This window comes from Eucalyptus grandis, chromosome 9 (genome assembly GCF_016545825.1).
Source record: "Eucalyptus grandis isolate ANBG69807.140 chromosome 9, ASM1654582v1, whole genome shotgun sequence".
Taxonomy (NCBI): domain Eukaryota; kingdom Viridiplantae; phylum Streptophyta; class Magnoliopsida; order Myrtales; family Myrtaceae; genus Eucalyptus; species Eucalyptus grandis.
In genome coordinates this window covers 16,900,268-16,971,804 of record NC_052620.1, presented here as the reverse complement: position 1 = coordinate 16,971,804, position 71,537 = coordinate 16,900,268, and the positions used below count along the sequence as shown (strand labels likewise).

At 38.9% G+C, this 71,537-nt stretch overlaps 6 protein-coding genes across 9 annotated transcripts; 1 reads left to right on the top strand and 5 right to left on the bottom strand.

Annotated features, from left to right (window-relative positions):
• The first annotated feature begins 13,188 nt into the window (after positions 1–13,188).
• LOC104418433 (putative glycosyltransferase 7) lies at positions 13,189–15,143 on the top strand. Its single transcript, XM_010029779.3, is given in 2 exon segments — positions 13,189–14,603; positions 14,606–15,143. Coding segments are annotated over 2 exon segments (1,389 nt in total). The 5' UTR covers positions 13,189–13,565; the 3' UTR covers positions 14,957–15,143.
• A 3,900-nt stretch (positions 15,144–19,043) lies between these two features.
• On the bottom strand, positions 19,044–22,853 carry LOC104418432 (ruvB-like 2). 4 transcript variants are annotated; one of them, XM_039302109.1, is made up of 3 exons: positions 22,008–22,853; positions 20,215–20,886; positions 19,044–19,446 (listed from the first exon to the last, which is right to left on the bottom strand). In XM_039302109.1, exons 1-2 carry the CDS (start codon positions 22,754–22,756, stop codon positions 20,238–20,240), a joined length of 1,398 nt encoding a protein of 465 aa, XP_039158043.1. In that variant the 5' UTR covers positions 22,757–22,853; the 3' UTR covers positions 19,044–19,446; positions 20,215–20,237. The 4 variants fall into 4 exon arrangements, with proteins under 4 accessions (XP_039158043.1, XP_039158045.1, XP_010028079.1 ...); XM_039302111.1 differs by having other exon boundaries at positions 20,237–20,886; XM_010029777.3 differs by lacking the exon at positions 19,044–19,446 and adding an exon at positions 19,723–19,998.
• A 9,796-nt stretch (positions 22,854–32,649) lies between these two features.
• Positions 32,650–35,610, bottom strand: LOC104418431. Its single transcript, XM_010029776.3, has 4 exons — positions 35,431–35,610; positions 35,283–35,355; positions 34,894–35,187; positions 32,650–33,258 (listed from the first exon to the last, which is right to left on the bottom strand). The coding sequence occupies exons 1-4, from the start codon at positions 35,518–35,520 to the stop codon at positions 33,155–33,157; spliced, it is 561 nt and encodes a 186-aa protein (XP_010028078.2). The 5' UTR covers positions 35,521–35,610; the 3' UTR covers positions 32,650–33,154.
• A 2,255-nt stretch (positions 35,611–37,865) lies between these two features.
• LOC120285982 (serine carboxypeptidase-like 17) lies at positions 37,866–39,921 on the bottom strand. The gene is made up of 11 exons (XM_039302407.1): positions 39,918–39,921; positions 39,689–39,757; positions 39,551–39,591; positions 39,368–39,469; positions 39,193–39,279; positions 38,935–39,087; positions 38,787–38,858; positions 38,569–38,687; positions 38,203–38,316; positions 38,065–38,110; positions 37,866–37,981 (listed from the first exon to the last, which is right to left on the bottom strand). The coding sequence occupies exons 1-11, from the start codon at positions 39,919–39,921 to the stop codon at positions 37,898–37,900; spliced, it is 891 nt and encodes a 296-aa protein (XP_039158341.1). The 3' UTR covers positions 37,866–37,897.
• Positions 39,808–48,249, bottom strand: LOC104420343 (serine carboxypeptidase-like 7). Its single transcript, XM_039301266.1, has 4 exons — positions 47,175–48,249; positions 41,147–41,368; positions 40,624–40,769; positions 39,808–40,114 (listed from the first exon to the last, which is right to left on the bottom strand). Exons 2-4 carry the CDS (start codon positions 41,293–41,295, stop codon positions 39,936–39,938), a joined length of 474 nt encoding a protein of 157 aa, XP_039157200.1. The 5' UTR covers positions 41,296–41,368; positions 47,175–48,249; the 3' UTR covers positions 39,808–39,935.
• A 7-nt stretch (positions 48,250–48,256) lies between these two features.
• Positions 48,257–49,099, bottom strand: LOC104418430. Its single transcript, XM_010029775.3, has one exon. It carries the CDS (start codon positions 48,879–48,881, stop codon positions 48,384–48,386), a length of 498 nt encoding a protein of 165 aa, XP_010028077.2. The 5' UTR covers positions 48,882–49,099; the 3' UTR covers positions 48,257–48,383.
• Positions 49,100–71,537: the final 22,438 nt, after the last annotated feature.

Sequence of the window (71,537 nt, the reverse complement as noted above, 5' to 3'; positions counted from 1 at the left end):
CGAGATGGTGGTTTGTACACGCTCCTTTTTAGGCTGTCCTTTTATCAATATCTTCCTTTAGCTCGTGCTTTAAAAGAAGTCACCGCTTAACTTGTTAATGAAGAGATCAATAGTGTTTCAATGCACGTTCGGATGCATTTATGGAGCATTTTCAGCAAGAAAGTCCTCATTTTCGATGCTTGATCATATAACAGTGTTTTACATCACAAGCAAAGTTCAATGTATCGAAGTTCGTAATGCTTTCTCTATTTAAAATCCTTTTTGTATCATACCAAAAAGGGGGGAAAAGAGCCTTTCTTGAAAAAAACAAAAAGTCCTCATTTTCGATGCTTGATCATATGGCGATAATCCATGCAACTTTGAAATAATTCATATTTTAAATTAAGCATCCATTTATTTGAAAGAAAATTATTTCTTGAAAAAAAAATCTGACATTCAGCTATTTAGATAATGGAAAACAAATCATTTTACTAAAAGTTTTCCATGAAATGAAAATCATAAATTTAGATTTTAAGTTACGTATTATAGACGAACATGATCCAAAGCTTCCAAGCGATGTGCTGTGATCCATACAAGAACAAGTCCATGACCCTCGAGTTACCATGCCTTTCATGGGTGGGCAACCCTTCGGTTTCCTCTGACGAACGACCCTTGGACTTCCCCAAGCCCTAGGGGCCTACTGAGTGTCCTAATTTACAGACTATGTAATGATTATGGGGATTCAAATCCCACCATTAGATCGAGGAAGGGATTAATGGCTAAGATTAATCCCGCACTTGTGTAAATCGGGCTCATCTTCCTCGGTTGTCCTATCTCGTTTATAATTATTAATACACTATCAACCTTTATTCTCCAAACGATCATTGTGAGCTGAGTGCATGTAAAATTGATTTGGGAAATCCTAAGGCCGCACGGGTGGTGAATGTAAGAACGATCAACCCATGACAAGTTAATTAAAAATAAAAAAAAAGGAAACCTATTAGACTTTGGAACCAATGATAGGTAAATTTTAGGTTTTAAAGTATGTAGGGTAGATTTCAAATTCCAAAAAAATAAAGAATTTGTTCCTACAAGTATGTTCCAAATTTCACGTGAAATCTTTAAGAAATCTGAAACTTAAAACCGTTCATTGTTCATCCTTAATCACACTAGCCTAGGTTAATAAAAATCAGTTGGGGGTGACTCCCTTCCGCTTTTCACACTTGAAAGCATCTCTTTTCGTAGTTGACTGAATCGAGGGTTTGAGAAGGCCCTAATTACCGGGGCACCAATCCCAATTCGCAAGATGCGCTTAAGGCAATAGCGAAGTATAGGAGATAATTTATTGCCCACCACTGAAATTTGAGTTCCCCAAAATACCAATAGAATTTGCATTTATCGATCCTGAGTCCAAAACATACAAATGATCCTGCCACTCGATCAATCCCGATGGAAAATTGTCCAAAATTTTTGGACTTATTATACAATGACCAATTCAAATTTAAAATTTTTAAATATGTTAATTAAATCACAAACATTTGAACAATTTACCGATTCAATCCCTAAACCTTTTTAATTATGTAAATATATTTCTAAACATTTGGACAAATTACCAATGTAGTCCTTTTAATTAATTTTGGCTAAAAAATTGTTAACATGGTGGTCCAATCAATGCTGGATGTCAAATGATGTAATTGGTGCTAATATTGATAATTTTTTAATATATTTTTTATTAATTAATTATTATTTTTTTTTTTTTTTTTTTTTTTTTTTGTTAAGGGCGGGTGACCCCCCTTAGTCGACATAGTCGACAAGGGAAGCCCTCGCTTGACCTAGCAAGGGCTCACAAGCCCTCGTTGTGGCTGGTCAGGGCATCATGACCCTCGCTCACCTTTGCTAGGACTTGTGAGGGCTTGTGACACCCTCAACAAGCACAGTAAGGGCTCGCTAGCCCTCACCAAATCCGGTGAGGGCCATGACCCTTGCCCACAAAGGGCTTAGTGGCCCTTGTCGTTGGACCTTAAGCCAAAAAAGAACAAAAATAAAAATAAAATAATTGAAAAATTATAAAAATAGTCCACATCACACTAGTCACACCACATAGGACAATCGGTACTAATTAGACCGTTGTGTCAATGATTTCTAGGAAAAACTAATTTGAAAGATTACATTAGTAATTCGTTTAAAGGGTTATGACTAAATTGATAAATTTACAAAAAAAAATTATAATTAAATTAGCATAATTAAAAGGTTTATGACTGATTTAGTAAATTATCAAAATGTTTAAAATTAAATTGACATAATTGGAAAGTATATAACAAAATTGGCTATCATGCTATAAGTTTAGGATTTTTTGAATAATTTTTCCTATTGACATGGATTATAAGAGATAACATCACCGAAGAGGAAGTCCCAAGAGATGATAAAAGTCAGAGGCGGACGCCAAAATTGAATTACGCGGCCGGACCGGTGCTTTAGGGTGGAGAAAGACCTGAGGACAATTTACGATCTTCCAATCGAGACGAAATGAAGTTACGAGAAGATCAACCAGCAAGAGTAGTAGGAGAAAAGTCCACAAGAGAAGAGGCTAAGGTAATAATTTTTGCTTCATGTGTACTAATATATAACTTTTTTACTAGTTGAACTTGTAACATATATCTAGAAAGCATTCGAAAAGCTAGAGATAGAGATCGATTAAGGAGGGTTACTTTTTGGGAAATAATAAATCATGAAACAGGGAAGAACTAAAGAAATTTAAACATATCATTTCTACACAAAAAGATTAGGGAAGAACTAATTTGTGCGAAATGAAATAGGCAAATTAGGAAAGGAGAGTTTGACTGGAGTAAAACGTCAAATTAAATACATTTCCTTTCGACTAATTATGTTCCCTTAATATCTAATTGGAAAAATTATTATAAATGAGTTACAAACATGTTCGACATTCACATGCAAATCTAACTCCATCTTGGCCCGTCTTTCATTTCCTCTGAGACTAAAATGCTCCTATCATTGTGATTTTCCATTATTTATCTACATTTTTATTTCGATCGTGAAGAAGAAAAGGGTATTTTCGGTCATCATTAAGTATTTCCGATTTTCTCGACGTCATTTGCCTCTAGTGGTTATCAACGACAAAAATGAAAAAAAAAATATTGCAAATGTCTTTTCTTTTAATATATCTCTTCTTTATCTTCGTTTGCCCATTTCCTCGATGAAATTACCAAATATGTACTAGGGAATTGAAGCAGTGTGAGAACCCAAGGAAGTGTGATTCAAATAAAAACACAATGCTGTGCCAAAGAAAATTGCAGAACCGGTATAAAAATAGGATATCGAGTGAAATCTTGTCAATGAGAAATCACGGAGTTGTGGTTGCAATTGCAACAGGTGAGATCATCCTTTTGAACAAGAAGGAAAAATGAAATCAATGCAGCAATTAAGAGGGTGTATGACAAATTATAATTTCTGTTCTAGAAACAATTTTTCTATTTCAGACTTATTTTTGGAATAAAAATTTGTTTGATAAAATTATTCTATTTTTCTATTTATGAAATATATTTTTGTTACGAAATAGGTTTGAAATATAAATCATAAGTAAAAATTTTCTACTTTTCTATTTATAGAACAAAAATGAGAAATAAAAATTATTCTTATCTTTGTTGTATAAACCAGTTGTCCATCCTTTAAACCGATCATCCATCAGTTGCCACCGGTCACCACCATCCAAATGAATTTCTTATCAAATGAATTTTTATTTTTAGAGTAAATTTTATGTCATTATCAAACATATATTTTTGTCTAAAAACTCATCTAAAAAATAGAAATAGAAAAATTTATTTCTCTTCCAAAATCAATTTCCGGATTATCTTAGGGTATGGGTTCAAGCTTAGAGAAACCTATGGTGCCTGATACCAGGATACATGATCTACCTTTTCCAAAATTTCAGTACCATCCTATACATAAAGAAAGTACATGGTATCATCTTTATGATTTTCAAAGAAAATATGTATACTTAACTTTTATAAGTATCCTTTCCTTGCGAACCACGATTAAATGTGTAAAATGTTAGGAAGAAGCGGATTCCTATTCTGTATTAAACATAAGGTGTTATTTTGTCTACGTATTATTACTACCTGACATGAACATGCACTTACAATACACTTGTATTGAATGTTGACTGTGTTGATACTTAAAATCGTGGCCCTTTTTGGTTAATAAAGGATATCCTGCAAACATGGTGATTCTAAGAATTTATAGGGTAAGTTCGGGTTTTAAAAGCTTAGAACTGAGGTCTATATGATAGATTATGTCGTAGACAAGTACCCTATCCACCCTAAAATGCACACATCTGTTTCAATTGCTAATTGACCATGCCATGACGTGGTATCGAAACTACATGGAAAAGAGCTAGGAACAAAATTTACTTAAAAATATTAAAAGAGCAGAATGATAATTCGAAGTTAGTGATTAGCGCTAGACAAATTGCAAAAGGTAAAACTTTTCGTATGGTAACTGGTAGGCCACTAATCAGTGCACAAGAAAGGTGCGACATTTCTCATCTGTGGTGCCTGTTGCTACTTAGCTTTTCTTGTCTTATCAACAAACATGATCCCCGTTTTTTGCTTGAAATAAATAATAATTTTTTTCCATGGTTGGCCACTTCTTTCTGTTTTTTTTTCCCCTGCCATTGTAAGCAAAACATTAGGACAGAGAATGTAATTAAATTTTGATGCTTTTCATGTTAATTGCCCATATGGTCTCCACTCCTAAAGCAATCCCACGTGCACAGAAAGCTGGACTTCACATGCCGTTCGTCTTTTGGGAGTGTTTTATATAGATAGAGATGCAGATTTTCCCCAATTCGTAGGTAGATCTTTCTCTTTAATCTTTGGAAAAATTGCACGAGAATTCTTAAATCTTGTGTATGAAATACAATTGAGCCCTAAATTCATTCGATTTGTTAAGTTAAATTCTCAACTTTTATCGAAAAATGTAATGAAGTCCTAATAGTACTTTACAAAGTGCAATTTAAAGACTCCATGTAAGCACTTTTTAAGTGATAGTAGGCAATTTCAAGTATTATTCTTCGAAATGACTTGAATGCACCTTTTTAGGAGGCTTTGAATTTAATTAAACTAATTAAAAAGTTTATAACTTAATTATACTTTTTAATTAAAGGTTAGGACTTGTTTGAACCAAATGAAATGTTTAAGACTCAACAACATTTCATACAGAAGATTTAAGACTTGTCGTGCAATTTTCTCCTAATTTTTCTATTTCTTCTGTTGATAATGACCCCACTTGTGATTAGGCCGAGAATCACTATATTATGGTCATGCTTTGCATGTTACATGTGGGTGCAGTAGCTATGCCATTATACACAAAAGCGGAAGTTTCAGTAAATGATGATGTGACGACCAAATGCACCATAAGTCTAGCCCAAACTTACTTTTTCTAAAAAAGAAAATGCCCCAACATAAGGTTCAATTCTATATCTACCTGAACTATTTTTTTCTAAAGAAAATACCAACTTTAACTCTAGTCTTAAATTTGCCTTCATAAGCCCTACATCCAAAAATCGACATGAATAATTCCTAATTTCCCTAATTTTTTTTATCAAAGAATGATTTATTTTTGGATATAATTTTACATGTCATCTTGCTGATGTTGATTTATTACTGACATGGAAATGCCATGCCAAACAATTAATGGTGAGTTTTCCTAGTGTGACAAAAAAAAGAAGCATGAAATACATACGTTACACGTAAAACTAAAATTAAATAAAGATATATGTACAGGACGCTCATTAGTGATGGGACCAAAAGACATGAGGGAGCAAAGAATCTCCATCCCCCGTGCGGTTTGTGATCACTTGCCTACTCAAAAACGCAAGGATGGTCACACTTTTTGCATTTCGTTGCGCATAAACATTGACAAACTTCATTAGCAGAGGAATGATTTGCACGCATTGAAGAAGCTTTTTTTTTGTTTGATGTTTTATGGGCCACAGGAAGTTTTAGTTTATTGCACAGGCAGATTGGGTCACAAGACTCATGATTAATGTGGAAGCATTATCAATGAAAAATTAGTCAATCGGTCATAAATTTATTGTAAGAATGACAATTTAATACTAAACTTTTCTTTTTATGTTAATTTAGTTCTAAACTTTTGCATGAAATTTTAATATAATTTTTTTAGTCAATTTTCAATCAAAATCGTTGATGTGGCGATTCAACTATCGCCATTTGTTCAATGTGTAATCCCCTTAATTTTTCTATGTCTCCCTTTAACTATGACCCCCCTTATGATTAGGCCCAGATTCACCATATTATGGTCATGCTTTACACGTTGCACTTGGGCGCAGCAGCTATCTTATTATATTTAATAGGAAAGTACAAACACACGATGATGGAATGACCTAGAATCAATGTTAGCTAAGTACTTAAAGTAGTCATGACCTCAGGGTGCATTTGTTTGGGGAAAATTTTCATGATAAATAAAAATACTTCTTGACAAATTATTTTTAAAAAATAGATAGTTTTCTTTTTTTTTTTTTTTTGGTGATATTTGAAAAAAACATTTACGGTGTTTGGATTTCATTTGGAATATCATTTCAATCCCGGCCCCACTTTAAGACCCCAAGCAACCGTTAGAGGTGTTAAATGGGTTATGCAACCATTTATGGACCCATTTAAGCATAAATGGGTCGTTAATGGGCCGGCCTCATTTCTTAAGACACCCTGATGGGTTTTAAAAATAAAAGAACTAAAATAAATGGGTCTTAAATGGGTACCCATTTAAGACCCATTTACAAACCCATTAAAGTCTGAAGATGGGTTCATCTGATTAACCCACGTCTTGCGACCTCGATTCTCTACGCCTGACTACCCCTTTTCTTTCTTTCCCCATTTTTTCTTCACGCTCGCGGAGACGAGCGAGGAAGGATGCTTGTACAGTAGAGACAAAGTTGCAGCAGCTGCGGCAGCAATTGTCAAGTGAGAATTTTGGTCGGGGAGGCGACCAGCAGAGAGGACGGGGGCGTCGTCCTCGAGGAGAAGGAATCGTTGGTTGGTTGCTCTTTAAAGGAATCGCTGGTCGTCGTCATCATCGTCGTCGTCAGTGCGGTCTTCCGATGATCTCGGGGCTTGACGGGGTCGAAGGAGGTGAGATCACGGTTCATCCCGTTTTCGTGTATGGAATGAACCTGGTCTTCTATTTCCACTGTCACTATCTCGGAAGGGGCTCTTGGCGTTTTGGGTGTCGTATCTCCGTTAAGTCGTTGCCCGCATCTCGCGAGTGCTCTTTGGTTGTTTAGTTTGAGTCGCTCTTTCCCAAGGATCTTGGCTTGGAGCTAGCCAGAGTCGCGGTTCACCTCGAACTCGCCCTCTAGTCGTCGTCTCATAGCCGGGTAGGGACTTCCTCGTTGAACGGTCACCCACACGAGCCCCTTCAGCTCTACCTTGTTCCGTTTAAAGGACAAGCCGGGCTTGGTTTCTCCGGTTCTTGAGGGTTCCATGTCCAACTGAGTTGACTTCTTCGGCGTCACAAGTCTAGATCTGAGTTCTGGCCTTAGAATGGTCAGTAACTTCTCCTAAACGCAGTGCACTCCGTGTGTTTGCAGAAATGTCTAAATGAAGCTCTGTTATTGTCTGGGGAAGGTCTCCTGATTTTAAATCATTTTGATGACCATTTCATTTTGATGGTCAGTAACTTCTCCTCAACGCAGTGCACTCCGTGGGTCCGACCACCAGCCGTCGTCGTGGTCGGTGACCGGCCAAAGAAGGAGAAGAAAAATAAAAAGGACAAAGAAAAATTATATTTAAAAAAATAATTTATTTTAAAAAAAGAAATAATTAAAATTCGATTTTTAAAAATAATTATTTTAAAAATTATAAAAATTGTCCATTAAATTTGTGTTGTATAAAATTATTTTAGCAATACCATTTTTTTAAATATATATCTATAATAAATTAAGTTTAGTTAAATGGGTCGGGTTTGGGTTGGGTATGGATTGGGTCGGGTATGGGTCAAAAATTTTACATTGTAATAAACGGGTCATAAATGGGTTAATGGGTCGATTTGGGTCGGACCATTTATGACCCGACCCAAACCCGACCCGACCCACCCGTTTAACGGGTATAGCAACCGTGAAGGGATTCGAACTCCTCCCCTTCGTGAGGGAGAGAGAGCCCAAACATCGCGGGCACCAAGGCGGTGGTTAGATAGTTTTTTTTTTGTTAGGTGATATTTGAAAAAAAAAAAAAAAACATTTTACAGTGTTTGGATTTCATTCGAATATAATTTCAATCTTAGGACTTTATTTCAAGCAAAAAAAAAAAAAAATTGAATTTTTAAATCTTTTTTCTTTTTTTCTTTTTTCCTTTTCCCATCTTCCTCTATTGGTCATCAAGCCTCAACAATGATTAGCGACAAGCCATAAGCAAGGCTCGACCTTGCCGAGATCTAGCAAGGTCAAGCCTTGCTAGCCACATCCATGGCAAGTTGTTGGTCATCGTTGAGGCCCAACGACCAGTAGAGGGAGAGTGAAAAAAATAGAGAAAAGAAAAAAATATAAATTAAATATAATAAATATTATATAACTTAAAAGCAGGGAAGTGTCAATTTCTTTCCTAATATTACGGAAAAAAATGTTTTCGGATCATAAGTTATTCTCAACGAACCTAATGGGTGAAGGTCTTTAATTTAAAAAACTCTTCCGAATTCACTTTCCTAATATTCCACATAAATAACATGGACCCCTATGCCATTGATCAGAAAATGTTTTCGGATGATAAGTTATTCTCAACGAACCTAATGGGTCTCCACATGCTTACGAGTTCACCAATTCTCACATTCCGTTGCACGAGGGGACTTGGAACAAAGAAAAAAAACGGAGAATGTACGCGTCAGAAAAGAAGAAAAATTAAGTTCCAGCGCTCTCATACTTAACGTGAGTACCATTTGAGTGTGTCTCCTTTATAGGAATGGAATTAACACTAGATAAGATGAGAATAATCCAAAAAATTGATCTGTTAGTTGATGTGGCAAATTGCTCAAGTTGACAATCATTTAGATAAATTAGTCTCAATATGCTGTAATCAATCGATATACTCAATTACGTGGAGATTGGATGTTGATATGTTAGTTGACGTAGCAAATTACATAAGTTGACATTTAAATATATTGACCATATAAAGCACTCAATAAGAATGTCAAATAATTTTGTATAACATTTTATATTAGTCTCAATTTTCCATAACCACAAATTGAGGGACATTTATCTAAAAAAGTCTTGAACCTTCCAATTGTGTTTTTTTTTTTTTTTTTTCCAAATTTTGCTAATCTAGTCCTAAACCTATTAACAATTTGTCAATTTAGTCATTCCAAATAATTTTGGCTGGAAATCGCTAATAGAAGTCGGTTGACTTGCGTTGCATGACATGCGCCAACATGTACAATTTTTGGAATTTTTTAATTTTCTAAATTTTTTCTTTTCTTTCTGGCCAAGGAACCTTGCTCTATTGATTGCTGATTCCTAGAGCTAGGAGCGGGAAAAGAAGGCAAATGTCGCCCCATAACTTTGTTTGAAAGATAGATTCTACATTTTATAATTGCATCATCCTTTTCTTTTTGCTAGTGGCAGGTCTTTGGCGAGGGCGAGGGCCAACCATTGCTTGAGACGAGCCACTAGTGAAAAAAAAAAGGGAAAAAGAGAAATAAGTAAAAGGAAAAAAAGGAACAATTTTAAAAAAAAAAAAATCCAAAAATCATCCACATTACGCCGGTCGACATTCACGTCAATGATTTTTTATCAAAATTGACTGGAAGGACTACACTTGCAAATCGTCAAAAAGGTTTAGGACTAAATTGATACAATTGAAATGTTTCATACTAAATTGGCCATCATACAATAGGATTTTAAGTACTCAATAAAAATGTCAAATAATTTATTATATGATTTTAGAAGCGAGTCTCAATTTGCCAAAAACCAATTGATATTCTTAGTATGTGAAGATTGGATGTCGATATTTAAATAAGTAAGTCATATTCAACATCAAGTAAGAGTATCATCACATCATTTAAGATATTAATTTTGTAAATCAATCTTAGAATGTACTAGCATTTTCCAAAAGCTAGATTGACTCTTGTTAACCACCAAAATCATGATGATGCACTACATGATACAGCGCCCAAGTTTGGGAAAAGTACCAAAAAAGTCATAAACTCATTACATTGATACCAATTCAATCATAAACTTTTCAATTGGATCAATTTAGTCCTAAACCTTTTAATATTGGTACAAATTTAGTCCATCCGGTCAATTTTGGCTAGCCGACGCTGACGTAGACGTCGGTTGGTGGCCAAACGCTAACGTGGCAATTTTTTATAATTTTTTATTATTTTTTGAAATTTTATTAATTTTTTTTCTTTTTTTTTTTTCCTTTTCTTTTCTTCTTCCTCCTTGGACTGTGCAGTGGCCAACGAGCCTCCGGTGAGGCTTTGGGAAGTGAGTACATTGAGCAAGAGGGCATATTCGGCAAGTGAGCATACTTGACTAGTGGATATGATCGACAAGTAGGTATACTTGGTAAGTGGATATAATCGGCAAATGGGTATAAGCAATAAGTGAGTATAACTAACAATTGTATATAAGAGGTAAGTGAATATGACCAACAAGTGGATATAATTACGTAAATAATATTTTCAAGTCCAGTTTCATCATTTTCACACATTTCACATCTAGCATGCTACCAAACTTCATGGAAAATCAACCAAACACATCTTATGCATGTAAGAAGATGCATAAATGAGTTAAAGTCATTTTCACTCATCAATACAAGTCAAATTATCACAATAGGTGTTCAAACCCAAAAGCTACAAGTGGCTTAGTGTGAGTAGCCAAAAGAAGATGCATAAATGAGGACTCAAAGTTAGCAAGGGCATTAATGAGTTAAATAGATGTTTAAGTAGAAAAGTTACAAGTCGCATGACCATATGACTACATCCAATGGTATGACCAAGGTAGATGAACTTAGAAACCAAGACTTAGCAAGAGATAAGAATGAACAACCAATGTTAAAAGTGATGATGGCTTGAAGCTAAAAACACTTGGTTGAAATTGAGTGGGAAGTGTCCAAATTAGAAAGTGACAAATGGCTCATTATATGGTTTTCAAAATAGATATTTTGATAAGTTATCAAAAAACCTAGTAAATTAGTATATAAACAAGGAAATCAATGTTCATTCTAAACATTAGTAAATCAGAAAAATATTTTGAATCCACTAAATCATTAGTGAAACATAATGAATGTTAGAAAAATCTAAACTCAGAAAATTTTAAAACTTGAAAACCATCCAATACATATTTCAAAGCGTATCAATCTCCGTTTGTGTATACTATGGTGGTAAGTCAACTATTGACACTTTACATTATCAACATACATGTTAATATCTATCAATTTAATCTTAATGTATTGGACTTCAAATGATTACAGTTACAAAAATCTTCATTTGCATCTTCTGTACCTCAAAAATTAATGACCCATTAGAGATTCCATAAGTGTCATCCAAAATTCTAAACTACTTAATTTTATATCTTACATATTATTGTCGATCATAAAAAATTCTAGATATCATATTACGCAAAAAAAATAAAACCCACAAGCACTATCTTATAAATAAAACCCACAAGTCTCTTTAAAAAAAAAAAAAAAAAAACTCATTTTAAAAACTCATAATGAGAAAAAGCTTTAACAGTTATTTGTGGGGAAATTACCAAGAAAATTCTAAATCTATTACACTTGTACTAATTCAATCATAAGTCTTTGAATTTGACTAATTGAGTCATAAACCTTTTACTAATGTGTCAATGAAGTCCACCCGATCAATTTTGATTGAAAATCATTAACATGGACGTAAACTATCCTATGTGACATAGTTGGCTTAGTGTTGATAATTTTTATACTTTTTTTTAAAAAAATTCTGAAATTTTCTTCTTTTTTCTTTTTTTGCTTTCTTTTTGCTAGGGAGGGTTGGCCTTGCCTGGCGACGATCACCATGCCTACCATAAGGGAGGGTTAGCCTCCTTAGTTGTCACCTAGGTGAGGGCAAGGCTCGTCTAGCCTCTCCTACGTGAGTGAGCACCCTTTGGGCATGGTGATGACTCAAGCAAGCAAGGGGCTGGTTTTGACGACAAATGGAGGCATAATGGCGAGGCCTTGTGGTGGCAATGGCTGGGTGACCATGTAGTAGATGGTGAGTAGCAAATCTATGTGGCCACAATTGGGGAGGGGAAGAGAGGAAACAATTATCCACATCAACGTCGATTATGCCATGTATAATGCCAACATCTACGTCAATAATTTTCTATCAAAATTGATCAGATAGACTTCTTTGACAAAGTATGAATATGTTTAAGATTAAATTGGTAAAATTGACAAAGTTTGGAATTAAATTAACATAAACACAATAGGTTAAGGACTTTCTAGTTAATTTCTCCATTAGCTTGGCTCTAAAGTTTAATGAATAATAGAATTCTATTAATTATATCTATATTATAATTTATTTGAACAAAAATTCTTTTTAAAAAAAATCTATTCAAATTAGAAAATTCATAGGAATGGGATTTTTTTTTTATTTTTTAAAAATGGTTGACATATTTAAGTTTCTAAAAGCTTAACATTGAACTCATCTCATCATCTGAACAAAAAAAAAAGACGGACAAGAAGGGCTAATCTCATCAAAGTCAGTCTCCGCTTGGTCCACCGTAATTAGTGGAGTCTCGGCCGAAGTAAAAAACTCGGAGACCCGACAAACCACGGGAATTTTGCGGGCGGCTCCGAAAAAGATGTTAAAAGCACCCGCAAGTTAGCAAAAATCATCCCTCCGTCCCTCCCCCAAAACGGTGCCGTGTCGGTTGATCTTCCACGTGTAACGACCAAAAAATCTATCCAACCTCACCAGCACACAAACGCATGTCTGTTGGGTCCCATCATATGCTCTCTCCAGCAATCCTTCCGCGCGGACCCGTCTACATGAGCCCAGTTAAGGAGGACCGCTGGATGAAGTGGGCCCAATGAGGAAGCTCGCACGATGAACGGTAGATCTACTGGGCTCATGTGTTCCTGGGGGGGAGCGATTATCTCTCCCCAGTCACGCCTGCTAGCCCGCAAAAGCGGAAAAGCCACCACCAGGCGCAGTTTAGACGAACCGGCGCACCGAACCGACGCTTTCCCGTTCCACTCTCTTTCAGAAAACATTCAAAAGCCGGGCTTGTCTCCTTCCTCCGGAAACTCCTTATCAAGAAGGAAGCAAAATCGACCGCGATTTGCTTCCTTAATTGACTTCCGCCTCCATCAACGCAAGCACCCCAGGCCAATTTCCCCCATTCAATTCCCGTCTCTCCAGTCACCCCCACCATTAACATCACGCCAAAAGCTCGAGCCTTTTACACATGGCGGCCCCTCTGCGCAAGACGACGGCATAGTCACGGTCCAGTACCCCCGACCCCGAGCAAGACCCGACAGAGCAGGAGCTTAAATGCGACCCCAGTCGAAGGCCGAGGCGTGATTAGTGGGTCAAGAATGGTGTCTCCCGAGGCCTCGACGATGGCTAAGCACGCCCTCCTCCGCAACAGGGCCTCCCTCTGCTTCAGCGACGCCTGCCTCTTCCTCGGCGGCGTCCTCATGGCCCTCCTCCTCGTCTGGTCCTTCTCCTCCTTCGCCTACCCACCGAGTGCCTCGCAGACCCTAGCCGCCTCCTCCTCCTCCGCCGCCGCCGAGGCCCCGCCGGAATGCGCCGCCGCCGCCGCCGCGCCGCCGCGCGACTCGGAGGAGAGCGACAACTTCTACGACGACCCCGAGCTGAGCTACTCGATGGAGAGGCCGATGCGGGGCTGGGACGAGAAGCGGCGGGAGTGGCTGCGGCAGCACCCGTCGCTGGCCTCCGGCGAGGGAGGCCGCGAGCGGGTCGTGCTGGTGACGGGGTCGCAGCCGTCGCCGTGCAAGAACAAGATCGGCGACCACCTCCTCCTCCGCTTCTTCAAGAACAAGGTCGACTACTGCCGCCTCCACGGCTGCGACGTCTTCTACAACAACGTCCTCCTGCAGCCCCAGATGTTCTCCTTCTGGGCCAAGTACCCCGTCGTCCGCGCCGCCATGCTCGCCCACCCGGAGGCCGAGTGGATCTGGTGGATCGACTCCGATGCCCTCTTCACCGACATGGACTTCGAGCTCCCGCTTGAGCGGTACAAGGGCCACAACCTCGTCGTCCACGGTTGGACAAACCTGATCTACGAGAAGAAGAGCTGGACGAGCATCAACGCCGGCGTGTTCCTCATCCGGAACTGCCAGTGGTCGATGGACTTCATGGACGTGTGGGCCGGAATGGGCCCGCAGAGCCCGGAGTACGAGCGGTGGGGCCACGTCCTCCGCTCCACCTTCGCCGACAAGTTATTCCCGGACTCCGACGACCAGTCGGCTCTGATCTACTTGCTGTTAACGCAGAAGGATCGGTACGGCGACAAGATCTACGTCGAGAACGAGTACTACTTCGAGGGATACTGGGAGGGGATCGTGGGCACGTTGCCTAACATCACCCGCGAGTACGAAGACATGGACCGGCAAGGCCCCCGGCGCTGCGGCGGAGGCACGCGGAGAAGGCGAGCAGATACTACGCGGCGCGGCGGGCGGAGGCGGAGGCGGAGGCGGGCGCGGCGCGGAAGAGGCCGTTCGTGACCCACTTCACCGGGTGCCAGCCGTGCAGCGGGAACCACAACCAGATGTACTCCGGCGAGTCGTGCTGGAACGGGATGGTGAAGGCGCTGAACTTCGCCGACAACCAGGTCCTCCGCCGGTACGGGTACGTCCGCCCGGATCTGATGGACTCCGCCGTCGTGAAGCCCATCCCGTTCGATTACCCGGCGGGCGGAGACGACGGCGGCGGCGGCGACGGCGGCGGCGAGGGAGCGAGATAAAGCAACAACAAAAAAATGAAAAAGATAGAACAGTACAAATAGGTAAAAAAAAATAATAATAACGAAAAGAAGCAGGGAAGTATCTTTGTTGGGACAGAGCTCTTGGGGAGAGTGTATTTGTCGATATTGGTTGTTGATTAAACTAAGGTTTGCTCCCTTCTAGAAATCAGTTTCGCCTAATATTTAATTATTTTCTCCCTTATTATTTTCTTTTTTGGTTGGGATAGGTGATTTGCTAATTTAGTTCGTCTTCCGTGTTTGATTCCCAATGCAGACTTCTTATTTTTAAAATTTCATTGTGACTGGACAGAGTTAAAAACCGTTAAAAATTTCAAATTGGTATAACACCTCCACCTCAAATTAATTTTCGCCTCACAAAAAAATCAACCTATGACCATAATTGATCTTATTTTCCTAATATCAGTCAGCAATACATTTATAATACATTTATCAATTCAAGATTTTATGTGAGAAGTAAATAACAAAATTAATTTGAAATAAATATGGTCATAGGTTGCTAGTTAGGAACTTTTTAATGGCGTTAGTCCTTCTTGAATATCCTGTTACCATGTTGTAGGCTAGGTAGAGCCGGTATTGGTTCGGCCTTACTCTTTTTTTTCATTTTGTCTTTGTATACCAGCATGCGACCTAGGTATGAAGCATATATTATGTTCCCTTAGATGGAAAAATTGTCCGCTTTTGGATTTGGTAAATTGGGATGTAAATTATGTAATAATGGAAGCTTTGCTGTTCTTGCCTCTATAGACAAGTCTAATAATGGAGCCGTTTGTTGGTCCAATGAAGATGTTATTAATTATTGGAACTCCAAGACAAAAAGAAACGAAGGGGCGGTTTGGAATTCACAGCCCATGCAAGCTAAGCTTGATTTTGCATCAAGAAACATGGTACTCCTGGCAAAGTGTGTGGCATAATTTGTCCAGCTCTAGTCTCCTAACTCAAGCTGATTATAAAGTGAAACTTTGTTTATTCTCAATTAGTCCAACCCAAGAAAAGCACAAATTTTCATACCCGAATCCCTATTGTAATTGATTAATTAAGTCATTACTAATGCATTTTTTATAACATTCAGATTCACTACATCTCATCATGCCATGTCCAGAAGTACTGTTGGGTTCAAAGCAACATCGAGTTTTCATCCTGTTCAAGTATCTTATGGAATAGATGTCAATCACATTATCAGTCTAAGCTTTTGATGGCTTTAAAGTCGGTTCTTGCCCAGCCTCTACTAGTCGAATTTCACGTACCAGTTCCTCACACATTTGGCATAAACATTATAGATTTCCATACTTGATTAAAGTGGACACCCGACTTCAATATAGAGATTCATCATTCTCTTTACTTTCAATTTTTGAATTCAAAGACAGATGAATCTCTTTGACTGCTTTTCATGATAATCCTTCGTTCCATCGACTGCTCCTTTTTCCTCCCTTTGCGCACTAAAGGCAAAAGATGCTTCACCCCTTTTGCCTCACAAATTACGTGCATGATTGGTGGATGATTCCTCGCTTTCAAGAGCCCCGCTCCATAAAACCATCATGATGCTGGCGAAATTGGCGTTATGTTTGATTTTCCAATATTCTGTACGACTGTGATTATTCTTTTTCTACTCATTTTTGAATCATAATTATTACCTAATTAAATGGGCTTTCTTCCAGATAGCATGATTAAGTGGCCCAGAATCAGATTCTCGAATTTGCGTTATGTGTTTACGTATAGCGAAGGCAAAATTAGACAGACTGGCTAATGGCGAAACCTTTTTTATTTTCATTTCTTTTTTGCTTCATAGTTTTTTAAATCGATGTTAGTTATGACTGGTCGCTTTCTTATTACTTGCGACAAGACTAAGAATGATATTTTGAAGTCTCACTTTGGCGTATAAGAGATATGGTCAGATCCTCCTGGTGATTATGATCCCCAACCCTTCGATTTATTTTATTGTTTAGGATCAATTACTAATACACTTATGACAAACTTACTTCAAAACTAATTTTTTTACCACTAAAAATCTCAAACTGGAATATCGTGATAAATTTATCAAAAACTAAAATTTTTATTATCAAAAACCCCATACTAGTACATTTTTGACAAATTTACCTCTATTAGTTTAAGTTAAATTAGATTAATACCATGAAAAATCACAAATCGATATAACTGTCATAAATGAAGAGTAAAATCCTAAATTAGTACACTTGTCAATTGCGACATGTCATTCGGTTCAATAATTTGACGGTAAAGTTTAATGGAAACTAATAGAGAGTAAATTTATTATAAATATGCTAATTTAGGATTTTTTGTGATAAAAAATAATTTTGAATGAATTTGTCATATGTATACAAATTTAGAATTTTCTTGATATTACCCTATTTTCCTATTTAAATTTCACAAGTGTAATTACAACATTAGAATGTACATATGTTTGGTTCTCTTGGTAACTATTTTGCTTCTTATAGTCATACTCATACCCATATAATATTTAAACTGATGATGGATTAGATAACAAGACAATTATTTTTTTAACCTTTGTTTATTTCATGAAAAATGAATAATTTGAAAAATATTTTTCTAAGAATGATCATTTGTTTGCCTATAATTAGTCAATGGAATTTTTTTTATTAAAGTATATTTTATTGATTCAATATTGTAAGCAAGATTATTTTTATGAAAATTTTAAATCATTAATTTTCGTAAAATAAATGTATTCTAGGCCTGCAAGTGCTGAGCTGTGTTTATTACCTACCGTGGCTATAACATTTATTTATTTTTATCCTCCTAATTAATACCTAGTCAAAAAGAGCCGCATGATCTGTGTTTCCATTAATGGCGGCAGCAAAGCGTCAACCGCCAGCCCTTTATCTCCTCAGGTCTGATCCCGCTTTTAGGCCTGCAACTGCAAGTGCCAATCTTGGATGAGCATGTGGCCCAGTCCACAGAATACCACATGATCATCCAAGGTTTTTTTTTTTTTCTTAAATGTTTTAAGAAAAAAAAAAAACCTTGGATGATCATGTGGTATTCTGTGGACTGGGCCACTTGGATATGCTTAACTTGGGGCCTACTCGTTCGGCATTGATCAAAAGTAAAAATAAGGAAAAAAAAATACTCTTTTGATTTCCCACTCAAATTTAATTTATAGATTATAAAAAAGATGATAACCCATATGTTAATTCACATGTCACAAATCTATATATTTATAAAAATTTCGACTCAAATTGAGAGAGAGAGAGAGAGCCCAAATTCGTGGGTCAATTTAGGTAAGTCATATAAGTCCATATTTGAGATTGGGGATACACTATGAATATATAGATATTTGACCTTCCAAATGCCACTTTAGTGGATATGGATAGATGACCAACGGGCCATTGCCTCCCTTCTTTCCCAGCTCAAGTAGTAAAGACTTGCATTGATAGGTCACACAATCGCAAGTAAACTTTACGTTCCTTCGTAGCCGATCCCCTTTTTTTCGGCTGTTCTATTCCTTTTCATTAGTTTCTTATCTCACCAAGCCAGATAAGGAAATTAAGAAGGAAGGCTTCTGGTTTAAATGAGCAAATTTCTAGGGGCTGCAAGGGGCAGCCATTCCAATTCCACGTACTTTGTTGTAAAACAAATTCACTTAGCACATAACATTTGTTTTGCTAAGACAAAACATGCTAAGACAAAACAGGACAAGAGATAAGCGATAAAAAAACAGAACATTAAGGTTATGCAATTGGACCAATCTACTCAAGAACTGGACCACCTGGAAAACCGATCAAGTTCCAAGTCTAGTTCCTGAATTTGAGCGAAGAACCACTCAAGAATTGGACCAAGCTGACCGAATTTGAAACCGGTTTCATAAAGCCCAAAACTTAGTTTTTCTCGTGGCACCTTTTTCTCTAGCTCTCAATTTGTTCTCTCCAACTCTACTTAAGACACTTAACAACTCTCTCTCTCTCCCTCCCCTCTTTCTCCCTGACTCAGGCTCCCTGCTCACCTTTGTTGGTCTGTTACTTTGAACTTTTCTTTTACTCATTATTTAGCGGTAAAAAATGAAACCAAAAGAAAGAGCAAAAGAAAATTGGTTCTCGAGTAAACTCTGTAGTTGAACCAAAAAACAAGATAGGCTCCAGAGTTGGTTCCATGGCAAAAATGGTAACTTTCAAGTTAAAAGAAATTAAGAATTGGTACTAACAGGGAACCTATCAACTAAAACCAATCACCCCTAAAGAACCTCACTTTGGAGGTGAACGGACCAGTTCACTTCCAGAAATCAAGACAACTACAAGCTGCTATGCCTACAGTCCAAGCATTGCCCACATTTGGATCTGACCGATATTGAAAAGGTAAAATCGTCAAGCAACATAGGCTCAAAACCATCTTCAGAAATAACATATTTGAATCCACTGTGCAATTAGCGTGGATTTCAAAGGCAGAATCATTTTGTGCATGAGCAGAACATGTTAATAGTCAGACTGCAAGTCCACCAGGTCCTGATTAAGAACAGAGAGGGTCTTGTAAGAATCCTATCAACCAAACCATCTGGTGCATCAAGTTAAAACCAAACACAAGGAAAGAAGCTTCTTTTGACCCAAGAAAATAATGTAGCTTTAGAAAGGAAATGCAGTATGATGCATATCAGAACAAAATGAGGTTTCATGAGCTGATAAAAAATAGTGCACGACCTTTTTAAACTCAGAATAGGGTCAAAAATAGCTCGAATTAGGTAGCATCAACAACATTCCAGATAGAAGCTTGGAATCAAGTCAAGCAAAAAATTTACCCAGGAGGCTCTGAGGTTTGCATGAGAATTCTGAATATTGATAGTAGATAAGGACGGATGATTAAGAAGCTTGGAATTCTAAGAGAAGCAATGAAGTGCCAACACGGTAGAAGGATATGTTCCACTTTATGGTGAAATGAGGTTTCTAATATCTACCAACATTCCCTGTCTAGTGGCTTTGAGAAGTTCTCTTCAGAACCCCAGAACAGGTGTTGTAGCAAAGAGGAATGTTTCTCCTTTTTGTTCCTTCTGTAACTCCTCCCTTCACAAGGATAGAAGACCAGGTCGTTAATGTTTTTCTTCTTGACCTAATCTCATGAGTTATGACCAAAAGGGCTCATTTAACTTTACAACAATTAAAGATCATGCAAACATTACAACTCTCGAATCTCCAAAGCTACAGCAAATTTTGGACTATAAAAAAAGAGAACTACCATAGTTTTCAAGCAGGTCAATATTTGTGAAAACAAGAACTTACATCATTACAGATAAAGGACTACCTCAGGAAATCATCACATTGGCTTCATCTTCCTCAGCATTACCAAATTCACTGAACATGTACTGGCTTTGATACTCCATCAAGTATTGTGTCGATCTCTTCACATCCAAAAAGAGATTGTAGACTCGCGTGATGTCCTCCAACTCCACAATTTTCCCCTTCCGCTTCTGGCATGACAAAGCAGCAGCCGTAATGAGATTGATAGCATACCTCAAGGATGTATCCACTCCAATCTTTGTCAACAAGAGTTTTGCCTCTTCAGACATTTCAACATCCTCCTCTTGGCACCTAATGTCTATAATCTTGCGAATTTCATCTTCAGTATAGGGCTGAGTAGTGATGATGAGAAGACGGTCCAGAAGGTCAATGGGAATTCCATGCGGGGATTTGTAGTTTGTGCCTCGAATGGTGGTGATCCCTCTGTTGGTAGCAACAACCAATATAGGAGCCATCTCATTCTCCAGAGCACGATTTAAGAAAGAGAAGCACTCTATATCAAGCATGTGCACTTCATCAATGAAGAGCACTCCTGGCACTATCTCAGCTTTTCCTTCCTCCCTCCACTCTGCCACTTTGGTGTCTATCTGCTCCCTCACTTCTGCACGAATTTCACCAGTATCACCAGTAAACAGAGCCAGAAATCCCTGTGTCCTGAAATCAAGAGAGGTTTTTTGAGAGAGCACATAAGGAATAGATCATTTGATGGACACATAAAGCTCTACTATGCAAAAATTGAATGGTAAAGAAGGATTTTCAGGAGAAAAGTAGTCAAACTACTGCCTGAAATCCTAGACTGTAGTTGAGTTACCGCCTGCAATCCTAGACCAGCATGAAAAACAAGCTGAACTATAAAGCCGGGGCAAACATCGCTTCACAGACACAATGTCTGCATATGCAACGCCACTTCACAAAATTCGTCTTAGTTGCCACACAATGTATTACCTTACTTTTGATATTAATTGGGTAGAGACAAGCCAAACTACATAGCCTGATCGGACTGCAAACGAACTAGAAGCAGTTCACCATCGGCCACATGCTCTAATTTAGGAAATGTTAGCATTGGCCACAAGTAAGAAAAGCTCCTCAGCTCAGTTAAAGATAAATCTGAAGCAGCTCATCTAGGGGCAGAACATTTGTTCCCAAATACAAAATCTAGAGATAGGATCAATAAATAAATGAAACGAATCTGCAGCAACTCATCCCGGGAAAAATTGAACGAAAATATGGAAAGAGATTGGAATATTTTCAGCAATATGGTACAGAGAACCATAAACAAAAAGCAGGGAAAGACTGTATGAAAATATGGAAAGGAGATAATAATATTTTCAGCAACATGGTGGAGAGGACGATAAACTATGAACAAACAAAAAGCAGAAAAACTTGTGCTCGCAAGGATCTAAAGACAAGCCACTACCCAATACTAGAAAACCAAACCACTGTTTTGGAGAAGTATAATGGGATCGTTAAACAGCCAAGAAGTGGAATTACAAACACAACTAAAGATTATCCTATCAGTGAGAAGACACCATTTTGAAAAAATTCCACAGGTTCCATCTCATAAACTTGCAAATGCATCAAGGAGTTTCTAGATATCAATCAGACAATAAAAGCTCTACATAATAGATACGTAACACCAACAAGACAATCCCGAATTGCCCAATCATCAAATAAACTACTTCTGAAAACTAAAATCCTTAATTGAAATGCTTTAAAAGTACCCATAAACAACACGAAACCATGAACAACAAGAAAGCAGTGAGCTCTTTACATACCTGCTATTGATAACATCAATCTCATGGAGAGTGACACAATGCACCACCTCCTTCCGTTTCTGTAACTCGCCATCTGGGCACTGCACGAACTTCGTCTGCGGCCCCATCGCATCATAGTCCCTCGACCGCGAGAATGACCTCCCAAGCTTCGTGATCTTCCCCGACGCCTTATCGATCGCAACAACATCCCCACTCTGCACCTTCTCCTTCCCCAGCGCCTCGATCATCTTTGCCCCCAAATCGTACACCGTCTCCATCTCTGTAGTCTTAAGCGTCAGCTTCCCGGTCTTCGAAGCAGCCCCCGCCACGGCAGGGCGGTCAATTTGGACCTCAACGACCTCGCCTTCAATCACTTCAGCTTCCTCTTTGATCCTCACCCCGATCGCCTTTCGAAATGCCTGCATGAGGGCCTCGGTCTTGGACATCTCGAGGGAGAAGAGCTCGCTGCCCGCGAGCATGGCGAAGGGGGTCTCGAGGCCGAGGGACTTGGCCATGCCCATGGCGATGGCGGTCTTGCCGGTGCCGGGTTGGCCCGCGAGGAGCACGGCGCGCCCGGCGATCTTGCCGTCCTTGATCATCTGGAGGATGACGCCGGCGGCCTTGCGGGCGGCGGTCTGGCCGACCATGCCCTCGGAGACGGCGCGGGCCTCGAGGGAGGAGTCGAGGCCGAGGCCGCGGATGTGGGAGTGGGCGCCGATGCGCTCGATTCGGGTCAAGTCCCGGGTTTCTGAGAGCTTCACCTCCGCCATGGCGAGAGAGAGAGGGGAGGGAGAGCGAGTCGGAGAGGGACGAGAGAGAGCGAGAAGAGTTTTCGAAGATCAGGGTTTTAGGGTTTTGAGAGGGAAAGGAAAGGTCGGGTGCTCCGGGACGAGGAAAATTCCAAATAAAAGCAGGAAATATCTTTATTTTTTTTATATAAGAATTTGAAGTTGATATTATTTTATATAAAGTCTCGAAATGCTTTCATTTGTCTTTTAAATAAAGGATGAAAGTAGATCATATTTCAAATAAAGGCTTAAAGTGATCATATTAATCTCAAATAAGGAATTTAAACTTCCTATTTAGTGAGAGGCAATTCTACTCTTAAGTTTCTTACTTTTTTTCTATTTTTCTTTGCCAAAATCGAAAAAAAAAAAAAACACATGGTGGGGCAGCGACTATAGGTGGGGAAGCCCTCCCGCCTCTTTTTTTTTTTTTTTTTTTAATTTTTCTTTTTTAATCTTTAATCTAATTTAATTTTAATTTACATTATATTTTGACAAAAATATTCCTAATTGATCGAAACTTTTTTTCCATGCCCTTATTTTAAAAAAGAAAATATTCATTCACGCAACTATTTGAGAAAACGATGATATTTGGGCTCTTATTTGAAAAATAAGAATAGTTTATACTTTTATTTGGAATTTTTTCTTGAAAATGATGAGTCTATAAAAATTATGGGCAAAAATAAGGCGCCGACCTATATTTCTTGAAAATGGTTTAATTTCATAATAAATATTTCAACTTTCAGTTCAACTCTAAATTTATTTCAAAGCTTTTGTTATGTCACGAAAGATCACAAACTTCCATTGAGTTCCCATATTTTCCCACAGTTAGGATTCCGTCTTTCTTTCTTTTTTTCTTTTTTGTCTAATCAAAATAAATCACTTTAATTTAATTAGCAAAATGGATGGAGCAACCACGAGTAATGTCAAAACAAAAGCTGGTGCCATAGTTGCTAGGAGGCTTTCCTCGAAAGTAGGGAAATTGTTTTGGAAGTATATTGCCTTACTATTTCGAGCAAAAGAAAAGATTACGGCCCAGTTATCGACCGTTGTCGGCCGGCTGTCACGCCAAATTCGATTACTAATCCAGTGACCAGCCTAAAAAATCCAGAAAGATTGAGCCCATGGGACAAAGCCTTAAAAAAGTTTGAAATTAGTTTGGCCCATTACGGCCCATAGGCTTGGAAGGCAATATTTTATGGTTTTATTTTTGTGCCCACATCAATAACCAATCTACAAATAGAAATGCGACGTGTGTTCTTATATCGCCCATTTAGCCTTTTTGGTTGCCAACACATATAACCAATCTAATGTCGACCTATTTTAAAATGTATAGAGACTATTTTGAATCAAACTAGATGGTTTTGAATTGCAAACAAATGTAAATGGATCACCAATAACATGGGAAAAGTACGAAAAAAATGCTAAACACATAGCATTTATACCAATTCTATAGCTTTATTGGTTCCAACCATTCTTTTGGTTCCAACTTGTAAGTTAAGGATCAGTAAATCAATGGCAGGACTAGGCTATGAACCTGCTTAAGAGTCCGTAATGAGTCAATTAGCTTGTTTGAGAATTGGCAACCACAAAATTGGTCATAGAGTATTCGACCATAAGGATCGATATTGAGATGATCATGTACCATCATGGATCAGCAAATGATCATGGCTCGATTCCGCCCGACTAATGCACTGGTCGCAGGTGATTCCGCTTGGTCATTGTACCGATCGTGAATGGCTATGAATCGATCAAATGCGACCATAAGTCGAGATAGATTGATCGATTCTACACGATTAGATGACAATCGATAATCAACCATGGATCAAAAAAACTCAGCGCAGTTCAAATTTGAGTTGATCATGCCTTGTGGCGCAGGACATTGGACCATCCACTATGCCAAGAATGGCTTTGTCACGAACTTTAGGTGTGTCGAAATGGTCGTTAGGGGATATATATAAAGCTTTTACTCAATTCTGACTGTACTTCCAATAGCCTATCTCCCATGGTTGCCATGTTGCTTGAAAATGGACAAAAGATAAGCTTCTATAATACCTTAGCTTCTTCATGAAGGAGGATGACTCATCATTTTGGGTAAATCCTTATAGATTTGGTAACTATTATCAAAGATTTACTTTGGGAATTAAATAAGGGATCCATGCCAAATGTTCCAATAAAAATGAAACACCTTGGGGCAAATTATAGCTATATTATGACCTAGGTGCCACCTTATCTTCTTAGAGTGCCACCTATTTATGATGATTTGTTCTTTAATAATGAATCAAGTACTTATATAGCCCAATAAAAAGAAGAAAAACAAGCCTTTAAACGATTACACTAGGCCATTAGATCTCCACCTCATAAGCCTAAGTGTTCACTCGAAGATTTGGCAATAATGACCGAAGATTTGCTTTGGAGAAGAAGTTAGTGACTCATAAGCTTAGGCATCCATGAAAGATATGGTCATCATTACTATAATATTCTCCTTGAAAAACAAGTAGTTCAAATTATGATGGCATGGTATAAATAGTCCAATAGAAAATAAATAGGTAAGTCTCCAATTATTACATTAAGCCATTAGGTATGCTATCTTTCAAAATAGACATCACACCTTGTAATTTAGGCTTGCCACCTCAATGTCATAGCTATGCCACTCTAAGAAATATGATCGAGCCATTTCGATGAGTAATGATGAGGTTGGTGCCTATAAATAGGAGGAGTCTCCATTCATTTCCATCATTGAAGCCCTTTTGCCACTAACACACCATTCTCATATTTCTTTCCTTTCTCTTAACCTTGCACCATCGCCCCCATTGAGTCATTCAAGTGAGTTATCGAAGTTTACTCACATAAGTAAGATCTCTATTTCTCCTTTAGGGTGGTAGTCTCCATTGTCGAGTCTAGTTAGGTGCTCATCCGTTAAGCCGCGGGTAGGATGTTGGATCTTTTGTATGATTTTGCTCATGATTGTACTTGAATGTGTGCTTAAGTTGTTCACACTCGAAATGAGGCTAAGGTTTGCTCGGGTAGAGTTCAATGTGAGGCAAGGTCGCCTATGGCCACAAGGCCTTGGATCAGCATTAAAGCGTACCGATTCCAAGTCTTGTTCGGTGCATGGATTGCCCAAGGTCACGAGGTCATGGATCGGCATTGAGGCACGCCGGTTCTAAGTCTTGATCGGTACGGGGATCACCTAAGCCCACAAGGTCTTGACAAGGTACTAAAGTGTGCCAATTATATGTTTTGATTGGTACGGAGACTTTGTGTTTGGCATTTGAATTAAGCCATAAACCAAAGGTCATTCACAACATAAAGTATGTTCACGCCGGGTCGAGAACAAGGTCTATTGAGCTTAGGAGATTCACGAAAGGGAGGTGTACCTAAATCTCAAGGCCTTAAATCAGTATTGAGGCGTGCCATTTCCAAGCCTTATCCAGTGCGAGGATCGTCACTAAGTGATTGATTTAAGTCACAAACTAAAAGTCGATCCCGACATGTTCATTAGCGTAGTACAAGAATTCATGGCACATACGTATGTATGAGCATGCCTTCAAGCCATGCATGTGTCGGTTAAGAAAAATAAGAACCGGCTTTTATGATGCACTTATGTGTGTGCACTTAAAAAGGAAAAAGTGTCTAGCGTAGCGGCAATGCCTCGTTTGTTGAATAGGACGCCCTAATTTGAGCTAGGATGCTTGGGTCTTGAGCTTGAAAGCCTTAGGGAGCTAGCCTCGAGAAGTCTCGGTCGAGCCGAGATGCCCTAGTCAAGTGAGGAAGCTTAGCAAGAAGTTGGAAGCCCCGGTCGAACCAGGCCCTCCCGGATGAGCCAAGACGTGAGTAAATCAATTTGCATGAGTGCCAATTATGCATAAGCATGATATGTTGATAAGTTCATTATTAAGCCGAAGGTATTTTACATCGACATTATATATTCAGTCAAGACATGGCAAGTAATTTACTATTGATCTATCATCAACACTACTTGTTAGGCTTTGATGATGAGATACTTTCCTAATAGAGAATTAAGAATTTTATTTACTAAGTTCCCAAGACTCCCTCATCTTTCAGTCTTGTGGGCATGGAAGTTTCACATCAGTTTTGGGAGCTACAGTCATGCTAGAGGAGATAGGAATTCTCCTAGCCTATGTTGTTGTATGATGTAAAAAGAAGGCCCATAGAGAAATGGCTTGTAAAAATACTATTATAATATAGACCGGTATGTGTTTGTGTGATGTATGTTCCAGTCTTCCAACTATTGTTTGTCTAGGGAGTTGATTGTTCACGTTTCTACATGTGCACGATAATAAGATAAAAAGATCAGGACGGCAACAAACTTGAGACGTGAAAATAACCCCTGCAGTTCAAGACCCTGGAGATGGAGTTGGGGTCGTGATAGATTCAGTCCTAAACATTTTAATTTCTAACAATTTTCACGTCGATATTAATTGAGTCCATTTGGTCAATTTAAACTAGAAATTAGTGATATGGATGTCGATCGCTCGACATGGCATAGTTGATGCTAATGGAACAATTTTACAAATTTTATAAATACTTTTTTTGAACTTTTAATTAACTTTTTTTTCCTTTTTCCTTTATTTCCTTTCTCTCCCTGTTTTTTTTTTTTTTTTTGCCTCCCCTGACCTTCGTGATGGCTGATGTGACATCCTGATTTTCAAGTTCTATTTTTGATTGAATAAGTTGGGCTTTTCATCGATACACCTATAGTTCTTTTCTCAAAGTTGGCTGCTTTGTGAAATAACTAACCTATCTAGTGAAGTTATTAGGGAATATAAATGCAATATACTTAAGAATTCGACCAAAAACTGAATGCTCGACCGTATTAATCTGCAATAGTCATTATGGCATTGTCAAAATCGACCAAATATCGGGGATAAGTCAATTCAAATTTCGAGATACGTGATCAAAGTGTGGGTGATTTCACCTGATTGCAAAATTCTCGTCAATCGATACTAGATTGATTTTTCTGTCGTTTTGGGTACCCTATGTCTGTATTGAAATCTCGATATTTTCATGACAACCGAGAGTTTTCAATGCATTGAAGATGTACATTGTGGTTCGAAATAATCGACCACAGGTCAATTGTACCAAAAATTCCGTAAAGTTACTCGGTAGGTTAGGTTACACTAAAATCGCGCCAAATCGAAATTAATCACGAATTTGAATCCGACTTCAGAAATTGAAAGTTTTGCCATATCACAAGTCATTTTAGGAATGTCAACTCATCATTCAAAGAATTTTCGGCGAATTCAGGATTTTTACAGAAAATCGATTCGGACAATTTGGAAAAGAACGGAATTCGGAAGGGCCAAATTGAAAGGATTTTTGGCCTCCTTTATGAGCTACTTGGTGAAGGGAAATTGTGTGAGCTTCTTTCTCAACAAAATTGGACATCAAATTGAAGAAATGAAAGTCCAATTAAGTGAAATTCGTAGGCTTGCATGGGGGCTGCAACTTGTGGACATCAATCTAGCTATTTGTGGAATTTTATGTGCATAAAGGCTTGGGAGACATTAGGGATGTGCATGAGAACTTGTGGGACCAAGAATTGATGAGTATAAAATATTTTATCTAACTTTTTCCCTCGCCCTCCTTAGGTCTCTCCCTCTCGCACGTTCCCTTGTAGCCGACAACCCCCTGCAGTAGTCTTCATTTCTATTTTTTTCTCCTTTGACTTTCGCCCCCCTTATCCACTCATCTCGCACGTCTCTTTCTCTCCCTTCTTTTCTATTCTCCCACGTCCCTCCCCCTCAGCCGACATCCCTTCTTCTTTGACTCCTGCGGACCCAACTCCTCCATGTTTTCCTCTCTCTCTCTCTCTCTCTCTTATGTTGTCTCATTCATCTATTTCTCCCTCTGCCAGCACTCCACCGACGCCACCAACCTGCTCCCTTCTCCTCTTCCTTGCCGCGTGTTGCTCCATCTCCATGCCCCAACTCCATCGAAACAGCACGCTAGTCAACTCCAGTGACCAGTTGATTGCAAGCCTCAGCCAGTGACGCCACCTTGTCGCGCGACCCCTCCCCCTCATCTGCTTTCCCCTCACGGCCAACGTTCCAGTTGCAGCTAGCTGAGTCCCACATCCACTACTAAACAGCCATAGCAAGTCAACAGCTCCTCCATCATCGTGTTGCACTCGCACCACCACCCGTGGCTGCTAAGACCAGCCCAAGCCGCACCTGTTTAGCCACCAATTTCATCTCCACAGAACTAGAGCAGCAAGACCAGCTCCACCGTGAGCTTTGCGAGGCCGATTTTGGCTTCAATTTGGCCTTCGTTGGCGCCACCATAAGCCCGAGTTCCAGCCGTCGTCACTATGGACTCACCGGCTTGCAAATCTAGTGAGTTTACTCACTAAACTTTGCTTATGGAGTTAATTATGCTTAAAGATTGATTATTTTAGACTAATTAGAGATTATGCGGTTAGTTAGAACGAATTAGCAATTTAATTACTCGTTATTGCATGTTAGGTGGTTAGAGTAATGTAATTAGCAAGTAGCGTATGTCGTATTATTTATCTAGATACGTTTGAAAATTTTCTAGGTCCGTTTCGGTATTTAATTAGGTTTTTCTGGCCTAAGTTGGCATTTATTTGTATTTATTTAATTATTTTTTATATTTATTTAATTATTTAATATTTTCCGAAAATTATACCGGGATAGTCGGTGGCCGAAATTTCGTGCTGATTGCAATGGTGTGTTTGGTTTTATTTATCTGGATGATAATTTGTGCTAATTGAATGATATTTATAATTTTGGGAATTTATTCCAAAATTGGGTAATTTCAGTATTATCGGGCATCGGTTTACAACGCCAAAAATGTGTTTGTGAGCCATTGTATTTAGTGGGATTTTATAAAAGGGAAATTATTGTATTTTGGCTAATGCCGACCGTGTACCCATACACGATTATTTTATCGGATACAATAGATATTAAGTATCACACAGCTTTGGTGAGCATTATCAATATACTATATCAGCCTGCGGGCTTTGATATATCAACTTAAAGTGAGCAATATACTTTATCAGTTTTTGGTGAGCTATATCTATTATCAGCTTTTGGTGAGTTATATCTATTATCAGCCTTTGATGAGCTATACTATCTATCTTCAGTTTAGGATGAGTAGTCCTTGATGTGATCGGACTTTATAGATAGTATTAAATGGGTTGACTGAGAAATAGTGTTGATGGTATGGAATTGATTAGATCGATTGATCGATGACTCGATTTGATTTGATGATTTGATTCGAAGTGACGTGATTTGGAATCGTACTAACTTGCAGGAATGGACTGAAGCAAATGTAAGTCACCTATCTATTATGTGCATAGGTAGCCTTTATGCGTATTTCCTTTCTAGTCGGAGTTTAGGGGGTGATCTTGTTGAGATATTGTCTCACCCGTTGTGGGCTTAATTTTTCAAGTTCTTAGATGGCGAATCCCCCTAAGTGTTATGGTCGGCCGATGAGAGTCACTGAGCGAATCTATAGTTACCTTGACCCCGGAAGCTTTTGGGTCTATGAGCTTGTAGTGATCACTATCTCGATCGAAAAACGTCCACATTACGTGTTCCTTCATCGATTTAGAGCGTGGTTCCACTACGCTCCCAATGGTGTCAAGCTAGGTTCCCTTAAGACTTTTGATATCCCCGCCGTGGTAATTAATGATGTTCTAGACAAGGATCCAGCTAACCCTCCTGATGGCGTATTGGAGAACCCGACGTCCTGCTTGACTCTTGTGGAGACTGAAGAATCGGCGAACGAGTCTGACTAGCTGGTTTCAAGACAGCTCGTTTGAGGATCGACTTTTGTAGACTTGTATATATGACCTAGTCCGTGTTGTATAAAGGTGTGTTGTGGTTTTCTAAATTTGTGGCCCTACTTTTCTATTACATCTTGTTGTTGTCTGGAGATTTATTTATTCGCTTCCGCATGTGCATTAAAATGAATGGGTCGGCGATTTATCTTGAGACGTTGCAATTTAATCAACCACCGAGGGATGAGCACGCGCTTGGAGTGATTGGGGCGTGACAGCTAATGGAGGTCGCTAGCCATTGGTGAGAACAAGGGCAAGGACGCCATCACTGGCCATGGGCATCATGAACACTAGTGGAGAAAAAGAAAAAAAAAAAAGAAAAAAAAAACAAAGAAAAAAAGTGAAAAAAATTTAAAAAATAAAAATTAAATTCAAAATTTAAATAATTTATTAAAAAATTATAAAATTGTTCATGCTAGCACTATTGTGTCATATAGGATGATCAATGTCTATTTCAACAATTTTCAACCAAATTCATTGGATTAACTCAATTAATATTAATGTGAGAAGATTTAGAATTAAATTTGTTAAATTGAAAGATTTATCACTTTTTTTGTACTTTTCCCCAACATTATCCCTTTCTTTTTTTAGCTTGAGGTAAAATGAAAAGGAAATCGATGAGCAAGCTTTAAAAGATGAAACACATGGAGTTTTTATCCTTAGAAAGCATATTTATCCCTAAAAGAGTTAGTATTTTCAATTTGAGGCTGCTTGTGAAAAAAATTGTAATATTAACTCTACAAAAAATATATTAAAAGAAAAAAGTGTCTTAGAGCACTTTTAAGCCGTTCTAAACTTTTGTCCATTATTCAATCATTCATTAAAGTTTGTTGTGATTTAATTGATACATGAACTAATTGTGCATCATGCCAATTTCGTTAGACATAATCAAATAATCACCTTCTTTTTGCAAAAAGATGGTGTGGACTTCTAGATAGCATCTAAATCACAATGAACATATAGACTACGCATGACAACACTTCTTGGCTAGGAAGACTTTTTTTTTTTTTTTTTTTTTTTTTTTTTTTTCAGAAATAGTTATTTTCTATTTCTATTCCGGGAATAATTTCCAAGTTATAATGTATTTGGTAACTATACAAAATTTCTACTATAGAAATAGAAAATGGATAGAAATGCGTTTTGGTACGAAAATTTCTTTTTTGTATTTATTTGTTTTTTATTATTGCTCATGGATCGCCGATTGCCAGGCGCGTGCCACCACCCGTCGTCGCTCACCGTAACCACTACACGACCACTGCTCGCCGACTGGCGGCGGCGGTTGGCAAATGGTGGCGGCGGCATCGGTCGGCGGTGGCTCTGGGCGATTGGAGGTTGCCGCGGCAAGAGAGAGGAACAAAAGAAAAATAAAAAAGAAAATTGGCTTATTTCTAAACATTGTTCCCGGGAATAAGAAGCTACTTTTTTTTTTTGGTTCTTGTTTCTATTCCAAAACTGTTCCCGGGAAAAAAAAAATAGAGAAATTGTTTCCGAGAACAAAAGTTTTACCAAATTGGGAGAAACATAAATTGGGAGAAATAAAAATGTTACCATGCAGACTCATAGAGTATGATTTCTTTCTCCCACTAAAGAGAGGAAACGCTATAAGTCAAAATACAATACCGTATATGACGAGCCTAGCGCAAAAGAACCAATGAAGAGAATCATTATAACGTCCCACTAGCATCCAATGCCATTTGTGCCATAAAATAGCATCAATCTCTCACTTGTATCCCAGTTGCATTTTTTTCTTCACGGTGAGTTTTTTCGCAATCATTTGCAATCTTTCAATATATCTTGTAATCGTTTATATTATCTTATAATCATTTATATTTCGACCATTTTGTTTAAATATGTAATTTATATTTCACGTTATTAATTTTGTATTTCAATCACGTTGTACATGATGTTCCTATAGACAGTTCAAATGCTGCTGGGAGTTCGCCGTTGACCTTTGGCGAGATGGCGTCTTAGGAAGTGAAGCTTGTCACAAATTCGTCAAGAATGGCCAAGCGGTCCACCATGAAGTACGAACAAAACCAGGAGAACTGATCAATTTCAGTATGGTCTGCTTAAGACCGGAGAGCGTAATAGTTACAAAGGAGTCCTGGAAAGTCATGTATTTAGTCAGTGAAACACAATATTCCATAGTTACATCTGTAGCATAGTCATCCTGGCATGATGGGCGTTAATACGACACCATTAGCGCATGGTACGATTGCACGGTCCGCCTTCGTCACATCCTCTCAGCAATTTCATAGCATCACCTCCAAAACAATGGGTTGCTTAGGGACTCTTCGGGAAACAAAATAAGAGATTTCGCCGGGATACCTTTAGCGGTGGCACACGTTTTCCATGTCTATTTCGTAGAATACCTTGTGCCACAAGAATGCTTGCCTACAGGTCCTTTCTTCGCATGCTATTTCTCAGTCTTGAGGGCAGAACGTGCCATGTTACTGAACTTAATGGCGACTCTCACATTAACCATTGCATATGCTGTCCGATTCATGCTGAAACGCCAAATAAGGGTTGTGCATGAGACGTTCTAATCACCTCAATTACTGTTCTGTTTGATCAGATAATTTCAACCTGTCTTTGGCTAGCTTTTTTGCTGCCCTCCTTTGCTTGAGTCTCTTCTGGTTGATAAAGGCAGCTGACCCCTCTGCAAAAACAACAATTCACAAATTCAAACCATAATGCATCACAATGTCCATGAATTTTTGGTCGGACCAAGTAACTGTGCAATTTCCTACATATCCAAAAAAGGGAACTGACGAGTTCCTACTAGAATTAGGGAAATTGAAGAGGGATACAAAAGTTCTACACTGAGATGCTGTTGCATAACCCAGAAATTTTCACTGACCACATCATGTACTACAATCTCAAAGCAATCAATCTATTTGAAAAAGTCACATAAGGATTCTGTTCACTGCAATTACTGCAGCTGACTGAAAATTGGGTAAACTACTTTCCTAGATGTGGTCAATGGACCAATTCATGCAAGTTCACTGGATAGTGTGCATAAAGCTTGATAGTCTCAGAGCTTGAATGTTGCATGCCACTCTGATTGTCTCCACTGGTGATCCTATTTGTTAGTTGGAAATATTGCATTTTGGTAAGAATGATGCAAAAGTATAAGCACTAACTTGCTTGGTTGTTTAGCTGTGACACTACTGAAAAGTTCTGATTTGTAACTAGTGCTTTTTAACCATTTGAATAGACAATAAAAGCATCCCTGTCTTTAATTTCACAAGGTTTGATTGCATTATGTTCCTCAGATGCCTATCTTATTTATTACCCAGAAGAATCGCACAAAGAAACTATGAGCTTAATCATGCCAATAGACAAGGAAGAAAATTTTGCAACAAACTGAATGAATGTGAAATGGAGAATCTTAAGGCCGTCAGTTCATGAATATGTTTCAATTTTCCTTTTTCAGTGAAAATGAAAATGAAAGTGATTTTCTGGTTTTTGTTCACAAAAGGATTTAAAAACCTGTTTAGTTGTGTTTCTTTCAAAGTTAAGAAGTATGTTTCATGCAAAATAATAGCAGATTATGTCCTTGTCTGGTGTGAGAAATTTGAAAACTTAATTTCTTTTTGTTCCAGTTTTGTACTTAGAGAAAGAGAGAGCACATCTCCTTATATTCACTTGAGAACAATTTTCAGTACTTGTCCCAGACACGTTTTCAAGCTCCGATAGAGTTTTGACTTCCTGGGAGTTCCAAAGTGGAATTTGGGTTTTCCAGACTCTTGTTGGATTCTGTCTACTGTCTATTGATCACATCTAGATTGTCTTCTCAAATAGCATATATAACTGCCCCCATTGTCCTTGTGTTTGAGAACAAAGTGGTGAAGAAAAATCTAGTCCACACCCTGCTCTCTAAAATTCAAGAGAACTCTCTGGGTGCCTATCATGTTGGGAAAACTTAATAGCTAATTCCTACTGTTGTTGAACTCATGAAATGTGACGTATGCTGTAGAACAAGCACATTGATTTAATATTCAGCAAAAGAACTGGTACTCATTTTCTACTTGATCCCTGGCAATCTCTGGCCTCCAATTAACCAAAAAGCTAAACATGATCAGCTAAACCAACCAATTGTCTCTAATTTTCACCAAGAACATCCAACCCTTCATCTCATTCTGGTAAAACTTTAACATAACCTGTGGGCATGATCAGCTAAAAGCCGACCTCTCATTTGCACCAAGAAAATCTAACTCTTCATCTAATTGAAACAACAATAACGTAACCAAAGGTAAAAAAGAGTACTTTGATAAGCAAGAAGAAACAATACCACGCTCGTGAGGCACATCGTCAGATCCCAGCTCGGCATTTCGTCGAACACCTGGCGGCTCTTCCTCTTCAAGGCCACTATGGCCGTCCTCTTTCGTGCTGCATCCGCCATTGCCGCTACAAGGCAACAAGGGGCCGACGATTTTCCCGCGGCGGGCGATCTCCTCCTTGAGCTTCTTCTTGCGGGTCCTCTTCCTCTGAGCTCTAGTCAGTTTCCGCTCCCCACATTCGCCTCCACCGCCATCACGATCGACATCACTTGCCGAGGAACCACCGACCCCGTCTCCCGCCTCATCTGCGGTTCAAGAAACATCAAACGACAATCGAACTACATATACGAAGATGACCCAATACATCACAAATCGGCGGCATGGGCACGAGTCCTGGAACCTGGAAATCCGTCCCCTCGAAGTCCTCCTCCTCCGGATGCAGCAGCGCCGTGCGCCCCATCTCCATCCTCCGTCTGTCATTGCGGATTCAACATGTGAGAGAGAGAAAGAGAGGAGAAGGGGAGGGGGGAGGGAGGGAGGGGTTGTACCTGAGGAGGACTAGGAGGAGAAGGTGGGGGAGGGTAAAGCATGTTGAGGACGGCTTCGTGGAACTTGCGCTTCTTCTCCTCCCGGCGCATGATGGATGGTGGTGCCCCTTTCCTGGTTCGAGTGTGCAGAACCGGACTCCGATGATTTGTATGCCGATGGAGCGCGCCTTTTGTGCCTGAACTCTCACCCGGTTCTGCTCATTCCAGTTTCTAATTCAAGGCTTTATAGTTATAGCACGAAAAACTCCGAACTATTCGCAAATTTATCACAAATTATTTTTATTATAAAAAATCTTAAAATGATACACACAATTTTTTTTTTAATTTTCGTTAGATTTTATAATCAAATTGTTAAATTGGATAATACATGACTTCACAAGTATATTGATTTATGATTTTTCACGATATTAATATAATTTAATGAAAAGTAACAAAACGTATATTTATTATAAATGTATTAATTTGAAATTTAGTGTAATCAAAAAATTAATTTGGAAGTAAATTTATCGTAAATGTATCAATTTCAGATTTTTATGGTCATAAAATCAATTATGAGTAATTTTATTAAATGTACTAGTTTTAAGTTTTTCGAGACACTAACTTTTCAATATATATATAATATATATTATAATTTATATATATTTATATTTAAGGAAGTAATGGCATGATCTTAATTAATTGGCTACCTGACGAAGAGTTAGCAAGATTCTTGCCATTCCACCCATTTAAATTTGACTTTCCCAAGACATAAGTCAACCCCTAAAATCATCAGTTCATAAGTCAAAAGAACAAGAATGCTCTCACAATTGAGTTAATTCCAAGGCAAGAAAACCTTGATTGAATTGATTTCGATCCAAAAAAAGAGCCAATATCGCATTCAATTATTCACATGTTGCACATGAGATCAACTCATCTATGACATGCTTAATCATGTTTAAATTTATAAATTAACATGATAGTCATTCCTAATACCCTAAAAAACCTTAAACTTAACTCTTGTCCTAATTTTGCCTTTTGTCTCATAAAAAATCCCCATTTTAGGTCATATCCTTATTCTACCATAAATTTTTTCTTTGTTCCATAAAAACTCAAACTTTAGGTCCAGTCTTAATTCTACACTAAACTTTTTTTGTCTCATAAAAAACCCTCAACTTTATATTTATTACCAATTCTACCATAAACTTTTTTTTTTTTTGTCTCAAAAAAGTCTTAGCTTTAGGTCTAGTTTCAATGTCACTCTAATTTCTTTTGTCTTATAAAAAGATCATCAATTTTTACTTGAGTTTCAAATACTCTTCATTAATCTCTCGTTAAAATCGCTCTTAGGGATTTTGCGCTCATTGATCTCTCATGCTTAAGATGGTCCATCTCTCGTAGTCATAGAGCTTGCATTTAGGAGATGGAACATCTTAAGCATGAGAGATCTGAGAAAAGCCCTAAGAGCATGCAAGAGTGGATTTGAAACTCAAGAAAATTGATGATCCTTTTATGAATTTTCTATCTCTTGACAAAAAAAAGTTTATGGTAGAATTGGTAATAAATTTTTTGGACTAAAGGTTAATAGGGGTAGATTTATGACTCAAGTAAAAGTTTGTGCTTTTTTATGAGATTATAAAAATTTAAGAGGACAAGACCTAAAATTTGGGATTTTTTATATGACAAAAAAAAAATTATGGTGGAATTGAGACTTAACCTAAAGTTTGAGGTTTTTTATGAGATAAAAAAATAAAATTGGGATAAAAGTTAAAATCGGAGGTTTTTTAGGATATTTGACCTGTAATCGTGTCACCATGACATTTGAACTAGTCCAGGGAGGTCCATAAAATGGGCAGATTTGGTTAAATATTTTAGGCCCGCTTGGGCGGGCTTGGCATAAAATTTCATGCTTAGTCAATGGGTAGACTGGGCTTAGGCAAAAGGGCTTGGAGGCCTGGCCTGCTCATAGATTTAGAGTCTGTCTAGACTTCTAAAAGATTTCACGGTGTAAGCACTTTTGACCTTTTTTCGATGCAAAATAACTGAAACCTTTAAAACCAGACCTATAATGACAAGTAGATTTATATATAATTTCCTCATATTTGCATTTTTTAAGATTTCGATAATATTTGAATTCCCCGGAAAATGAAAAAGAACTACTTCTAACATTTTAGAAGGGGAGACAAACAAACACTTACTAAAAAGTAGGAATATAAAATATATACATTATTTTTTTGCCTTCTTATCTATAATTTGCAAACATCGGAAGAAAAAAATTGGCTAAAACTCATAAAAAAAAGGAATGCATATAATAACACATCTAAAATTAAACACCATAAAACGAGAACAATTTCTTTCTATATATTCTCCATGCACAATGATTCACCAGGAGTGTCACCATAAATCCAAACACGGGCAGAGCAGATAAACCCCCGGCGTTCTGGTCTTGAATCTTTTGATTCAAGATGAATCTTTTAGTTCATGTACATAGCTACAATGGCTCTCGATGGATCCATCTTTTGTACATTGCAAAGCACTCCTCAGGCAGGTACTCTGGAGCCGTGTGGCCTCCTCCCTGCAAATTGCCATTTCTTCACATTCCATCTGAACCCCTTCCTGCTTCGGTAAACGACCAATCCCAGGTTTTCAGATGCTCACCTTCACCGTCGCAAAAGTAAGACCGTTCGAGTATTCCCTCGTAAATCTGCTCATGCAGTATGAAACCACACCAGTCAGGAACAATAGAAAGAAAATGCTATAGAACCATCCGAGAATATGCGGCTATTCAGAATGTACCCGGCAACTTGATCGCCGACCATCCATGGCCGCCAATCGTCCATGGTGGATAGATTAAGAGTCTTGATCCAGGACTGTGTACCCAAGTATGGGATTACCATGTCATGATCACCACTGCAGAATATGTACTCACTCCCGTCAGAACACGTGAGAGAAACGGATCGGGATCTTGCTTGGTTGTTTCGAATCTCAGCCATATTCTCAATTAATCACATTTAACCGACATGCTTGAACCCTTTCAGTTCCCTACTCCTTACCTATTCATTGCTCGCTTTGTTGTCTGATCTGATGAAACATCATTTTGAAAGAAGACGGTACAGCTGAAGTAATACTAAGGAAAAAACAAAGAGCGTGGGACAAAGAAACCTGTATATTAGGGAGCGGCATCCTCTACTATTCAAATACAGGTGATGGCTCACAGCACTGCGGACATCGTGGGCGTAAGCTAAGCTTCTGTTGCATCGCACCCAGCACCTTAGTATGCCCTGACCATCGTCGCAAAATGAAGTTACCACTAAGGCCATGGTATGATCTCATCCTAACATTATCATCTTTTCTTTTCTGTAGTAAACAGCGTCTTGCACCTGTCTAATGTGAAGGGCCTCTTGAACGGCTGGATTGTTTGCCCAAATGTCGCATAACAGGTCGTAATATTCCTGTTCTGGGGATGAAATCATTGCCATAATATGTATACTTTACATTAAAGAGCAGGCTTAAGCCTTAAGTAGTTACCCGACAATGGAATTCTGGGATTTCTGGTGGCACGCGCCAAGATTCTTCATGTATCTCTGCCATGTACCTTCGACTTTCGAGAAGTTTATGCGATGGCTTATAGATGTCACATTTTGGCTCGAGAATGTGTCCCTTATTCACTCTACTAGTGCACTGCAAGAGCCCAAAAAAATGGAAGACTACCTTCATTCAGTAACAGAAACACAACCTAGAAATGAAAAAGCTCACAGTTTGAAGGAAAGATCAGCAAGTGTTTACTTCTAAGATAGTTTGAAGATCCTCTGCACACTCAAGATGAGTTCGGTTGAATCGAACATATTCTCCTCGGCAGTTCCTCTTGGCTGACTGATATGCAAATATTAGAAAAACAAAGATGATTCGTAACAAGTTCTGGAAACAACATAATGGAGCAAATACAGTGGAAGGGAATCACCTTGTAAAGCTCTTTTGGTATTAACGCTTTATGGTATGCAAAGGGAATTCTTGAACCTTCGTCAAATATTGAGTCTGTTGCAGGATTTCCTAGCAGATAACCCTGAAAGAGATAACTCGGTAGAGACAAATGCAATGACATTTAACCAAGAGACTCAAACTTATAGTGCCAAGATACTTTTACTTTGAGATTTATCAGGGGTCTCTGCAAAATGTTGTTACTGGCTGCATTATATAACCAGAAGATGTCATTAGCCTGAATGAAAAAAAAATAAAATGAAAAGGAACAGGGCCGAGTTAAGGCAACGAAAATGGAGTATACCTTCTAATATTTCTCGAGCAATCAAAGGAACGACCTTGCCTGAATAAGAGTTGCCGGCAATATATACATCTTTTCAATGAAACTCGGATGACTAAGCAACCACTGTCACATGCCAAAAATATTACAAAAATCAGTCGTTTGCCAATGTTTAACTAACAAATTCAATTTGGTCTATCCATCCATGAAACTTCATCTTATGTGATTGCAATGTTCTCAGCCCAAATCCCACACATTACCTCTCCACCATTTAATTATGCCCAATATCAGTTTCTGAATGTGGTAAAAGTATTGAGGTTTTTTCACCTTTTCCAGAAAAATACGACTCTGGCAAGCATAGACTTTGTCGCCAGTATGGTAACCTTCCGCAATCGTTGAATAAGAGAAACCTGTGCCAACAGGCGCGTCTAGAAAGATTATGCTGGAGACCTGTAAATTCATCACAGGCATAAATGAAACATGAAAAAGAAACTTTAAACAAAAGAAACCCCAAAATGCGGTCCAAGATTTTGATGGACCTTGGTCCAAGAGTAAGGATTCAGCATTAAAGATGGTAATCTGCCGTCATACTGGGTCTTGTTAAAACGTAGAGGGCCTAAACCAGAACAAACCATAGATCAGAGTGGCTGATGCAAGGCCATTTTACTTTCACTTGAAAAGCAGATGTGCAGGAAATTGCCAATATTTATTGTCAATCCACAGAAGTCATTTGGGCCATCCGGGAAATGATTGTCATTTGGCAGCAAATAAAGCTTGGTTAATATCTCTCAAAATTGTCTGACAGATGAAAGATCGAGCGCCAGGAGAGTCGGAGTTGCCACAAGTTCCACAGTAACAGGTGGAGTGTGGCGGTGTTTAGGTAGCAAATATAGATGTTGATTGCACTTCTAGTTTCCTGATCCTAAAATGGCTCAAAAGGATAATGAAGTATCGATCACCTATCTCATAAACAAGTCCAGAGAGAGCGGAGCAACCAGGGCCACCGGTGAGCCAGAGCACCAGGGGATCGTCTTGCGGGTCGCCTTCTGATGGGACGAAGTAGTAGAAGAGCTGCACATCATCTTTCTCATCCACTCCTAGGTATCTACAACCACGAAAAGTAACAGGAGTCTCATTTTAGTCCTGGAAAAAACACAAGAATGCTGATCTTATGAAGATTGATTTGTAAATTTGATTTTAGTAAGTGATGCGTCTGCTATTAGTCGGTGAATGACGCCTGCTCGTTTAATGGTCCTCTTGCAAGCTAATTCATCACTTATATTTTAGCTCCTGTAGTAAGGCAAAGCAATTCTTGCCATGACAAGAACCTTTTCACCAACCAAACAATAATTTACGCTGCAAACCTTGGGAGTTTATGACAAATACAAACTACTACCCCGCTCGTGTCATGTCGCATAAATCATAGAACCTACTCGATCATCTAACTATAGATTGCAAGTTCATAACCTCAGCATTGCTTACCCCGTTTCTAGTTTGAATGGAAGAGGTCCGAACCCAGGCAGAGACTTGACAGCCGACGGGGAGATTTCAGAAGAAAGCAGGAGCCGATCAAGAATGATCAGGGAAACACCCAGCCGCTTGAAAAATTCACTCTGAAGCATGGTTATCATTTGTAATGTGCTTCCGTTCTTCTCGACTGGTCTCCGTGGAGCCTCTTATGAATGATTCCCCAGGGTGGAGAGCCTGTGAATAAGAAAGGGCAATGAAAGGACAGATCTTGCATGCTCCGAAGCGGTGCTTGGCCATGTCCACATGTGGAACGCCCGCATGGCATACAACTGTAGGTCTGCCCAAAGGACTTAGGCTTCAATGCCCCTTGACTCATCACATCGATAAAAATTATTCAACCTAAATTGACTCATTTATCCATTTTGACTAATTTCCATGAAATATAAAAATATGATCCATAGTTGACGCAATTTATATTACTAAAACACTTTCATAACTAATAAAATCTTAGAAAACTTATACCCAAATTAAGGTGAGAGAGAGGAGTGAGCGAGCGCGAGATTAAGTGAGGGTGAGAGGGAGTGAAGACAGAATAATAAATGTGACCCATATCCAATTTAATTTAAGTCATTCAATCTGTTTTAACTTGTTTCCATGCAATGAATATAGTGACATATACCCGACCTATGTCGCGCCCCGATCCCTGGATATGCACACATTCTTCTACTTGGTCGATTTTAGAACGCAATATTCCAGGATTATGTATTGCCGACCCTTTCATTTTTAATAGCACATGATGAAGCATTTATAAATCCCCAGACAATAATACAATGTAATAGAAAAGTAAGGCCATAATTTTCATAACATGAAAACACATAACCACACTTTTATACACGGCAAACTATAGTATCATATAATACTATTCACAAGTTTGATCTATTATATATCCGACCGAAACCCAAAGTTTGCAAAACAGGATGGGATCTCAGATCTCATCTGGGTCATACTCAGAATCCTCCTTAGGATCATCATCTTCTTCAAAATCTTCCTCATCCTCGGGTTTTACATTAGGGTTCTCCTCCTCAAGTTCCTCATCTTTAGGCTCCTCATCAGAATCTTGAAATGGTTATACAATAACCATTGAGACCACGTATCAGCAAGTTCTACCCCCTAAGACTTGATTAATAAACCAATACGCTAACCGGGATGCCTATGCACGCACGGGTCAAAGAACTTACCTTAGCATTAGATTCCACATGCATATTAGCACAGTTCAATAGGCACCTAAGCAATCACATCATAGATCGTTATCTCGATCTATCTACCTAGTCGATTACCTGTCAAGCGGACTCTTCACCAGTTATTTCCATTCAATTAATCCATTCACAACGTCAGATCAAATCATTGAATCACATTAAATCACACTCGGATCGAATCATCGATCAATCGACTTAGTCGATTACATGTCAGTCGGACCATTTCTAGGTCATCTCACTCCACACTATATAACCTTCAATAATATACTTAGTCACAGAGCTACATTAATGCTCTCGGGCGTCGTTTTCGCCAAAGTGATGTATACACTAGACAATTGCGTGCGTTCTTTAAGACGCTGTTTTTGCCAGTGATATCTTTAATCACCGAACCACACATGCCTATAAATATATTTAATAGACAGTTACATGCGTTCTTTAAGGCGCCGTTTTCGCCAGTGATGTCCTTAATCACCGAACCACGTATGTTCGTGAATCATGTACATTCTCTCTCTCTGGCGCCGTTTTCGCCTATGTGATGTATATTATAGATAGTATATGCGTTCTTTAAGGCCGTTTTTGCCAATGATTTTCTTAACCACGTATGTATATTACCTCGTACCTGATCGGTCTCAGCCAAAAGTATTCCCAGTTCAATCTCATGATTCTCTCCACTTTATAACTCATCAAGGCATTATTAATGCTAAATAACCATACTTGGCCATCTATCAATCAATCATTAAATTTCATTCAATTTCAATCAATTTAGGAATAATTCCCCAAATTGCGCAATCAATTCAATTCAGCACAACGTAAAGCCCAAATAAATAAACGAACCGCACCACGACGATCAACACAAAATTTCGATCGTTGGCTATCCCAGCCTTATTTCCGGAAAATAAATAAATAAATAAATAAATAAATTTCGAAAATTAATAAATAAATACTAAAAATTCAATTTAGGCTCGTAATACTTAAATGAAGCCTGAGACGGGTCGGGAAAATCCCGAGAGACATTCAATAAATAATAGTACGTCTCTACTTACTAATTGCACAATTCAATTGCCTAACATGCATTGCCATTAATCCTACTTAATTAACACTAATCAACCCTTAAGCAAATTAGCAAACTAAGAAAGCATTAGTGAGTAAAACTCACCTGATTAAAAGCGGAGCCCGGATCATCGTGACGACGGTGCGACGATGGCCAAACTTGGGCTCGCGATGACACCCACGGACTTGGACCGGGCCTAGAGCGAGCTGACTTCACGGGCTTGGGCCTCAAAATTGCGGGCTTCTGATCTTGCTGGGCTTCGCTGGACTGGGCCGAAACCTGGGCTGTTGCTGGACTTCAAAAAGCTGGGTTTTGGCTTCGTGGGCTTCTGATTTCGCTGGGCTGAGCAAAATTTGCTTGGGCTCGTGGACGGGCCCAACTGCTGGGCCGTAAACACGTTGGACTTGCTGGCCGCGTGGAGCTGAGGGCGATTCACCCGATGGAGGACACCGCGGCCAGAGGAATGGGACAGCTTCTGCACGCCTTCGTGAAGGAGACGACGCGGTCAGCTGCTGGGCTACAGGCTTCGCTGCTTGCGTCAACTGGGCTTTGCTGGTTGACCATGAAGACACGTGGAGGAAGCAACGTCGAGCTGGGAAAGACGCGGCGCCGGATGAGGTCTTCGGTGGATTGAAGTGTTGACCGAAGAAGCAGCTATTGGCGGACGAAGGAGTAGATGGGCGTGAAGCTGGCAACGTGAAAGGGGCAGAGGCGTGAGCTTCGGTGGTCGTGAGGGAGAGAGAGTGAGTGGAAGAGGGGCAGCTCGTGTGTGGCTTCACTCGGTGGGGAGGAGACGTGGGCTTCGCTGGCTGCTTGAGGAACAAACGAGCAGCTGCAGGGTCAACAAAAGAGCTGGGTGGAGAGGGTTGTTGACCGTGTGAGGTGTGCTGGCAAGCTGGGAGATCGTGAGGCGTGACAGAAGGCAGAGAAACGTGGAGATGTGATGATGGAGAGAAAAGAAAATTAAAGATGAAAGCAAAAGCAGGAATCGGTGAAGGAGAGTTTAGGCGTGCGAAGGAAGAGGTCGGCAGTGAAGTTTGTCCGAGAAGGCTTGAAGAGAGAGACACCAAAAGTCCAAAATCTTAACCAATGTCTTAAATGCTTGGTCCCCTTAGAGTCCTCATACTTATCCCACTAGTCCAATAATACTTTCCAAGCTTTATATTCACAATTAATCCTATTTGATGCCCAAAATACACTCATTTTCCTAATTCCGAATTTACTCACATAGCTTCAATTTCCATCCAAATTCTTCAATTTGATGTCCAAATTTGATGTAGAAAAAGCCCACAAGATTTTTACAAGTTCCCAATGCCAAGTAGCTTGGTTTGTAAGTCGAAAATCTCTTCAATTTGGCCAATTTGAATTTCCGCTCATTTTCCGAAATGTCCAAATCGATTTTCCGTAAAAATCTTGGAATCTCCAAAAATTCTTTGGAGGATGACTCGACGTTCCTAAAATAGGTCATGACATGACAAAACTTTCAATTTCGGAAATCGGACTTGAATTCACAATTAATTTCCATTCGACGCATTTTTAGCGTGATCTAGACTACCAAGTAGTTTTCAAATTTTTTTAGGGCAAATGATCTGTGGTCGATTTTCTTTGAGCCATAATGAGCCCACTCGACTCATTGACAACTCTCGATTATCATGAAAATCTCAAAGATTCAATTACGGACATAGAATACTAAAACAATAAGAAAATCAGTCTAGTGTTGGTCGATGAGAATTTTTCAATTTAGTGGTGTCACCCACGATTTATATCTGTGCCGTAATGATCTCTAAAGATGGACACGGTCAAGAAGCCGATTCCTGGTCAAATTCTCAAGTCTATTTGTCTTAAAATTCTTAATGGCTTTCCCTGATAGTCTAGTTATTTCGAGAGTGATAAGCTCTGAGAACAGCCTTATAGGTGTGTCAATGAAATGTCCGATTTATTCAGTGGAAAACATGATCGAAAATCTGGGATGTCACAACCTATACTACTAAAGTACTTTTATATTTAACTAAATATAAGAAAATTCATACTTGAACTAAGATGACAGTGCAACCGAGTGAGTGTGAGATTGAGTAAGAGAGAGATAAAGAGTAAGAAAGCATCATAGAGGTGGGTTGGGTCTAAGGTTGCATTTGGTTTGGTTTTGGCAAAATGCCAATGTTGGAAGCTTAATTATGTTTGTTAAAAATTTATTTGGCAAAACAAAAAAAATTACAAAAGGCTTTAACTGCATTATTTTGTTCATTTTTATTAAAAAAACACTTAAACCCTTCGTTGGAGATGTGCAAAGAGCTTAGGCTATTGGTAATTTAGATTTGGCATTGTCATTGTCTAAGGTTGCCCGACCTCTAGCAGCCCTTAGCGGGGTTGCACAACCTAGACGAGGGCCACCAGAGGTGGCATGACCTTGGGTGACCATTGGCAAGGGCAAGGGTCGCGTGACCTAGGTGATTGTCGCACAAAGTGGCATGACCTCGGGTGACCATCAATGAGAGTCGTGCGACCTCGATGAGGGTGGTCTGGGTTGTGACCTCATGAGGGCCACCTAAGGTCACAAGACCTAAGCAATTGCTGCCTAGGTTATGGGAAACCAGCGGCCATGGCTTGGTTAAGGGCAAAATCGAAAAATGAAAAAAATTAGTGAGGGTAGTTTTGGAAGAAAAAATAATTTAACCTTAGAAATGACCCTCTACAAATTTTGAAAACCAAAGCAGGTCTACACCTGCGTTGGGCTTTTAGAATTGCCAAGACCAATAGTTGGCCAAATCCTAAACCAAAAGTTGAACTACAAGCCTCATTTTTTTTTTCCAAACGGCTTTGAAGGTTAAAAACCTCTTGATAAAATTAAGCCAAATGCTAAACTTTTGTATTGTGAACCCATTTAATATTAATATTATTTGGAGTTTTACCATTTTATATCTATTTATGATTTATTTACTTAATATAATTAATTCATATAATAATTTTACTTATCAAATATGAGTTAAGAAATGGGTTCATAAGCCATTTTGACATGCCTATTTGTCTTATACACTTGTCCAACAACTACGTGGAAGTTGACAGGCCGATTAATCTCTATTGGAAGTGGCAATATCTAGGGAATGAAAAGTAATTATGAAGTACCTATGTCTTTTTTGGTCAGTGAAGTACCTATGAGATTGTGAATAACAGCCTAAAAAGAAATGCGAGTGATCGATGTGGGCTATGAGTCGCCACCAAGTTAAATAGTTAACCTCATGGAGATAAATACTTCAGGTTTAGTAAAAGTGAGACCTCACCGTAACGCAAAAACCTTTGTTTCTCCGACGGTGGCACTTCCTTAAAAGCAGCCAAAAAGTAGAACCGAGTTCCGTCTTGATAAATTTTAAGAAGCAACAGTAAATCTCGCGTAGTTAGCATGTAGGGAGAGACCGGCAAGAGAAAGAAGGAAGTGGAAAAAAAAAAAAAAAAAAAAATAATTAAATATTATTAGATAGATTAAATTGACATATATACAAAAGGTATAAGTATCAATTGGCTCAAAAAAAGTATAGAAATAAGTTGGCACGATTGTAGTAGGCCTATAATTTTTATTGATAATTTTCTCTTAGCAAGTACAATTTGATTGACAAAAGCGATTTTAGCCTACGAAAAATGAGAAAGAAGTCATTTCGCAACCGACTGAATTGAAATGTAGTGAGGCCAAATCGAGAACTCTAGAGGTTTCCATTCCCAGTCAAGTCAACTTACTCACCGTCGTGGTGGTAGGGTCGGTTTTTCACCAATGGTGGTGATGGGTCTTTCAGTAGTCGAATTCGCAAGTCACAAACACCGCTTTCGCCACTAGTTACAATTTGTCTGTCGCCCCTCCCCATCTTTTCCATCTACGTCCATCGGATTCGTCTTTGCTTTTGCATGATCATCTGCAGTGACCAAGAAGGCACGCGAGTCCCAGATTTCTCCAAACCAAAGCTTGCCAGGCTTCAAACCTTTGACAAAAATGGATTGGCGAGGGTGGCGTTCCCTTCTCTCATCAAGTGGCAGCCTCTGCTGCCTTGACTAGTGCCACATTTTTTTTTTTTAAATATTACATATGGTTCTCTTTTAATATTTTGTATAGCAATCAGCAGGTTCACTCCACCTACCAAGTGGCCCCCCTAAGGGAAAAAAGCAAAATCCTTCTTCTTCCACTGAGCTTCCTTATATTTTTCAAGAAACCTGGTTCCTACCACTCTATGATAATGAAAGGAGAACTCGTGGTGGCTGTCAACTAATTTCGTAGTAAACTAATCTCACAAAATCTTGCAAATATAGATACGGGCATTCACACAAGAAACAGATTATTTAATTTCCGCAGTCTCGGAGACAATCATCTCCTGAGCTAGAAGCGACGAAAATTTGTACAAGAGTCTTTTCTCGCTGGACATCATGCTTCCGCTCGAAATCATTGGGTGTTTGGGATCAAACCAATTCTCTTGAATTTGAGAAGGATGGCCAATTGTTTACCTCAACCAACGTGAAAAAAGGGGCATGCTAATTAGACTCTAGCGAATTTGAGTGGATCATGTAAGTTCATCTTCTAAAATCTGATGATGCCATTGAATGATCGAAACAAAGTTCAATCAAGAGCGGAAACGGTCCACATCTGTTGGCAACGAAAAGCAGAGAGGGAAGAAAGAGAGCTTGCGAGCATCATGTTTTTGAACTGGAATGTATAACCACGTCACTCTAGACTTTCCTCAAATGATCAACAGACCATTAGCCTTGCACGAAGAAGCAACAAGTTAGTGATGATATCAGCTTCCTACAGGACTGCCTTTGGATCAAACACCCCCCAAAAAAAAAAAAAAAAAAAAAAAACGAAAATTAAAAGGAAAGTAGAAGAACCTCCTCCAAAGTTTTCCCTGGAAAGTAAACAAATTGAAGCCGCCCCATTTTCGCCTTCTCCAATGTCTCCCGGGTCTCAAATCAACCCAGAAGTCCTCTTCGCAGGCACGTAGCTGCGGCTTCTGGTGTACACGTCGGCCTTCACCATCACTTCTTCCCCGAATTCACACGGCTTGTCTTCATCGATCCTCCCGATTCCGGTGCTGAAACTCCTCGGCATCTTATTATTCGTTGCGGTCATCGGGGACTGCGCAGCAACATGCTGTGTCCTCGTGAGGTCCGACCTGACTTTGCTGCTCAGGCTCCTAAGGGAGGCCAGCCTCACAAGCTCCCGGTAGTCCTCGTCTGTGTTGGCACTGCCCGACTTGCTCGAGCTGACGCTGAAGCTCCGGGGCAGGGTGTTGATCTGGCCTGTCGGGCAGCCCATGACGTTGCCATACCCGATGTGGCCCGAGCAGTCGGTCAGGCTCCGCACGTAGAAGTCTCTGGCCTTGATGAGAATCCTAATGGGTGCCTTCAGTAATTTGCTCAACTTGGTGGCATCCTTGCAAGCATTTTTCTTGGTTTTAGGCATGGTGTTGATGAAAGACTTTGTGAGATTGATTCGCTAATTGCAAGGATTGTGAACTTGTGTAGGAATGTGAGCTGGGGGAAGTTGGTCAAGTGGGAAGCGATAGAGATCTTTTAAGGGGATAAGGAAATGACGCAAATTGTGCTAATGAAATCGGAGAAATTTCTTTATGGAGTTGGCCTGGCTAGTTTTAGGTGACGGGCCATGGCACGGATTGCAAAAAGTGAAAGTGATAGGGTTCAGATTTAAACGTTCTATATAATCATAAAGATTGGTGGATTTATATGTGGACGGCGTCAAAAGCTAAGAAAGCAATGTGAAAGGGGAACTTTAGAAGCAGAAAAAAAAAAAGACAGAAAATAAATCCAACTTTGAGATCATAAAATCACCATGGAGAATATAATCCTTCCCCAAAAGCATCCTAATAGGATTTCAGTCAACCACAAATTCAATAAAAGAATTATGTATAAAATATACTTTGCTTAAATCCAACCGAGAGATGGATCCTGTCAATTATGGGGCTTTAGACCGTCCAAGTTCTTTAGATGGAAAAATATTGCTTGGACTTGTTCTAAATCAAGCTGACATTGACGGGACACCCATTTTCGTCCTAAATTTTGTCCACTACAACAAGTAATGTTTTATATTTCAACGCTAAACACGCAAGTAATTTTATATAGGGGATGACCATGGTTTTAAGATAAAACTTGAAACCTGAGAACCAAAGTTTCAGGTTTCAAGGTATGCATAGTAAGTTTGAGGTTCTAAAAAAATGAGAAATCTATTTTGATAGGTAAGTTCCAGGTTCTTAGTTAGAGGAATCTGGAACCTAAGATCTCGAACCTAAAACAACTTTTAATGTTTTTCTTGGTCTATGTCTCCGTGTAATCCTCCAATATTCTATGCCATTCGATGATGATTATATAATCTAGGAGCACTAGTCTAAGTTTTCATTTTATGACTAAGATTTTTACTTTATTAATGCTCATATTTTGTGTGTTTAAATATAAATTATGGTTAGTGAATTATAATAGTTTAAATAATAATATAGGCGGAACCTTAATAAAACCTAAATCAACCTTGGAACCTATGACAATGTAGGTTTCAAGTTCTAGGGTATGCAAGGTAAGTTCTAAATTTCAAAAAATGAGAAACTTATTTCAATAGACATGTTCCAGGTTCTAGGTGAAACCTGTACAAAACCTAGAACTACTCACCCCTAATTTATATAGAATAAAACCCTAGAATCTGCTAATGGGAAAGGCCAACTGAGTGTCTATAGGTTCATGCATGAGTCAACAGTACATTCTCAGGAATCCTTGCTATGCTCCTATTTTGGTTTTCTTAATTTACACAAACGAAGGCAGTAGAAGCGAGTATTGTCATACTACCGCACTAGATAAAGTCAATCAGCTAATTAGGCTGATTGGAGATCTTAACTATATATGATCGAGACAGATTAATACATGACTCTGCATGGTCTTAGAAGTTGTGATATCACAGTAACTCCAGTGATTTTCTTAAATAATCCATTCGAATCACGGTCAAACCGAATGCAATGCTAAAGTCATTTTATTGCACAAAACTGGTTTCTATCGCTGCCAGTTTTATCGGCCCTACAGTTCAATTAAAGCATCAATCATAAGCAAAAACAGAAAAATCCAGTAGGATTGTGTTCTATATTTTGTTTTTTATTTCCTCAATACCGGATAACTTTCACGACATGGATTTTACTCGATGCGAAACTCTTGAAACATTTGGAATTGTTTCAATATTAACATATAAACGATTTACAGTTTTCTTATATTTTCGAAGTTGAAATAACATTTTTTAGGGTTTTGACGGGAAAGTTAATAAGTAAGTTTTTACGTTAAAAAGAAAAAAGAAAAAAAGAGGCCGAAACATGCATGTCCACTTGTCACAAAGGACGAGACGAGAGATGAACCTTGATCGTAGTTTTCAATGATTTAATTTTGGTGGTTTACCGGTTAACTTTAGAATAAGGAAAAATCACCGTTAAGAATCAATGCTGTTTTAGGAAATCGGTCCAATGACATCCCTTGACATCAAAGATAAGGGTATTTTAATTCGCTTTGATTTGAAGTGTTCAAAGGTATACAATTTCGCTCGCCCAGATGTCATTAAAATTAATAGTTTAATCTTTAAAATCATCCTCCCGGAGAACATGATTTCTGGACCTGAAAAGGACATGTTGAGTATTACTTAAGCTCTTGCTCTGGCAGCCGTGATAATCAGAATCGTTATCTTTTAGCCCAAGATCATGATAAATTCAAATTTCTACTAAAATAAGACTTTTCTGCAACAAAAATAATTATCCAATTATTGCAATCAATATCAGCATGATCAGCGTTACCTTCAGATTAATCTACAAACGGTATTGAGTAGGACCCACAAGTTTGTTTAATTAATTTTCTTGACAAGTATACCCACCACGGTGTATTAATATAATCGAAGTCGATCTATCACGTTGGCCTCCGTTTACTTTCATGAATCTCAATTTTAAAGTGAAAGGGACAGAAATAATGCTGGATTAAGGTGGAAGCCTTTTAACATACTCACGTTGTAGTATATTATATGATACTACTTGCATAACCAATTCTCATGGAGGATACTCCTATCATAATTTAAGGATGATCAATTTCAGCATAAATTGATCTTAGACCAAGAATCTAGATCTTATCTTGTCAAAGTTGGTTACTGTTCAGACTAGGGGTGATTAACACAAACCGACCAAACCAGCCAATTTCGTCCATCCCCAAGAGTGTTTGTCCAATTCTCAGTTCCAAGTGGAGAACTAGATCGCTTGGACTAATTCACGCACACCTCAATCTCCTGTTTCAGTCCTTCTTTTCATCTTTTGATGCTCATGCCTACTCTTCTCTTTCGGTCTTTCCCTCTCTCTAGGCCTCCCTCACCTCTCATGGAGTTTGAGTCATTCTCTCTTTTGAATTTGAACAATTCCACTAGATTGCCCAAGAACTGATTACCCCTAATTCGGATAAGAACTAAAATAGCTAGTTATAGGCCAGTTCCAAGGTTGGTCCGAGAATCGAGCCTAACTTTAAGTGATGTAACTACTATTTTATAAAAACATACTATGTTAAAATCTGTAGCCACTTTATTAAGGTATTGATGGATTTCCTTAGTTTCTTGATGCAAAACTCATCTATATATATATATATATTAAAAAAAAAAGTAAATAATAAAAAATGGATATGTGAACTACAAGTCTTAAAACTTATCGCAAAAGTATAATTAAATCCTAAAATTTTCAAAAATTACAATGAAATTCTAAAACTTATCAAATTGATACAATCTAGTCTTTCCGTTAATGCCATTAATTTGTCTAATGGAAAATATTGACTTAGAATTTTTAAATTAAATTCTTTCCCCTATGTGGCATTATTATTATTATTATTATATTAATATTATTATTATTATTATTATTATTATTATTATTATTATTATTATTATTATTATTATTATTATTTTTCCTCCGAATCTTTTTCAAATAATATTTAAAAAAGCTAAAATAACTAAAACAAAAAAGCAAAACTGGAAAAAAGAGATAAAAAAAAAAGGACAACAACTTGTGTTAGGCGTTGCCACCGTTGCCCATTGCCGAAGGTGCTGGATAGGGTCGCCCGTCCTAGGTAGCGGTAAGGAGTGGAGGCTGTTAGGGAAATCCCTTATGATGTTTTGAAGATGACAAAATAAATCAAAGGCTACTAACATGTTTGATGATTGAGTAATAGATTATGTAGATGATAGAACATGTAAATGATATTTTCAAAGTCTATACTTGGAACAACCAGAAGACAGACTCTATACTGAAGCTGAATTTGTTTAAACTATGTTCAAACCTTAAAGCTAAATATGTTCAGAAGCATAATATGTTTGGAATTACGTCCAAATTGTAAAGTCTGTTACACTCAGACTCTACTTCGGTCTGAAGACACTTAGACTTTACTTTAGACATAACATAACAAATTCAGAACGGAGCAGATTCAAAACGTAACAATTTGACAGAATGTAATACAAGCCCCAAACATATAATGGCTAGTGATCTGGTTTGGATTTCATATCAAGATAGATTTGATTGACTCAATCTAACTAATTGACAATTGGATCTTAAAGACAAGAACTTTCTATACGAAGAAGCTTTACTTATGGAAACCAAGATTATGTTTGTATGGACGATTAGAATCAATTTGGGATTCTAATTCTATCACTCAATAGCTACCAAATCTTCTAGATCAATGGGTAGATTGGAAGACGATTCTCTAGATATTGTCCAACGACTAGTTTGGAAGTGGAGGAGTATTTAAGGAGATCAATGACCGTTGAGCAAGTAAGAGATGGAATGTAGAATTTATAATTCTAAAGTCTGAGCGAATTTCGATCATACACTTGTCTTTGGTAAACTTAAACATTTTTGATCGTGAGAGAAATATCAAAAGAATGACTTAATGAAATAGTATGATCTACCACTAAGTGTTTGCACTCAAAGTTGTAATCTCTTGTTGATTGCATAGTGGAATCTAGCAGAAGGCTGTTAGCACGGGAGAGTGGATGTAGACTTGATTTAAGCCGGACCACTATAAATTCTATGTTCTTATTCTCTCCCCTGAACTCCTTTATTTTGTTTGTAGTTCTATTTAATTGATAAAGTCTGAGCCCGCTCAAAGTTTATTGTTCTTCAAACTTATTTTCAAAAGCAAAGTATTTTTATGAATTTTTGCGAAAATTTTTCTTTACACCTATTCAACCCCCCTAGGTGTTCATACTAACACTTTCAGAGGCAAAGGCAACCCTCTCTGGCAAGGCTCACGCAGACTTGGGTGCCCAAAACTAGGTTGAGAGTACCTAGATCTAGGCGATCCTAACCCTCCCTAGGGGCTGGCAACCATCGCTCGCCTTAGATGAGGTGTGGCTGACATTTGTGTGGGGCTAGTAAGGTTCGCCTAGATTTGGGCGGTGCCTCACCAGCCCATGCCTAAGGTTAGCACGGTTCACCCAAATCTAGGTAATGCTAGCTCTTGCCAATCCCTTCGGCGATGGGCGATGATGGCAATGGTGGCCACCAATGAGTCCCTACCCTTTTTTTCTTTTCCTTTTTTTTCAATTTTGTTTTTTCAAATTGTTCTAGTTCTTTCTAGTTTTTTAATATTATTTAATTGAGATTTAAAGGAAAAAGTAATTAAAAATACCATGTCAATATTTTCCATTAGACAAATTCAAGGTGTTAATGGAAGGACTTGATTACACCAATTTGACCGGTTTTAGGACTTGATTGCACTTTTTTGAAAATTTTAAAACTCAATTGTACTTTTACAACAATTTTTGAAACTTGTAGTGCACATATCCAATAAAAGAAGAATAATTAACAATTCACGATGTCATATCAAGAACTAAACCAGTTAAGGGCAGCTCCCCAATTTTCCCCTCAGTGACCTTCACATCCCCATGTGAATATATCTAAAATTAGGTTAAGGTTTCCTCTCTTTTCCCTAGAAGCCGCCACCTCTTGGTAGTGTTGTCCTTAAGGGAGAGAGTCTCTCCTTCCCTCTCTATCTCACTCTTCCCTCTTTTGAAGCTTTCCATTTCTTTTCTCTCCCGATCAGTTCTAGGAGTTTGTGTGAATGAATAAATTTCTATAATTGATATTGGTTGAACGTGGAGACATAGTTCGGCCATTCATCTAGTCGATAGCCATCGTGGAGGATGTTAGTAATATGGCTTCACAACCTCTTCAAGATTAGGCTGGTCTCCTCTCCCGACTTAGATTTAGGTCAAGTTTTGGATTTTACTCTGTTAAACTAGATTTGAATATAGATCTAGGAGCTCTTTATAGGTATACAATTTGTGTTTATTCAACATTTTGATATTGACATCTCTATACGACAATGGTGATGAGGACGTTGAACCTAGACACGCATTGTAAGCCGTTGTAAATGTAGTGAGAGATCTTGGCATATGCTCATCACTAAATCTAATGATTGGCCACCGATCGTTTACAATGTCGGTTCTGTTTTTGAGGATGAGAGTATGCTTCTAACTCCAAACTATGCTTTATTATATGCTTTTTGACTATTAATCTAATTTGCCATTATTTGGAATTTGCTAGGCTTGAATAATTTGGTATGAGATGTGCCTAGTGTACATAGATGCTCGGGTGCATCTTAGAATTTCATTATTCAACCTAAATGACCAGCAACTCTACAAAAGACTTAATTTATGTTTGAAAGTGTAATTTAATTATTTATGTTACATGCTTGTCATGGCGAATATTACATAGAGAGTGCTGAACCTAATGTACAAAATGTGATTGAGTCCAAAATCTTTCAATTGATTCCATCAAGTTTCAAATCTTCTTTCAAAAAAGTAATCGAGTTCTTTGGATAAACAGTAAAATTACCTATGTGTTATTTAAAAAGTGCTCATGTTGGATCCTCAAATTGCACTTTTTTTTATATGATTTTTGGACTTAATTGCATTTTCTGATAAAGGCTGAGGACTTAATTGAATCAATTTAGGATTTGATTACATTTTTTGTTAAAGGTTTAGAACTTGATTGAACCAACTGAAAGGTTTATACTCAATTGCATTCTGAACATAAATTTTAGGAGTTAGCGATGCAATTTTCCTCCATATGATGTGTGTATCCTTTACAAACACTTCTACGGAAACTAAATTTTAAGAGGTGCTCATGATATTTGGAGAAATGTTCGTGTGTTCGTGGATCGCGACTCCTGATTGCTTCTCTTGAAAAGCATCTCTTTGTAGAAATCTTATTTATACAAGGAGCTCCATGACATGAGCTATTAACAAATAAGTTCTTCATATCATATCAAATCATTTGAAGCGTAAGAAATAGCGATATCCCACTTTTGTGATGAGAGTGGATAAAGGTCCTTGCCCTAATTAATAGTAACATTATATATGATCAAGATGAGCTTACATGATCTCCAACTATGGGCAAGTGCCAATCAGCATATGGAAGAATGAGAATAAGATATTGACAAAGATATTTTCTTTTCAATTCTTTCGCTATTAAAAGGTACATTAGAAGTTCCAAATCTTTTTGTACGGTGCTCAATTTAGTGCTGCAAATTTTTACTAGCTCGTTTAAATTCCTTAGCTTTCAAATTTCATTTATCTAAGTTATTCCAGAAAATTTCGATCCCGAAAGTAGTGATCATTTTCAGTTGGGACTAGCTTCAGTCCGAATTCCATCATGCTTCACCCGTTGCATAACATATGGCATTATTTAATTGATAAAAATGTTTCTACATGCTTTTTCTAGAAAATCCCACGTTAGCTTTTTTGCCGAGTAACTGGTCGATATAACATGAACGAGATGTTTCTAAAGATAAGAAACTCAAATGAGCGATCGAAAATTTGTGACACCAAATTAATCGCCTCAAAATTTACTTCCCGCTTTTGTTTTTGTCGCCTTCGTGAGGCCAACATCAGCCATGGATTCTTTAAGTAAATGCAATGAAGTTTGGTCATTTAAAAATGTAATCTTTCGAAAAATAAGTGGAATAATAATTACGCTTAACATGTGATTTCGATAAGTATCATTCTGTGAGAAAGACTGTATTAGCACCTACCCACAATATATGTCCAAACAACGGTAAAGTTTATGGACGAATTTTTTTTTTTTTTTTAAGTTTAGGGACTAAACTATAATAACCGCTAAGTTTCAGGACCAATGGGTGCAATTTGTTCAGAAGTCGTGCAACACTCTTTCACTAGTTTTTTATTGTCTACATTTGTTGTACTTCTGCATTATTTACTCAATAGTGGTCCTCTGTTTCGGACAACATTGTCATAAGAATAATTTTATTTAGATTGGAATCTATACGCATGCAAAATTGCTGGTATTCATGCGTGCAAATTTAGAAATGATATTTTTTCACTCTCAAATAATGAACCGAACGATGTGTTGGCTTAGATAGGGAGTCTACTCCTCTCCCCGTGGCCATGAGCTCAAGTCTTGGGGGATGTTGACTCTTAGGCTGCGCATGACAACGCTTCTGTTCCCGGGAAGAGTTTTTTTTTTTTCAGAAATGGTTCTTTTCTATTTCTCGCTCCGGGGAATAATTTCTGTAAAAGAACCCGTTTGGTAACGACACAAAATTTCTACTCTTGGAATAGAAAAAGAATAGAAATGCGTTCGGTAACGTAACAATTTCTTTTTTGTATTTATTCATTTTTTATTCTTATCGAGCCGTCGCCGCCGCCCGCCCGCCGGTCGCAGCCGCCGGAGTGACCGGCGGGCGGCGCTGGAGATGGCGGCGGCAGCGGCGACGCCGCGGCCGGGCCCGGTGACCGCGACCGACGGCGGCGGGGGGCGGCGACCGGCGGCGACCGGCAGCGGGAAGGTCGGTCCGCCTCCGGCGATCGCGACGGCCGGCCGGTACGGCGACCGACGGCGGCGGGCAGCGGCGATCGGCGGCGACCAGCAGCGGGAAGGGTCGGTCCGCCTCCAACACCGCGACGGCCGGCGGTGGGTGACCGGCGACCGACGGCGGCGGCGGCGGCGGCGACCGGCGATCGGCGGCGGGGAAGGTCGGTCCGCCTCCGGCGACCGGTGGCGGCGACGGTCGGTCGGCCTCCGGCGACCGGTGGCGGCCGGCGGCGACCGGCGGCGACCGGCGGCGGCGACGGTCGATCGGCCTCCGGCAACCGGGCGGTCGGCCGGGCGGCGGCGGCGGCGGCGGGCGGCCGGCGACGGCGGGGTCGGCCGACCGGCGGCGGCGGGCGGGCGGCGGCGGCGGCGGCGGCGGGGGCGGCGGCGGCGGCGGCGGGCGGCGGCGGGCGGCGGCGGCGGGCGGCGGGGGTGACGACGGGTGGTGGTCAACGGCGGTCAATGGCGGTTAGCAAGAGAAGAATAAAGAAAAAAATTCACTTATTTCTTAAACTTGTTCCCGGAACAAGAAGCAACTTTTTTACTTCTCATTTCTATTCCAAAACCATTCCCGGGCTAACTTTTTGTTCCCGGGAACAAAAAACTAACTTGCCGTTATCAAACAGGTTTCTATTCTTTTTTTGTTCTGGGGAAGAAATGAATAGAAATAGTTGGGCCGGGGATGGTTATCATCCTCAGCCTTAAAGTTGGCCATACCAACCATGACGTGCCGATCACAAAGATGGGAGGTATAATAATTAGGCGAAATCACATGAATATTACAAGAAGGGCATTGGCATATGATTAGTTATTGATAAAACTAAGGATAAAGACTCAGCAGTCGACAGCAAAGCAAGAAGCCGCCATGTGTTAAACTATTAAAATACAATGTTTAGTGGCCGCTCAAGTGATGTCGAGGGAAAATTTTGGATAGAAACATTTAAAATATTTAGGAAAGTGCCAAAGGCGTGCACGATTAAGGAGCAGTTGATATCTAAAAACCCGGTCATGAGATTGTTCTCAATAAGGTAGGAAACACCAGGGCACGATCATGGCAGCTAAAATAAAACAGGGGCAAGTTAACCGCAAAGAAAGAGGAACGTGCATGAGCTCTGAAGCGGCTATTGGAAGATGAATAACTATTTAGTGGTTATCGAATTTCTCTATAAATACCACCGGTAATCTAATAAGGGACCCCTTCCCCTCCTTGCGACAAATCAATCAACATGTTATTCCTTTATCTTTACATTTCTTGCATTGCACTTTAATTTTTCATAGTTGTAGCTTTTAGATTTTCGTCATCGATTAAATTCTGACATTGTGTCCCATATCTTAGTTTAGCATCATTGATTAGATTATGATGTTGAGTCATATTTCTCAATGCATTTTCATTGATTAGATTCCAACATATTTTGTACTTGTTCCCAGGGTTAGCAAATTCGTTGTCAAGATTGTACGGTGCTGTTTGAAATTGGAAATTTAGCATTTGTATTGTATTTAACATCCTTCATCTGCGTTTAGCATAGAACTTTTGTCCTTTCTAAAAAAAATAAAAATGAAGAACTACTCTCGACAAAATATATTTCATTGCGGGGAACAAAACCTGTGAAATAGGGAACACTGTCGAGCTAAAATCATAATCATTGACATGAGTCTTTTCCACATAAAAAGGAGAATCTTTTGTGATTTGACTGGGTTCACGGTTTATTTAAACAAAGTTGCAATTCCCTCGGACTTACAATAGGAGGTCAATTTTAGAATTCAAACCCGATTCCATATTTTCAAGGTATTCTTGCATTTTTTACTTCTGTACCCAAAATACATCTTAATAACCTTTTTACTATCTGAATGGGATTGCTCATAAAAGCAATATACATGAGATGGCATATACCATACAAATTTTAAAATCTAAAAAGAGAGAAAAAGGCGATAACAAGAACAGACAGAGTATTAACATGATCTTGAATTTGTAATAATAGGACAAGGCTGTGAAATTTTTTAGACTTTTCAAAAGTCATATTGCATTTGCAGCACTGTAAAAAGGCTGGGTAAGTTTTCTAGACGTTTAACGGTTGATGTTAAATTCCAAAAATGGAAAAATGTTGTGTATTTTATTTTATTTTTGTTAAATGACCTCATTACTTGTGGGCGCAAACTTTTCAAATAATACTCAAGTAGTTTTGTTCAAAAGATTTTTGTTATTTAGAATTCGAGTTTTGGGAGGCACAACAAAAATATAATGCATTCAACTTGGAGATATTGCCGAAAGGGAGTTCAAATTTGAACTTGTTAATATATCGAGCAAGACTTATTTTCACTCAAAAGTTTAGGATATATAAATATTCCATACCATATCACACCAAATCTCCAACTTGGGATCTCACTAATTACGAATTTTGAAACTTACCTTAAATCTCAAGAACAAGATTACTCAACGTAATGCTTGTATTATTAATGCTCATTGTAAGAGTAATCACGTACTCAGGAAAACGCTTGTGCTTCCACATCCAGTCCCTCTAATCTTTCCAATGCTTGCAATTTACTTTGGAGAATCTTTGTTTCTCCTGTTCAAACCCTACAATCATACGGGCACCATGTGTACATGCTTTTGAAGTCTTTTTTTTTGTCTTTTTAACTGTTCCCTCCGGGGAAAATAGTATTATTTCTGTTCAGGTCAGGGATTAAAAACATGTCCAACTATTGGGGTTGGTTTGGGTTTTGCTGATACCCGACCTGGACCCGCTGATTGATAGTTGCCACATAGGTGAGAAATTTTAGCAGTCCTTTGTTAACCCAAATAAAAACAAAAATCCACTAGACCCTCTGCTCATCACCGTCGACAACATTATCTGTGGCCAACCCCCATTGCCACGGAATTGGCTCGTCTTTAAATAGATAGATAGATAGATAGAGAGAGAGAGAGAGAGAGAGAGAGAGAGAGAGAGAGTGTTGATTATGGCTCCAGTTTAATTCCATTTGATTTGGAATCGGCATGAGTTTCATATTTTAGGGACAGTGACAGCGTTTGCGGGATCTTAGAGATTTAGTCGGACAGCCGGAGGACAAAAGAAGACACCCCGCCTTGCGTCTGGATAAGCCACGCCGCTAGGTAAGCACTCGGCCACAGATCGAATGGATATTCGGTAAACCTTTAGAGCCAAAATGCGGTGTCTGGCATAGTGTCCAGGTGTTCAGACCTATAGCTGGCCCCCACGTGGACTTTTAAATCCTATTTTTGATGTTTATTTATGCATGACTTGTCATAACCATAAAAAGCTTTCGAGTGCCATCATCTAAGAGAGTTTGAGAGCGTGAGAATACTCATCTTTTGTGATTGATTTTTATGGGATTCAGCATTATTTAGGATTTGAAAGCACTACTAGAGAGATGAGTGATTGAGATTTTAATTTTAATTTTTTTTTTTTGCTGATCACAGTGGAACCATCTCTTCAATCTATCTCTTGAAATAGGCACATCACCGAGCTATGTAAAATTGGCATGTTCGGGTTATTTTTTCTTGTTTGATTCATTTCTTTTGTTTACATTTTGCATTTTGCCATGCCTTCCATGTGGATAGCTCGTAGTGTTTTAAGATACACATTGTTGGAGGCACAATATAGGTTTTCACATTGAAGGGAGACGATAAATTTCCCGAGGGTATGAAAGCAGAAATCTTTTCAACATTTTGAACAAGCATGGGAATATAATTCTGTTGAATTTAGGAGATTTTGTTTTAGTTGAAGTTGTTGGCATTTGTTTTGAAAAGAATAACACATACATAGATAAAATTAAATCAAAATGATTCATAGCAGAAGCGAAAATACCAATACACGTATCTCTTTAATATCATTCATGCAATTTGATAAGAAGCACATAGAAGTGAAAAGAGGCTAGTCACACTACCCTTGTAGTGTGCTCCAAAATTTAGGTTCTAACGTTTTTCATAATTGGACCACGACCGTCTCACATCCTCGTAGCATTGGTTTTGATGTTCTTCATATTTGGACTATGAACATCCGGTCTTCTCGTAACGTTGGTTCTAACGTTGTTCTGATCTATTCAAATCCAAACCATGAACGCTTGGTATTTTGTGGTGCTGGTTCTAACATTCTTCAGATTCTGATTGCAAATGTCTTATCTCCTCATGACACTAGTTTTGACGTAATCCGGTTATAATGTTAATCAATTTCAACCCCACAAATGTTAGGCCTCTAGTTCAAACATACCACCAACTCACGTCGAACAGTAAAGAGAAAATCGAGTCACCACGTAATTATGCTAGTGACTGCTCTTGTGTGTGACTAGTTGATTAACCACTATCATCTCAAGCGATCATCTATCATCCCGTGATCTATTCTCTCGATCGCCTTCTATATCCAGTCCCAAATCACATTTAATTCGGCTCGTTTTAGGCTTTGAATCTAGATGTAACTTTTGAAACTATTTCAGACGGGCATTAATTTTGTAACCGTTATAGAGCATTACTCAAGGAATTAATTTTCAATCGGTACAAGACTTTATTTTGGATGTTAACGTTGCAACCATTACAAATATTTAATTTGACCGTTAAATCTAAAATTGTTTCAGATCATTAATGTGATCATCAAATCTAAAACGTTTCAAATCTTTAATTTAGCCGTTAGGTCTAAAACCATTTTATTTAATTAATGTAATTGTTAAATATGAAATCGTTCATCTTTAATTTAGCCGTTAAGTTTGAAACAGTTTCAAATCATTAATTTAACTATAGATTGTGAACTCACTTCGGATCATTAATGATGTCATTGATTTTGAGCTCACTTCAAATCATTAATGTGGCTATTAATTCTAAACTCATATCATTAATGCGGTTATTAATTCTAAACTCATTTCAGATTATTAACTCAGTTGTTGAATATGAATATGCTTTAGATATTTGATTCGGCCGTAAAGTCTGAAACCCCTTTCAGATCTTTTTTTTTTTTTTTTTTTTTTTTTCCAGCTTGATTCAATTTGATTGCCTCAGGTGCAAATACATTTGTAATATTGTCTCTCCTGTTCATATGTCATTTTCAATTGGTTAGGATTTGTGCTACCACATTAGTACAACCAAGAGAACTGAATGTCCAGACCAATTTCCAGTTCCTAAAAATCATAAGTGACATTTAGCAATATGTCATAGCTGCTTAGACAATGTAAAATGTTTAAAAAACATAATGAACCTATCAGTTTTGGTGACCATGTAATTCAATCTATTGTCTTACTATGCCCCGATCGAACAAAGGTCATGGAATTATTTGTCAAGCTATTAATTTGATCATATGTCTCAATCTAACAGACATGTATTCTATGAGATATGAACCACTCATTTTCGATTACAACCCTTGCCAAGGATTTCAATACAATATCACGATTAGATCACATAAGACATCAATCTTCTACCTTGTGTGTGTATGTGTCCGCGAGAATGAGTGTATAACAAGAAGACAGATTTCATATGCGCATGCATGTGTCTTTGTTTATGAACAAACTATGACCATCAAATATAGAGATTGTTTGACAAAGCATCAATATGTGTACTTGTGAACCACAACTAGCCAACTTACAAGTCAATATCGTGCCTCAGGTCTAAGGATCTTACACAAAACCAAAGCATGAATGATTAGTCATTGACCTCGCTAAAATTTCTCCATGTTACTAATCGTTCTATGTACGTCACATTTAGTAAACTTGTCCGAGACAAGCACCTGTATTCTAACTCGAATATTACAATATCGAAATGACTTGTGACTCATCATCCCTTGAATTATCTTAGGTCTCAATAGGATCATCAATATTCTCTCAATGATCCATCAACTGAAAAATGTTTAAAGACTCATTATAATTGTGAACCTGTTACACATATTCTTAACATCTTAAGAATAGGATCAGTCACAACTGATCTTATAGACTCATTCATGGGACAATGAATGGATATTTCTTCGCCATTAAATACTGCAACTTAAATCCCTAACTAAAGTGGCATCTGAGACAAGTGCAGCTACAACTTAGGCAGTACTTGAATCTCCATGGATGAGAAGGATTACAATTAATGGCAAGCCATAATGTAGCTTTGTTTTTTGCCCAATTCTTATGAGTATTTTCGTGATTCTCTGATGAGAAGGACTAAGACCATATCTACAAAAAAAAAGTATCCAAAAAGTTCTAAACTCGTTGTATGGCAGCCAATTCATTTATAAATTTTTCAATTTTACCAATTTAGTTCTAACTATTTTTATTGTGCCTTTAGTCCTAAAACTTTTGAAGATTTGTCATTTAGTTCTAAACCTTTAATGATTTGTTAATTTAGTCATTTTTGCCAACTTTGATTGAAGAACATTGATGCGGAAAATTTTTTGCAATTTTTTTAATCTTATGAATTTTTCTTCTTTATCTTTTCTTTTCTTTCCTTTTTCTTTTTCCTTCTATCGGCTATCCCTGGGCCTCATCAATCATCAACGGAGGTTGCTGGCCTTAGGCGAAGGCCACCCTCACCGACCTCGGGTAAAGGATGTATGGACTTGGGCTAGGGGGGCATCCCTTGTGACATCCTGAATTTTACCGACCCTATAAGTGTAATCGGACTGTTAAGGGCTTGGATTATTTTTAAAGTGGGCCAGATGACAAGCTTGATGGGCCGTGAGGAAAGTATGGGCTTAAGTAGTTAACAGGCCACACAAAAATATCGAGTAGGGGCTCGATCGGCCAAAGGATAAGATATGGACTTGAGCTTGGCTTAGAGTAGGCCAAGAGTTGGGTTCATTAAAATAGTGAATTAAGTCTAGTGAGCCGTGAAATGTTGTGGGATGAGCCCGGTGGGCCAGAGACGGGTATTTAGGCCCGAGCACCTTAATTTTCGATTAAGTTTATAGATTACCGTTATGAGGAATTTAATTAGAAATTTTATCATAAAAACTTATAAGCGATTGTAATTCTATTGTCGACTACTAACTTTAGTAATTTCTCGTGATAAATTCTTGTTCGTAGATTAGTGCCAAGATGTTACTGCATCAATTCAATTCATGTGAACTCATAGATTCATACAGTTATGAGAGGATAGAAAATTTTGTGGATTTAAAACAAAACTAAGTAAAAGACATTAGAAACTAATAGACTAACTAACGACATGGATTAGAAGTTAACCATTCTTGAGTGCCAAGTGTCGATCATGAAGAATAAGGCGTGCATGGGAGCCACGACACCCATTTCTTCCCTTTCGATTTTCTCCCCAGCCCGAAGCTTCAAAAGAGACATAATGATTAATCATTTCTAATGATTACTTCTTTCCTAAGGATTTAAAATAAAAATTCTGCACACTCACAACTATCTTCTTCAGAATCCACGCCTTTTCACCCCAAAAACAGACCCAAAACTCTCTCTCTCTCTCTCTCTCCATTTTCTTATTTCCCCCTCTCTCTTTCGTGACCTGCACAGAAGAAGAACTCGGCGACTTTAGCTTCTTCTTCTTCTTTTTGCGCGCATTTGAGGGTGGAATTCCGAAGAGCAGCAAGCCAACAGCGAAGCCGAGCAATCGGTAAGGAAATGATGAGGTCTTAAACTAGAATTTATCCGTTGATTGTCGAGGGAACTTGCGGAGCATACTGAATGGTGGAGAATTAAGTTTGATGCTTTTGTTTTGAGTTGAAATAGGTTAGATGGGCACTCAAATGAAGCTGTTAGTCTTTGCATGTCATGATAGGGGTTCAAATGGTTAAAGAACTGAGTGCGAGAGAGTTGAGTTGGTCGGGTTGGTGAGCAGACGTCTGCTAAGTAATAGATGAGCGTTGCATGCTGCTGTTGAGGAGTCGAGACACGAATGCTAGCTTTGAGTTGAGCTGTGGATTGTTGTGTGTAGTCGAAGAGCTAATGAGATCATTTTTGGGTACTGTCGGAGAGGTGTTAAGGTAATAAAAGAGGTTTTAGATGAACTAAATAATTTGGTTGAGCTGTAGATGGGGATAGTGGTTCGGGATGTTCTGTTTGGGAAAAACAGAGATGGAAAACTTACTAGTTTATGCATCACTTGGGGTTTTAGAGGTGTAGTTAAAGGAAAGAACTAATTTTCTTAAGAGTGTATTAACTATTTTAGGCTTTGACCACTAGTTGTAGAGAGTTTCTTGTGAAAGTGTGTTGGCGAGAACATTCTCCCTTAAAACAGCAAACTGACCTGCTGAAAACGGCAGAATCTTAGGTAGTTCTACGAATTTTCTGTAATTTTATAGATGGATTTGGATCTTAAACCCTTCATGAAAGTTGTAGGAAATAACTTTAGGAACAACATATCAAAATTTGAGAACAAACAATTGATATTTGAGTAGTGAAATGATCCTTCTTCAGTAGACACTTAATCTGGAAGTTGCTATAGAATTTAGGGGTAAAGACAGCAAGTTGCTGCTCTTTATACAATGAGATATAGGCTTAGGTTTCTTCATAAAAAATGTTAATCTATGTCTCTTATATAATATACTAAAATTTCGTAGCAATTTGATGAGATTTGATGCACTTTCTGCTTCTGTGATTGAAACTTCCCAGTTCAGCTTGTATCCTGCCTTGATCTGAGACTGTGCAATAGATGTTGTGCCTCTTATACCTGATTTTCATGGAATATAAGGAGTCTAATGGTCTTGTGATAATGGTTAGTTTGTGCATGAGCATGTCTCTTCCATAATTTGAAGTGTGGTCATTGTATGGTTACCAATTGTGGCGTGTGTGTGCAATGAGTGCGACATGAATGAAATGTTGTGTGAGCATGAGTCTTGCTTGAAGTAATTGTGTACTCTTGAGGTCTTATGCATGCTGTGAGGTGATAATTGTTACTAATTCCCTATAAGTAACATAAGTTACTTGTTCTCTACAAAATAATAATAACAAATAAAATATCGATATTCTAATACGTGCGTCCATACTATCCGTCCTATCACTACCGCACCTTATCACTCCAGGTAAACCTATGCTCTGATACCACTCCGGGCTGTGACGACCCGAACCAGAGCTGTGACGTCCCAGTAGCGCCACATACTAAACTCAAGTGGAAATTATAAGGATCATAAAAAGCTTCATTAACTTTCCTTTTAAAAACCATTCCGGCTTACATACGTCGACCTGGATTACATACAAGTTCTTCACCTATGTACAACATATATTTACATGTTCATAACAAAAGTGTAAGTAAACAGCCAGGGAAAAGGGTGAGAGGGGTTTCTAACTTCACTACCCTCACACTAGCCCATGTCCATCCAAAATAACAAAAGACGTCTTCTTTGGCTTCATCATGATCTAGGTGCCTAAGCACCTCCTGCCCCGGCTCTAGGTCCTCCGGCACCGAATTGAAGAGGGCCAAACAGCTCCCTTTCGTTTATGAACCAAGCAACGAACCTCATAGGAATCCAGTCTACCCTACCATCATCCATCCAAACATAACAAACATACTAAATGCACATGTATACCTCATGCTCCTAATCTGAACTAAGATGAAATGCAAGAGCAGCAGACAAACTCACACGCCAAGCAGAATTTACATTATAATGTGTATATCAAAGTACATAGGAGTTTGTTGCTAGGTATTTAACCAAAATACCCTTAGAAGGGGATAGGGCTAAGCGGAGCTTGTCCAAGGCCTCGCGATGGCCAACAAAGGGAAAAAAGGAAAAGAAACAAAAAATAAAAGGATAAAAAAAAAAAAAATCATTCACATAAAGACTGGCTATACCACGTACGACGGTCAGCACTAACGAGACTACCATATCAGCAATTTCCAGCTTTAATTGGCAACTAAATTAACAAATCATCAAAATGTTTAAGACTAAATTGACATAACTGAAAAGTTTAAAACTAGTTTGACAAGTTGGCAAAAGGTTTGGGACTAAATTGGCAAATTTGAAAGATTTTTAAGACTAAATTGATCGCCATATAATATGTTTAGGACTTTTTAGATAGTTTTCCCCAGTCAAGTGTGCACTATTCTTGTTAGAATGACAGAAGAAATTGAAGGGCGACATAAGAGAAGTGCACCGAGGGTCTAACGGTCATATTTAGGAACTTAGAAAGGTGTTTTAGTAGCAGAGGCAAATCTAGATCAAAACTTAGAGCTAGGAGAAAGCCATTCAGATGTTGCAAGTGTCCGAAAAAGGGAGACATTGCCATAACCTTCCCAAAGCAAAAGAAGAAAAAAGCAAAGAGATTCAAGAGCGACACGAATATTGCATGTGCTGGAGGGGAAAAATTGGACTACGGCTGGGTTTGTGAACAACTTTGCAAAGTCCTTTAGACCTATAAATCCCCTTGGGCAAATGTAAGTGTGTTTGGCATTTATTTTTGGGAGCCCATTTCCCAAGTGCTAACATTTCTAAGGCCTTGTAAAGGCCATTTAATCAAGGCCCCCTCTCCCTTGCTTTCACTTTTTGGCATTCACGGCATGCAACAATATCTCAATTAATGATTTTTTTGAATTTCCAATCTTACCCTCATTCATTAACCATAATTCCACATTTACCCATTTTTAACATAAAAACCTTGATCTGTCGCCTCTCTCTTCCCTTACCTCTCTTCACTCAAGCACTCGTCTAACGGAACACAACTCTCTCGCATCTCTTATTCGCCGCACGAACGTCGATCAACCAGTGACATTGCTTGTTTAGTTGCCTCCGATCACCCAATCAATGGTCGTCGCCAATCGCCTAGTCGACAATTGCATTGTCTCCTAGATCTGTTGTTGTGAGGCTCACCGAGGTCACGGGAGCTTCGCGTCACCATGTCTGAGGTCTAACGACTAGGGGTGAGCGGTTCCCGGTTCCGGTTCGGTTCCGTCCGGAACCTGGAACCTACCGGGTACAGTTCCTCAATTTTGGAACCCGGAACCTACTGTCGAAATCAAGAACCTGGAACCTACCCTGTTACAGGTTCTAGGGTCGGTTCCGGTTCCGACAAGTTCTTTTTTCTTTTCTTTTTCATTTTCACAGAATTAAAACAACGCCACAACATGATCAATCACTGTTCAGAAAACTCTTCATACCCGCAAGGTTATGAACTAATTGAAGCTTCATTCATGAAGCAACACATAAAACAGGGAATAGCATGCACAAAATCAATTGTCCATTGTTTTTTCCTGTCTTCTTATCACTTATCTCTCTTATACAACTTCACATCTTGGCATATTTGTACATGGCCATCTCAGATAACCAAACAGATTCAACAAAACAGAACCACACCCAAATTCAGCCCGACCACATCCAAACAAACAACCAACCGACGCTCAACGAATGGGCTATTCCCAACAATCACAAGCGATGCCGAACGAAAGAGGGTCGTCGAAATTCGCAAAAAAAATCAAATCTTTGCGCTCTCGGCTTACTCATCTCGTCGGGAGTCAAGAACTGGCGGCGACCCGTGGGCTTGCCCTTACACTTTCCCCTCCCCATGGCTCAGAGACGCGCTTCCCCACCTGCAGAACACGATTCGGGCACGAAAGAGAAGATCGACCCAGATCTGCAAGGAGACGATCGGCCTCGTTCTCGACGCGATTGGGTGGTTATCGTTTTGCGAGGAACGATAATCTTCCGTGGAAGAGCCAAAGAGAGATGGAGCTGCATCGATTCCTTCTTCCCCCTTTTCACCTCCCCCATTATCTCCGAATCGGAACCCGAACAGGAAAAACCAAATACACTTGTTTTCCACGGTTCCTGTATCAAAAATAAGAGAATAAATGCGTAGTCAATAAGTCAAGGGCAAGCACACGGCAACGGCGGCGCGACGGCGACGAAGACAAGAGTCTTACGGCACCAACAGCGGCACGGACGGCGCGGCGAAGACGGCGGCGGTCGCGGAGAAACCCACGGCCAAGGGGGGAAGAGCTTGGTTCTGGCGGAGGCAGTGGCGGTTGGAGCAACGACGGCCCGGACGGCCAAGCGAGCGGCGGCGCGGTGGCTTGGGGACGGCGGCGGTGGCTCACGGCGGCGAGGGGCGACGCGGATGGCGCGACAGCTCGTCGAGCCCAACGGCGAGACAGCTCGTCGGACGAGCGGTGGGTGGTGGTGGTTCGGTGGCCAAGAGGCGGTGGTGAGTAGGGCGTGGGGCGGCGATGTGGTGGTGGGTGAAGCAGCCAGCAAGAAGAAGGAAGAAGAAGAGGAGAAGGAGGGGGTTCGGCCGAGAGAGAGGGAAAGAGAAGAGAAAGAGAGAGAGAGAAGAAAAAAAAAGTAGGGGGCAGGAAGTGACGTGAGGAGAGGAAAAAGGGGAGAAAAGAGAGAGAGAGAGAGAAAAGAAAGGAGAAGGGGGAAGAATCCGCGGGAGGGGGCAAATCATGTGGGGAAACGGGAAAGTGACCTATTAGGTTTATTTTATTTTTTTAAATTCTGACCGGTTCCGGTTCCAGTTCCGGTTCCGATTTCTATGGGAACCGGAACCGGAACCGAGAACGCCGGTTCCTAGAAAAATGGAACCGGGAACCGGAACCGGTCTCTTAGGAACCGGGAACCGTGCTCACCCCTACTAACGACCTCGGAACCCTCACTTGGGCTCCAAGAGTGATGAAATGATCGGCTAGTCAAACCCCCCATCTCTCTCTATAGTGCGTCATCGATTGGGTTGGAGTCGCAAATTACAGCAAGAGTTCCCTCTCTCTCTCTCTCTCTCTCTCTCTCTCTCTCTCTCTGATTGCTCACAGGTTAAACTCTCTCACCAGCCAGCATTCCAAGTTTTCCCATTTTCCTTTTTGATTAGGCTCGTGCGCTTTCAAATTCTTGAAAAAATTGGAGAAAATTTTGGACCAAACTTGCTGATTAGAGCGTATTTGAGTCGGAGCATTCGCAGGATCCATAATGGTAGTTGATTAAGTTGGTAGGGATGTATTACAATTGTCTTCGTCAAAATTCAAAGTGATTTGAAGAGTGATTGTCGCGACCAAATTTTCGGGTGTGAACCACCTAGGGTTTGACTAATGGATTGCTAAGCCTAAACTTAGCTCGGGCTCTCCCAAGCCCATACCAATTCGCGACTTAGTTATCAACATGCAATTGATTCTTAATTAGGAATCGCCACTAATCTATTTTTAGTGGGTCGATTAGAAACCAAGTAAGTAACGGGAGGTTTACTCTACTTCTACGAACCAGAGATTGTGAGTTCAGGGACTTGATTACGCTAGATTTCTCTAACGCTCTTTCGGTACCTTTCTCTTTTATTTGGAAAAAATGTTTGGCAAGCAACTTGAATGGATTTTAATTCACTTCCCCAACATGTGAGGTGATCATACGAGTGCGCAAACCACCAATTTAATACTTAGATAAAGTAGTGAATAAATTGCAGGACTTACCTCAAAGCAACAAAGCATTTGTGTTGTTGATCAGAATTCACATTAGCAATCCTAGATATGATTTCTAATTAACACGCAATCACTCAATTTTTTGTTTTCACCTTTTTAATGAGAATCATGCTTTATGAAATGCATGCTACTAATCTAACATGAGATGATATGGCGTGGCAATATGATCTAAACTACATGACATGAATAAGCATGTGGTCTAATCTAAAGAAAATTATCTAAGACTATAACTAAGTAGATAATAAAATTAAACATGCAATCTTACTTTAGTATGCAATGACGTGCAAAGAATGCTCTAGCTCTAAGTTTTCTTTTTTCCCTTTTAATGAAATTCGAAATTAAAATTGCCAAATAATTAAACATGCAATTCAAATTTAAAACTAACATCCTACTTAATGAATGCATTTTTTTTTATTTTCCGAAAAATTTTGAAATAAAATCCTTATCCCAAATATGCAATCTATTTCAAAGATATCATCTATCCGAGATATCATGTAAACATGCATTTAAAAAAAAAGAATGACTAACCTATCATGCAATCAATCCTAATCTACATGGGATGTAAATGCAATTTTTTTTGTATTTTCAGGATAAATAGAACAATGAGATAAACATCAAACCAACCACGGTCATCAAAAATGATATCCACCATTCGAATTGAAATTCAAATTTGATTATCTTGCTAGTAAAATCAATAAATTAATCTTAAGCCTTAAAGATCAAGATATTAATTTTATTCCCGCGTGAATAATTATTCCATCTAAAGCCTTATAGATAGAACAAAAAATTGTGCGGTTGCAAATTGGATGCTACATCACGGAATTTCAATCATGCATCGGAAGATATTTCAAACAAAGAGATAAAATAACAAAAACCAAAAGAAAAAGAAAAG

Bases quoted from the DNA above. Each gene is read 5' to 3' on its own strand.
- LOC120285982 (XM_039302407.1), bottom strand. The intron at 38,688-38,786 runs GTGCAAGACGCT...GACGATGGTCAG, and splicing joins AGGCCCTTCACATTAGACAG to GGCATACTAAGGTGCTGGGT. The intron at 38,317-38,568 runs GTTTCTTTGTCC...CATATTCTGCAG, and splicing joins TGCCGCTCCCTAATATACAG to TGGTGATCATGACATGGTAA.
- LOC104420343 (XM_039301266.1), bottom strand. From the start codon at position 41,295: ATGATAACCATGCTTCAGAGTGAATTTTTCAAGCGGCTGGGTGTTTCC. The intron at 40,770-41,146 runs GTAAGCAATGCT...TCGTGGTTGTAG, and splicing joins CCATTCAAACTAGAAACGGG to ATACCTAGGAGTGGATGAGA. The intron at 40,115-40,623 runs GTGATCGATACT...ATGAATTTACAG, and splicing joins TGGACTTGTTTATGAGATAG to GTCTCCAGCATAATCTTTCT.
- LOC104418432 (XM_039302109.1), bottom strand. From the start codon at position 22,756: ATGGCGGAGGTGAAGCTCTCAGAAACCCGGGACTTGACCCGAATCGAG. The intron at 20,887-22,007 runs GTATGTAAAGAG...TCTTGATTTCAG, and splicing joins ATTGATGTTATCAATAGCAG to GACACAGGGATTTCTGGCTC.
- LOC104418431 (XM_010029776.3), bottom strand. From the start codon at position 35,520: ATGCGCCGGGAGGAGAAGAAGCGCAAGTTCCACGAAGCCGTCCTCAAC. The intron at 35,356-35,430 runs GTACAACCCCTC...CCGCAATGACAG, and splicing joins CTCCTCCTAGTCCTCCTCAG to ACGGAGGATGGAGATGGGGC. The intron at 35,188-35,282 runs GTTCCAGGACTC...CTTGAACCGCAG, and splicing joins TCGAGGGGACGGATTTCCAG to ATGAGGCGGGAGACGGGGTC.
- LOC104418430 (XM_010029775.3), bottom strand. From the start codon at position 48,881: ATGCCTAAAACCAAGAAAAATGCTTGCAAGGATGCCACCAAGTTGAGC.